The sequence below is a fragment of the Chrysemys picta genome, unplaced genomic scaffold, assembly GCF_011386835.1.
Source record: "Chrysemys picta bellii isolate R12L10 unplaced genomic scaffold, ASM1138683v2 scaf117, whole genome shotgun sequence".
Lineage (NCBI taxonomy): Eukaryota > Metazoa > Chordata > Testudines > Emydidae > Chrysemys > Chrysemys picta.
The window spans coordinates 42,863-114,436 of record NW_027052824.1 but is presented as its reverse complement, the minus strand read 5'-3'; the positions used below and the strand labels follow the sequence as shown (position 1 = coordinate 114,436).

General features: G+C 46.5%; 5 protein-coding genes and 1 pseudogene across 5 annotated transcripts; 1 reads left to right on the top strand and 5 right to left on the bottom strand.

Annotated features, from left to right (window-relative positions):
• Nucleotides 1–4,018: 4,018 nt before the first annotated feature.
• LOC135978108 (olfactory receptor 51L1-like) lies at nt 4,019–4,757 on the bottom strand (annotated as a pseudogene).
• An 18,231-nt stretch (nt 4,758–22,988) lies between these two features.
• Nucleotides 22,989–23,924, top strand: LOC103307188 (olfactory receptor 51G2-like). The gene has a single exon (XM_008177619.2). It carries the CDS (start codon nt 22,989–22,991, stop codon nt 23,922–23,924), a length of 936 nt encoding a protein of 311 aa, XP_008175841.2.
• Nucleotides 23,925–33,475: 9,551 nt separating this feature from the next.
• Nucleotides 33,476–34,441, bottom strand: LOC135978107 (olfactory receptor 51G2-like). Its single transcript, XM_065579154.1, has one exon. It carries the CDS (start codon nt 34,439–34,441, stop codon nt 33,476–33,478), a length of 966 nt encoding a protein of 321 aa, XP_065435226.1.
• Nucleotides 34,442–44,072: 9,631 nt separating this feature from the next.
• Nucleotides 44,073–45,008, bottom strand: LOC101940433 (olfactory receptor 51G2-like). The gene has a single exon (XM_065579156.1). It carries the CDS (start codon nt 45,006–45,008, stop codon nt 44,073–44,075), a length of 936 nt encoding a protein of 311 aa, XP_065435228.1.
• A 13,886-nt stretch (nt 45,009–58,894) lies between these two features.
• On the bottom strand, nt 58,895–59,758 carry LOC135978105 (olfactory receptor 51G2-like). Its single transcript, XM_065579152.1, has one exon. The coding sequence runs from the start codon at nt 59,756–59,758 to the stop codon at nt 58,895–58,897; it is 864 nt and encodes a 287-aa protein (XP_065435224.1).
• Nucleotides 59,759–67,022: 7,264 nt separating this feature from the next.
• Nucleotides 67,023–67,961, bottom strand: LOC135978101 (olfactory receptor 52P1-like). Its single transcript, XM_065579148.1, has one exon. It carries the CDS (start codon nt 67,959–67,961, stop codon nt 67,023–67,025), a length of 939 nt encoding a protein of 312 aa, XP_065435220.1.
• Nucleotides 67,962–71,574: the final 3,613 nt, after the last annotated feature.

Here is a 71,574-nt window from a genome sequence, read left to right as displayed (position 1 = left end):
TGAGGAGCCAGTGACCTAATCAGCCGGTTCCAGCCAGAGGACAGAAGCGAGGAGAGGAGGCCCCGGTTTATGACACTGTTTACCTGGAGAGAAGACAATGGACAGAGGCCGGGTTTGGGGCCAGGGATCTCAGATGCCCAGCTGGGAAGCAGGGGGGCTCTGGGCTGGAGAGGGGGAGCAGGCAAAGCCCACCTGGATGCAGAGAGACTGGGATGTGCTGGGCTGAGGGAGGCCAGGCCTGAGTCCCTGAGAGTTTCCTGTGCTGTGTTCAACTTTCAATAAATCTTCCTGTTTTATGCTAGCTGAGAGTCACTCCGGTCTAGAGAACAGGGTTGCATCAACCCCTTTGGGGGTGGAGGCCCCGGGGGTCCAGAGCGAGTGGACTCCCTGAGGGGGCCCACGGCAGAGACAGACGTGCTAAGGCTCAGAGAGGTGCGGCTCCAGGAGGCACCCCCCACAGACCGCACGGGGCCAAGAGCGGGCACGATCTGTGAGTCTGTGACAGTAGGTACAGGGCAAATTAGTCAAAACAATAGTAAAGAATAAAATTGTCAGACACATAGAAGAACATAAATTGTTGGGCAAAAGTCAACATGGTTTCTGTATAGGGAAATCATGTCTTACTAATTTATTCTTTGAAGAGGTCAACAAACATGTGGACAAGGGGGATCCAGTGGACATAGTGTACTTAGATTTCCAGAAAGCCTTTGACAAGGTCCCTCACCAAAGGTTCTTACGTAAATTAAGTTGTCATGGGATAAAAGGGAAGGTCCTTTCATGGATTGAGAACTGGTTAAAAGACAGGGAACAAAGGGTAGGAATTAATGGTAAATTCTCAGAATGGAGAGGGGTAACTAGTGGTGTTCTCCAAGGGTCAGTCCTAGGAACAATCCTATTCAACTTATTCATAAATGATCTGGAGAAAGGGGTAAAAAGTGAGGTGGCAAAGTTTGCAGATGATACTAAACTGCTCAAGATAGTTAAGACCAAAGCAGACTGTGAAGAACTTTAAAAAGATCTCACAAAACTAAGTGATTGGGCAACAAAATGGCAAATGAAATTTAATGTGGATAAATGTAAAGTAATGCACACTGGAAAAAATAACCCCAACTATACATACAATATGATGGGGGCTAATTTAGCTACAACAAATCAGGAAAAAGATCTTGGAGTTATCGTGGATAGCTCTCTGAAGTTGTCCGTGCAGTGTACAGAGGCGGTCAAAAAAGCAAACAGGATGTTAGGAATCATTAAAAAGGAGATAGAGAATAAGACAGAGAATATATTATTGCCCTTATATAAATCAATGGTATGCCCACATCTGGAATGCTGCATGTAGATGTGGTCTCCTCATCTCAAAAAAGATATACTGGCACTAGAAAAGGTTCAGAGAAGGGCAACTAAAATGATTAGGGGTTTGGAAAGGGTCCCATATGAGGAGAGATTAAAGAGGCTAGGACTTTTCAGCTTGGAAAAGAGGAGACTAAGGGGGGATATGATAGAGGTATATAAAATTATGAGTGATGTGGAGAAAGTAGATAAGGAAAAGTTATTTATTTCTTCTCATAATACAAGAACTAGGTGTCACCAAATGAAATTAATAGGCAGAAAGTTTAAAACAAATAAAAGGAAGTTCTTCTTCACACAGCGCACAGTCAACTTGTGGAACTCCTTACCTGAGAAGGTTGTGAAGGCTAGGACTATAACAGAGTTTAAAAGAGAACTGGATAAATTCATGGAGGTTAAGTCCATTCATGGCTATTAGCCAGGACGGGTAAGGAATGGTGTCCCTAGACTCTGTTTGTCAGAGATCACTTGATCATTACCTGTCAGGTTCACTCCCTCTGGGGCACCTGGCATTGGCCACTGTCGGTAGACAGGATACTGGGCTGGATGGACCTTTGGTCTGACCGAGTACGGCTGTTCTTATGTTCTTATGGTCTAGGCATCAGGGTTTCTAACCTTTGAATCATTCTTGCAGCTTTTTTCTGACTTCTCTTTCATTGATAACATCCTTCTGGATGGCGTTCACCAGCATAAGCCCTTGGAGAATGGCATTAAATTGGAGTAACACCACAGTGAATCAGGCAGGTGCGGTGAGGCTCCGGATGGGACTGGTCCCCAGACCAGGTGTCTGTCTGTCAACATCCCCTGGCCACTGTCGGAAGACATGATACTGGGCTAGATGGACCTTTGGTCTGACACAGTATGGCCGTTCTTATGTTCTTATGTGTCACCATCTTCCACCCTGGCACTGTTCCATTCAGAGACAGGGAGAGGAGAATGTTCAGAAGAAAATCTGATTAAGCAATTCTCTGCTCAGTATGACTAAGGAGACCTCCATTTACTGTACACATTCACACAGCATTGCTCATGCTTGCATTTCATCAGGAGATTCGCTATATTTAATGCAAAGCCTCAACTGCTGGAGTCACGTGATTATATGAGACTCTCAGCTTCCATGACAACAAGAAGTAAGTTTCTGGCATTCATGGTTATTCAGGAGAGAAAAAATGTGACCCAAATGCATCCTAAAGATTGAAAACCCAGAAGGTGAATAAACAGAATCCAAATTTATTATTATTATTATTATTAAAAATCGTGGTTTTGGAACCAATCTCTCAATTTTTGGGGGTCCTGAATCAAGATTTTTGCACTTTGGAGGTTCATAATACTGAAATTAAAACTGTTCTGTTTGCAACACATTTGTGACCTCTTGATAACCCTCTTATTTTTCATGTAGAGTTTAAATAAATAAAAATAAACTGAGTTGTGGAGTTTTATTTTTGATAAATCTGGGAATTAAAGCAGCAGCCATTTCTGTATTATTATTAGAGCTGGTCCAAATTTTCAAAAGAAATATTTTTGCTGATTTTCTTTTTTCAAAACAAATACATTTGTACAACAAATTATTGATATTGTCAAAATTCTTCATTTCCCCCCCTAAAAATATGGTCGTATTTGATTTTATTTTCAAAAATTGTATCCAAAAATGTGTTGACATCTTTTCTTTCATGAACAATCATTTTGATTGTGTTTTTATAACAATCTTTTGGGAGAAAACACAAATGGACCCGTTAAAAAATGTTTGTTGGGGTGTGATTTTTTTTTCAATCTCCCTCCCAAACAACACTTCCTTATTTACTTGCTCTATACCGCTCATGATTTTATAGACCTCAATCATATCTCCCCTGAGCCGTCTCTTTTCCAAGCTGAAAAGTCCCAGTCTTATTAATCTCTCTTCATATGGAAGCCATTCCATACCCCTAATCATTTTGGTTGCCCTTTTCTGAACCTTTTCCAAGTCCAAGATATCTTTTTTGAGATGGGGCGATCACATCTGCACGTAGTATTCAAGGTGTGGGTGTCCCATGGGTTTCTAGAGAGGCAACATGATATTTTCTGGCCTATTATCTATCACTTTCTTAATGATGCTCAGCGCTCTGTTTGCTTTGTTGACTGCCGCTGCACATTGAGTGGATGTTTTCAGAGAACTATCCACAATGACTCCAGGATCTCTTTGCACTCTTTGATCACATGCACTGCAGTAGCCCCTCCCTTCCGAGGACAACATTGTGGTGGACTCTGCTTCCCTGTGACCCTGTGTGTGCTGTGATGTATAAAGATGGTCTGATGGTTAGGGGGCTAGGCTGGGAATTGGGGGATCTAGGTTCTGTCCCCAACTTGGAAGCTCATTTATGATACAAGCTTGGCAGCTGGGGTGGGGTAGACTGGGGTGATATCCAAGAAAACCACATTTGGGCCTTAGGTATATGCTCTGGAGTGGGGAAGGGAAGATGCCAGGAACCTGGCTGTGTCCTAACAAACTCCCCCCAGTAACAGCCAATCCGCTGGGACAGCCCTGCAGAATTCCCTGGATCTCTGTGGGGCACGAGTCAGCTGATCCAGGGAGCCACGCCCCACTAGAAGGGGTTTGCTGATTGGACTCTTCTCCGATGAATAATTCCCAGAATCCTCCGACGGATCTGCTTGGTTTTCAAGCTGTCGATGATGGGGTTCAGGATGCGATGGGGGAGGGGGGCACCAGCAGGTAGGCATCGGCCAGGAGCATGTGCGTGAAGGGGGACAGGTGCCTCCCAAATCTGTGTATTATGAACAACCTAATGAGTGGGATGTAGATGGCGCAGCAGGTGTGAGAGATGCAGGTGCTGAATGCCTTGACGTGCTCTTCCCAGGAGGCAGTGCTCAGGACGGCCTTCAGGATCATGACATATGATGGGTGGATGGACAAGGAATCCAATCCCTTGGTCAGTACCATGGCAGTCAGACCGTACAAGTTGACCTGTTGACCTGTTTTGTCCCCATGGGCCAACCTCCGCACATCCGAGTGCAGGCAGAAGGGAAGCCTTTTAATGAGGAAGACAACTGGCAGCATCACACAGACTGCCCGCAATAGAATCACCGCCCCTGCCTTTGTGCTCCTGGCATTTGTCAAGAGCATATCTCGGAGGGTTGCATATGGCCACAAAGCCGTCAAACGCCATGGCGACCCAGGACCCCAGACTCCGCGGTGGAGAAGGCTGGATGAAATACATCTGGATAACGCAGGCATTGAAATGGATGGAGCTGGAATCCAATCAGAAGATGCTCAGCATGGTGGGCAAGGTGAAGACAGATAAGCCCAAGTCTGCCAATGCCAGCGTCGAAAGGAAATAGAACATTGGGATGAGGAGACTGTGGTCCAGCCATATGACAGAGAGCATGATGTAGTTCACTGAGCACAGAGGGAAAGCCATCCAATAATAGACATGCTGCAGCCCTGGAATTCCTGTGAGGATTAAAGCCAAGTGGCTGAAGCCAGTCTGACTCATCGCTGATGTCTCATGCATTCAGTGTCCTCTGTAGGTCCAAACAACAACTGTAATAACAGCAGCATTATCCATTTATAGGTCATCTACCAAAATACTACATTAAAAGAACATTATTAAGGTTACAAAGTCAAGCACTTAAAAGTTAGGGCATGACAGAATTAAGACTGCCTGCCAGCCCTCTTTGTGTGTATCCCTCATGAGACAGTTTGTTATTACAGGCCACGTAGAATTTAGCAACAGGACCTCTGCCTCATTCAGTGCATAGCATGGACCGTGCTCGCTTCATGAGCAGCTATTCAAACTCTGATTGCTGTTCCTTGATCCGGGTCTGGCCTCTGGCTTTATTCAAACCCTGTACTGAAGACAGAGGAATTAATTTGTTTTCCAATTATTATGTCCATTGTAGAGATTGGGGAAATGAGGCACAGGGAGATCAAGGTAAAAAGTGTCCCCTACTTCAGCATGGCCAAGCTGAGACGCCAGGACTGGAATCTTCAGAGTACTTAGCGTTAGGCAGCGCTTTGTATGTTCAAAACACAGTCCCCAGTGGCACCAGTGAGTGTTCAGTGCCTCTGCACCCAGGATATGAGGATCACACAATTAGTGACACGTTCGGTTTAAGTGACTTGCCCAGTATCACACAGTCAGTCTGTGGCAGAGGCAGGGATCCGATCCAATTCTCCAGGGCAGCACTCAATAGCCTTCACCCTGAGACCATCCTCTCTCTTCCAGTGTACGTTGCTCTCACAAACTCTGCCTCAGCCTGATTGACGTTTACCCAGATCACCAAAAATAAACATGGATTCTCCCAGTTCTGCCCTCAGATGCGGTTGTGAGACTCCCTTTGGGGAGAGCGAAGTTGCCCCAGTCAAAGTCAAAGCAGAATTTGGTCAAACGGGAGTGGCACTAGGTAACTGGCAATGCCCAGATGCTGTGGGGATGGGTGCCAGACAGAAAGAAAGGAAGGAAGGAAAAAAGAAAAAAAAAAGAATGGTCAGCAGACAAAATGCAGTTAAACCAGAGAGAACTTACTACTGCAGGATCAGAAATAATGTGATTATTTTTGTATCTGGATGGATTTTTTATTTGGAACAAAGTTATATAAAATGTTTTAGTAGCTCTGTCATCTCCCTTCAAAGCCCGCAAGCCCATTCCCCAAACCTACACTGATGGGAGGAAAAACGGAGTTGTGTTTCTAAATTGCCAATAAAAGATCAAAGGGAAGGAAAAAATTCGGAATCGCGGCCATCAGCAAACACTGCGGCGTTGTCATGACGGTCTGAAATGTCAGCAATAAAAATGACAGCGGCAGAGTCAGTTTAACATGAGAAGAGCCTGCCATATTTTTATGCAGCGCAAGGAGTGGGGATCACTTCTTATGTACATTTACAGGACAACAGATGCTAAATAGGGTTGATGTCCAGAGGAAAAATCCAAATCGACCTGGGAATGCTATAAATGTGGTTAATGCAGATAGGCTCCAAAGCATCTTCGTCAATCTCCCAGTGTCTGCTCAGTCGGTTCGGCCAGCTGGCAAAGTGGAACACTTCCCCACTCTTTCCAGGGCAGGAGAGCTCAGATTAACATGAGCTAGCACAAATTGTACTTCACTGGGGGTTTCCATACGTCCACAGAGCCACATTCTCAGCTCCCTTTGTTCAGTTTGTGAGTCAAGTGTGCTTTGCCTGGGTGGTTAGAAAGTCAAAACCGAGTAAGAACGTCAAGATGTGGCTGGAGCAGACAGTGGCAAATGCCTTTTGGCTATGAACTTTGAGGAGCCTCACTGCATGGCATGAAAGGTTATGAGGTGTAGGGAAGAGCTTGCTTTGTCCTCACCCACAACTATTTCACATTTGGGGACAATATATACCTTCAAGTCAGTGGCACTGCTATGGGTACCCACATGGCCCCACAGTATGCCAACATTTTTATGGTTGACTTAGAACAATGCTTCCTTAGCTCTTGTCCCCTAACGCCCCTACTCTACTTGCGCTACATTGATGACATCTTCATCATCTGGACCCATGGAAAAGAAGCCCTTGAGGAATTCCACCATGATTTCAATAATTTCCATCCCACCATCAACCTCAGCCTAGATCAATCCACACAAGTGGTCCATTTCCTGGACACTACTGTGCTAATAAGCGATGGTCACATAAATACCACCCTATACCGGAAACCTACTGACCGCTACACTTACCTACATGCCTCCAGCTTCCATCACGATCCATTGTCTACAGCCAAGCTCTAAGATATAACCGCATTTGCTCCAATCCCTCAGATAGAGACAAGCACCTACAAGATCTCTATCAAGCATTCTTAAAAAACTACAATACCCACCTGCTGAAGTGAAAAAACAGATTGACAGAGCCAGACGAGTACCCAGAAGTCACCTCCTACAAGACAGGCTCAACAAAGAAAATAACAGAACACCACAGCTGTCACCTTCAGCCCCGAACTAAAAACTCTCCAGTGCATCATCAGAGATCTACAACCTATCCTGAAAGATGATCCTTTACTCTCACAGATCTTAGGAGACAGACCTGTCCTCGCTTACAGACAACTCCTCAACCTAAAGCAAATACTCACCAGCAACCACACATCACTGAACAAAAACACTGACCCAGGAACCTATCCTTGTAACAAAGCCCGATGCCAACTCTGTCCACATATCTATTCAAGTGACATCATCATAGGACCTAATCACATCAGCCATACCATCAGGGGCTCGTTCACCTGCACATCTACCAATGTGATATATGCCATCATGTGCCAGCAATGCCCCTCTGCCATGTACATTGGCCAAATCGGACAGTCTCTACGCAAAAGAATTAATGGACACAAATCTGACATCAGGAATCATAATACTCAAAAACCAGTGGGAGAACACTTTAACCTGTCTGGTCATTCAGTGACAGACCTGCGGGTGGCTATCTTACAACAGAAAAACTTCAAAAACAGACTCCAACGAGAGACTGCTGAGCTGGAATTGATAAGGACTGGGAATGGCTGAGCCATTACAAACATTGAATCTATCTCCCCTCGTAAGTATTCTCACACTTCTTATCAAACTGTCTGTACTGGGCTAGCTTGATTATCACTTCAAAAGTTTTTTTCTCTTACTTAATTGGCCTCTCAGAGTTGGTAAGACAACTCCCACCTGTTCATGCTCTCTGTATGTGTGTATATATATCTCCTCAATATATGTTCCACTCTATATGCATCCGAAGAAGTGGGCTGTAGTCCACGAAAGCTTATGCTCTAATAAATTTGTTAGTCTCTAAGGTGCCACAAGTACTCCTGTTCTTTTTGCGGATACAGACTAACACGGCTGCTACTCTGAAATAGTAACAGAGAGTCCTGTGGCACCTTTAAGACTAACAGATGTATTGGAGCATAAGCTTTCGTGGCTGAATGCCCACTTGGTCGGATGGGCATTCACCCACGAAAGCTTATGCTCCAATACATCTGTTACTCTTAAAGGTGCCACAGGACTCTCTGTTGCTTTTTACAGATCCAGACTAACACGGCTACCCCTCTGATACTTGTTTCAATAGTATGTCTGTCCAAAGCTTGCAAATCGCTCAGTAACAAAGCAGAACAGTTTAAAGCGCTGTCGCCACGATGGGATTAATCAAAGTGACAAACGCTGCCCAGAGCCCTTCTAGCACCATGAGCGACAATTCCCATGGGATCATTTGAACACAGGCTTCCCCGAACAAGCCAACATGGATTTTCAGTGACACTAAGAAAAAGCTCTGACTGCAATTGAAGTGACTGGAGTCAGAGAGAGGAGAACTTTGGTAACCGACAAGAGAGACTGTTCGTAACTTTCAAACAGGAGGAAACAGAACCATTGTGAAATCAGTATCATTAGTGATTGTGTATATGTGCCATACATATCATTGGATATAGGAACAATGAGCTTATTGATCAGACCCCGGGGAGCTTTTTCAGCCCAAACCTATATATATATATAGGAACAAAATGAATATTTGGTGAAATTGACTTTCTGTCTCAGCACTTTTCTGACAGGTCATCTCACTTCTGCAGCAAACACGTCTCACTTTGAACCAGTCCCTTTAATACATTACCCGTACAGTAGGTGGGACGTGGGACTTCCTATCTATTTCGTTGCACTGTACATGGCAAAGCCAGCACTTACCCCAAATCACAGCAGAGGAGACAAGCCAGATGCCTCATGAAGGAAGAGGCACAAAAGAAGACCCCAGACACAAGCAATCTGCCTGAATCTCATCCTGGCCAGAAGGAATGCACGGAGAGCCTTTATTATAGCACAGCCATATCAAACCCAATGGGTTCATTTCACCAGCAGGGGATCTCAGCTTGAGGTCACAGTTTCTCAGTGGAAACCTGTCCAAGGCTGGGAACACGAGGGCTGGGTAGTGGATTGCACCCTGGTGGGGAACAAATATTTGATAAGGGGCTCTTCACTCAAGCAGACAAAGGCATAACAAGATCCAATGGCTGGAAGGTGAAACTGGACAAATTTGGACTGGCAATAAGGTGTCCATTTTTCATAGTGAGGTAATTAACCCTGGGAACAATTTATCAAGTGGATTCACTGGCAATTTTAAAATCAAGGCTGGATTTTTTTCTAAGATATCTGCTCTAGTTCAAACTGGAATTAATTCAAGAAAGGTTTATGGATACAGGAGGTCAGACACCAAATGATCACAATGATACCTTCTGGCCTTAGAGTCTATGAATCTATGAAAATCTCTCTATAGACTGGAGAGATGTAGATGGGTCCCAAATATGGTGATTCAGGGGCAATTCAGACTTGGGTCTCTTAGAAATGGGAAAAATGGGAAAAATTCTGGATTTGGTTCTGGAAAGAGGTAGCGTTAGAGGAGGAATCCAAGGCCGATTCAAAGGTGTGTCTCAGGATGGTGTCCCCACCAGGGCAGGAGCAGTCATCACACCCAATGCAAGAGGAAGATGCTTCGTTTGGGGGAAGGGGAAGCTGTATAGCATTGGGGATTCATGGATTAAAGATCCATCCTTAGGGAACACTGAACCACTGCTCTCTAACTCTTGATGTCTGGAGGCTCCTCACTGACATAGGAAGAAGTTTGATGCTGAAATCAACCTCAGTGGCTTCTGGAGAGCTTAAATTGTGATGTCCTGGTCAGCCATTGCCAAGGCAAGATATTGCACAGGCACTAGGGGGCTGTTTCCTGGTAGGGGACAGGGTCCCCCACGTCCAAGGTGTTGCCTGGGAGATAGTGCATTTCCTTTGCCTCCCCCTGGAAATTTAATCCTTTCTTCTAGGGAAGTCCTAGACTATTTTTTTGGTGGGATAAGGGACATTGCACCATCTGCAGGTGAAATTCTGTCCTTGGTCAAATGCATTTGCATTCGTAGTTTTTAAGGCCAGAGGGACCAGTGGACTAGCCTGACCTCCTGCATAATGTGATGAAGTGGGGTTTTCCCCTTTGTTATGTTGCATGTGAGTCTTACTTTCTTGTATGAATACTGCGTGTACCTCAGTTTCCCTGTGTACTGCACCAATGCCTAGGTGATGGGAATATGAGTGCCCCCACCGCACCCCTTCTCCCCATGTTAATGGGTAGATAGTAGACAGAGATATTTGGAGAAAGGTGACTGTGGGGAGACACAAACACTTTCGGCAGGCACACTGGGCTATTGCTAAGGGATCAGAAATCAGTAATTCTCATCAGTAACTATCATCATACTGTGCAGCACCTTTCATTGAAGGATCTTCAAAACACCTAGCAAAGGAAAGTGGCTATGAACATATAGCCATTATACTGAGAGGTAAACTGAGGGAAAGGGAGATGTGACTTGGTGAAGGTCACACAGAGAATGACAGACAGAACCTAGGAGTCCTGACTTCTCTGCTGTAACCACGGTCTCTCCATTAGTAACAAGAAGGAAATGGACTCACGGTCTAGCAGGGATTGTTCATTAGGTGGGTGTGACGGACTTGCCCAGGATGCAACCTGGAACGGGGGTACCGCTGAGCCCTCTGGCATACCAACCTGGGCTCCCTCTCACACTGTGAGGCTGTGACAAGCAGCAATCCTCTCTGGGTTCTGCACTTCCACAGCCAGACACAGCCAGACACAGCCAGGGACGCACCCAGCTGCAGTTACATGAATGCTTTCACTAGGCACTCATGAGCCAACAATAGAGAGGCTCCAGCCAATTCCCCTCCACCCCAGCTCTCCAGCCTAGGACCCCAGAGCTGCACCATCTTACCCTGGTCAGAAGCCCGGCGAGGGTAAGTTTATTCCCCAATCTGCCCCCACCCCCTCAGTGTGGAGAGGACAATGCACCAGCCCCTGGCCCTGAGCAGGTTTCCCTTTTGCATTTCAAACAGAACGAGGTTTCCAGTCCAATGCCTGGTGGACAAGTATCCGCGTCACAAAACCGAGATGGATGGAACTAAGAGCTCTCTCCTCTGTGAGGTTGTGTCGTCAGGTCAGAGAGCAGGGTCGCACGTGAGAGCCACTGAGAACTCAAGCTGCTTGTCAGCCCGGAAACTTTCTCCACCACTGAATTCACTAAGACCTCTAGTCCTGTAATGATTTTTGTGTTGGTTGGTTGGTTTTTAATTTCTGGGGCTGGGCACAGCCCGAGCATGCAGTACTGCAGGCCAGACCCTCAGCTGACCCCGGCTTTGGTGCTGATGCGGTATCAAAACCTCTGCAGAATAGAAGAGAATTCATAGAGTTCAAGGTCAGAAAGGACCACTGTGATCATCTGCTCTGACCTCCGGCATGACACACGCCAGAGAACTTCCCCCATTCCATGCCCGCTGCGGGTCTTGTAGCCCTGGATCTCACACTGCAGTGCTCTTGCTAGCTAAGTCATTTCTCATGGGAAGACTAGGCAAGAAAGAATAGGACTATTGGTCTGGACACAGCAGTGTCAAATGCCTTATGTCTAATCTTGGCAAGATTAGATTATCAGTCAACGTTGATTTCACCACTCACACAAACCGACAAGAAATATTCCCATTGATGATTCTAGACATTTACAGCTAGGCAAAGTAAAACAAATGCTACTTGAGAACATATTAGAGTTTCAGTTAAGGATATTGACTGGGCATATTTTGACCTGTGATGGTGACAATTTGATGTTTAACAGCTATAAAGCTTTCATTTTTGGAACCTCAATGTCTGCCATTAAATAATTGTCTGATCCCCGCCATTGCCTGGCACCCTCCCCGCCCCCCCATAATTTCCTGCAAGTGTGAACATTTAAATAGATAAAAATGGGGAAAAAATGCTCTAAAATAAACATCAATATTATCCATCAAAATTATATTAAAAAAATCGAATTCTCTCCCGCTTTCTGGGAAAAAAATCAGTGTCTTTAGCTGAAAAGTATAAGCAGAAGCAGTTGTGTGGGTGTTTGAATGACTGCTGATCCAGCCGGAGAAGATCTGATGTAGGGTGGGATTTCTTGGACACACAGAGAAAATCCACATCGCCCTGGGGTGTGGAATATTTTCCCTGCTAACGTGTCACTTCCATCGCCTTTCCTTCCCGGCAGAGCTGGGGGAATGGTAGATAATCGTTAGCCAAATATGATATTGGAAAACAATAGTGGATAAGTTATTCAACGGCTACATTTGCAAATTATTCAGCGAGCTCGGTAAGCCGGGTGGATATTGGAGAGAAAAAATGATGGAGGTAATGATCCAAAAAGATCAGAAGACGTGCTGAAGGCATGAACTGAGGAGTGTCGTCTGGCCAGCGCGTCTTTGGGTTTGTCCGCATTAGAAATGGAGCTGTATTTAACAGCCATTGTCCAGGTAGCTGCTGGTCTGAACAGAGCCAGCCCCTGCATAGAGACAATCTCCCTCTGGAAGAGGCCAATCATGTTGTCCGCACAGGGAGTAGAATTTGGATTACTTTGTAGTGTACTGGTTCTTAACAAGAACCCAAGGCCAGGTTTTTTTAAGGTATTTAGGTTCCTAACTCTGATTTCAATGGGAGTTAGGCACCTAAATATCTTTAAAAGCCTGACCATGGTCTATATATAGCACTTGGCATCCACAGGTCTCAAAGTGCTTTACCAAGGGGGACCAGGGTCATCAGCCCCCTTTTACAACAGAGAGACTAACAGGTAATCAAGAATAAGCCTCCTCCAGGGCCCTAAATCCCATTGGCACAGAACTTGGGCACCTAAATCAGCTAGGTGCGTTTGAAAATGTTACGCTGGGTGTTTAGGTGACTGGGCCAAGACAACACAGAAAGTCAGTAGCAGAGCCTAGACCCAGGTCGCTTGACGTCACATGTCTGCTGATGCACAGCTTGTGTAGCGTGTGTGTATGTGTCTGTGAGAGAGAGAGACAGGCAGACAGTGCATGCAGGTACCCCTTCATGGGCTACAAGTCTGCCTGACACAACCTGCCAGGCGTTGCCGTTGTCTTTGGCAGGACGCTGTACTCTGGTCAAAGCAGGCAATTTAAAACTCAGCACAGCATTTCTTGTCAGGTTTAGGTCACAACCGTCCACTTTTTCTGGGTACTAGACCTGCATGTGGGGGCATCATTAAACGGAGGCTATTTTTTAAGGTACATTCAGGCCCCCAGGGGGGTGCGGTGGGGGCAGAGCTTTGAGGAGAAGGGGCAGTGTGGGGTGGGGGGCTCGGGGAGAAGGGGCAGGATGGAGGCACAGCCTTGGGGAGAAGGGGTGAGGTGAGGACAGGGGCTCAGGGAGAAGGGGCGGCGTGGGGGCAGGGGATTGGGGAGAAGGAGTGGGATGGGGGCAGGGCCTTGGGGATAAGGGGTTATGTGGGGGCAGGGAATCGGGGAGATGGGGTGGTATGGGGGCAGGATCTCAGGGAGAAGGGGTAGGGTGGGGGCAGGGCCTCGGGGAAAAGGGGCAGGACCTTGGGGAAAAGGGGCGGGATGGGGGCAAGGCCTCGGGGAGAAGGGGTGGGGTGGGGGCAGGGGTACAGGGAAAAGGGGCGGGGTGGGGGCAGGGACTTGGGGCTCAAGGTGGCCTGGGGACAGGGCCACGGGGAGAAGGGGTTATCTGGGGGCAGGGGCTTGGGGAGAAGTGTTGGGGTGGGGGCAGGGGATTGGGTAGAAGGGGCAGTGTGGGAGTAGGGGATTGGCGGAAAGGGGTAGGGTGGGGGCAGGGCCTCAGGGAGAAGAGGTGGCATGGGGGCAGGGCCTCAGGGAGAAGTGTGCCAGGCTCATATAGAATGACATGGGCCTATATCTTCAAAGGGTGTTAAGCAACTAACCCCCAGTGATAAGATTTAGACCCTGGTCCTTGTGCCAATGGGCTGGCAATGTACTTTCCAGCATGGCGCATGGCAGGGGGCAGGGCAAACAGTGGTGCGTAGGAGATGGATAAAGAAGGACCAAGGTTCCAGACAGCTGTTTATTTACTGAGGTCCCCACTTCAGCAAAGTGCCTCGACTTCAGTGGAACTCGAAGAGCTTCAGTTTCTTAGCTGTAGTGAGCCCAGTGTGTGTGTGGGGGGGGGGGAGTTGGGGGGTTGGACTGGAAAAATGCACCAGCTTCCTTGAAATATCAAGGCAGGGCAGGGAAGATACAGCCACATGGGGATCCGTTCTCTAGTACTGTCCAACGGGAACCGGGGTTCCCATGGGCTCCACTTAAGGGGACCTAAGGAGAATGATTCATGGATTCCAAGTCCAGAAGGGACCATCGTGATCATCTAGTTTGACTCTCTGTGTAGCACAGGCCAGAGACCTGCCCACAATAATCCCTAGAGCAGAGCTTTTAGAAAAAAACAGCCAATTGTCAAGTGATGGAGAATCCACCAAGAGCCTGGGTAAATCTCTTAGGGGAGGATTTATTAAAGAGGATACTCTATATCCTAGGCAAGAAAAGAGGATAGACGTTGATGAAGTGCAGGTAGGGACTGAAGAGAAACAGACAAAAGAAAGAGTTTCATTCAATTACATCCCATGAAGGTGGACATCTAAATATTGACCAAGTTTCTAAGTGCTTGTGTAGTCTAAGTGCTAGAAGTCTAAATACTAAGATGGGTGAACTTGAGTGGCTGATATTAAATGAGGACATTGCTATAACAGGCCTCACAGAAACGTGATGGAACGATGATAATGAACCGGACAGGGTAATACCAGGGCACAAAAGGTAGAGGAATGACCGTGTAGGTCGTGCTGGTAGGGGCGTGGCACTATGTGTGAAAGAAAGAAAGTCAAATATAGTAAAAATCTTAAATGAATCAAACTGAACCATAGAATATGCATAGAAATTCCATGCTTGGATAAGAGTATAGCAATAGGAATATATTACTGACCAGCTGACCAGGGTGGTGACAGTGTCTGTGAAATGTTCAGGGACATTAGCGAGGTTACGATAACAAACAATCCCAATAGTAATAGGGGATTTTAACTATCCCTGTATTGACTGGGTACATGTCACCTCAGGACGGGATGCAGAGAAAAAATTTCTAGGCAGCACTGCTTCCTGGAGCAGCTGGTCCTGGAACCCACAAGGGGAGAGGAAATTCTTGATTTAGTCCTAAGTGGAGCACAGGGTCTGGTCCAAGAGGTGAATATATCTGCAGCACTTGGTAATAGTGACTATAATGTAATTAAATTTAACATCCTTGTAGGGAGTGAAATACCAACAAAGCTCACCATGGTAACATTTAACTTCCAAAAGGGGAACTACATAAGAATGCGGTAGTTAGTTAACGGACATTAAAAGGAAGAGTAACAAGAGTGAAGTGCCTGCAAGCTGCATGGAAATAATTTAACAACATCATAATCAAAGCTCAAACTAAATGTATCCCCTAAATTACCACCACAACAAAAAAAATCCCAGTAAGATGTCCAAAAAACCACCATTGAAGCTAAACACGAGAATAAAGAGGTGGTTAGAGGCAAAAAGAAATCTGTTAAAAATTGGAAGTCAAATCGTACTGAGGAAAATAGAAAGGAGCATTAACTCTGGCAAGTCAAGTTTAAGGGTATAATTAGGCAGGCCAAACAAGAATTTGAAGAACAACTAGAAAAAGACACAAGAACTAACAACAATTTTTTTTCAAAGTACATCAGAAGCAGGAAGCCTGCTAAACAATGAGTGGGGACCCTGGACGATTCAGGTACTAAAGGAGCAGACAAGGAAGATGAAGCTATTGTAGGGAGGATAAATGCATCGGTTTTCACTGCAGATGATATGAGGGAGATTCTCACACCTGATTCTTTTTAGGTGACAGATCTGAGGAACTGTCCCACATTGCGGTATCATTAGAAGAGGTTTTTGGAACAAATTGATCAATTAAACAGTAATAATTCACCAGGACCAGATGGGACTCACCTAAGAGTTCTGAAGGAACTCAAATATCAGATTGGACAATTACTAACCATGGTATGTAACGTATCACTTAAATCAACCTCTGTACCAGATGACTGGCAGAGAGCTAATCTGATGCTGATTTTTAAAAAAGGCTCCAGAGGTGATCTTGGTACATGTAGGAAAGGGGGATCCGGTGGATATAGTGTACTTGGACTTTCAGAAAGCCTCTGTGATGGAGCAGGGAGCGGGGCAGATTTGACCTGGGAATGTTGCAGGGGATTTACATTGGGGATGGGGGACTTCCCTTGAAGGAAGCTACCTGAGCTGTAACCTGAGCCGTAACCTGAGCCAGGAGGGGGGTTGGGAGAAGTGACACCTTCTGGCGGGGAGACTGGACAAAGGAGAGGAGGAGCTGGGGGGAGGGGGGAAAGAGCTGCTGGAGGAATTTTTAATTTCAGTTTGGTGCTGGGTGGTGGAACGCAGGGAACCCCAAGGTTGGGGTCTAAGCTCCCTGTCCCCCAGAAGGACTTGACTGAGGGGTCCTGGCTGTACCTACAAGCCCTGTTTTAGACTGCGTTCCTACTGTCCAATAATCCTTTTGTTTTACTGGCTGGCTGAGAGTCACGGTGAATCCCAGGAAGAGGGGTGCAGGGCCCTGACGTCCCCCCCACTCCGTGACAGCCTCTGACAATGTTCCTCACCAAAGGCTCTTAGGCAAAGTCAATTGTCATGAATTAAGAAGAAAGGTCCTCTCATGGATCAGAAACTGGTTAAAATAGGAAACAAAGGGTAGAAATAAATGGTCATTTTTCAGAATGGAGGGGAGTAACTAGTGGTGTCCCACAGGGGTCTGTACTGGGACCAGTCCTATTCAACAGATTCATAAGTGATCTGGAAAAAGGGATAAACCGTGAGGTGGGAAAATTCCCATTCGAGGCAAAATTACTCAAGATAGTTAAGTCCCAAGCAGATTACAAAGAGTTACAAAGGGATCTCACAAAACTGAGTGAGTGGGCAACAAAGTGGCAGATGAAAGTCAATGTTGACAAAGGAAAAGTAATGCACATTGAAAACGTAATTCCAGCTATTCAAACAAAATGATGGGGTGTAAATTAGCTGTTACCACTCAAGAAAGAGATCCTGGGGTCATTACCCCTAGTTCTTTGAAAACACCCACTCAATGTGCAGCAGCAGTCAAAAACCACAACCAAATCAAAACTAACACAATGTGAAGAACCATTAGGAAAGGGCTAGAAAATAAGACATAAAATATCATATTGTCTCTCTATATACCCAGGATCTGCCTAAACCTTGGATACTGCGTGCAGTTCTGGTTGCCCCATCTCAAAAAAGATATACTGGAATTGGAAAAGGTACAGAAAAGGGTGACAAAAATGATGAGGGGTATGGAACAGATTTCATATGAGGGGAGATTTAAAAGACTGGGACTGTTCAGGTTGGAAAGGAGGGATATGATAGAGGCCTGTAAAATCATGAGTGGTGTGGAAAAAGTGAATCGGGAAGTGTTGTTAACCCCTTCACAAGAACCAGGGGGTCACCCAATGAAGTTAATAGGCAGCAGCTTTTAAAACAAATAAAAGAAAGTATTTCTTCACACAGTGCGCAGTCAGCCTGTGGAACTCACTGCCAAAGGATGTTGTGAAGCCCAAAAGTATAACTGATCCAAAGAATAATCAGATAAGTTCATGGAGGACAGGTCCATCAATGGCTAGTAGCCAAGATGGTCAGGGACACAGCCCCATGCTCTGGGTGTCTTTAAACTTCTGACTGCCAGAAGCTGGGAGCAGATGATGGGATGGATCACTCGATAATTGCCCTGTTCATTCCCCCTGAAGCATCTGCACCAACCACTGTGAGAAGACAGGACACCGGGCTACATGGACCATTGGGCTGACCCAGTCTGGCCTTTGTCATGTTTCTAAAGTGTTCCACTGATGGATGGGCTGCTGCAGACAGACCTTTTCCAGGAGAGCCCCCTGGTACAGAGCTGGCATAGCCCCGGCCTAGCAGACGTCCAGGGGGTGCTGAGTGTGGGAGGCTGATGGGGGCGAGTGCTGCCACCTAGGGGTGTGATCCTGTAGCACGAAGGACAGAGGCTCATGGTTTGAACCAGAGCTGGGCTGAAAAACAGACAGTCCCCTCCACCCCGCCCCTGAAACATTTTGACAAAAACTAAAATGTTTACTTTTCATCCATTTTGGGGGGTGAGTTTCCATAGAAAATGGATTATTTTTCTCTGAAATATCAGTTGCAATGATGCTGCCTGGATCCCCAAGAGAAACTGGAGGATTTTTATCTGCCTCTTCCTCTTAACATAAATGAAGGTTGCACTGACGGAGTCTCTGGCTGCACTCTGGGTATGGAAAGGTCGAAACCTCCCGACCAGTCTACAGCTGGGGTATTGTGCCCATCAGCTACTTTAAGCAGCCTTCCCATCTCTGTGCAGCCCCCTGTACAAAGCCCATTCAGCAGATCCTTTGGGCAGTGGCTACTGTGACAGGACCTGGTAGCACATCACTGATGGGCTTGTGCTAGCAGGGAGCTGGAGAGGGTCCTAGAGCAGTTGTGGAGGCCCAGAGATTGTGGGTAGTTGGGGCTAGATACCAATGGATCATTGAAATCTGTGTATAACTTTGGGAATCCCTGGATTTTGTGGCCCTCTGTGTATTCCTCAGGGAGAATTGTAGGACTGAAAGAGACCTTGAGAGATTATCTAGTCCAGTCTCCTGTGCTTACGGCAGGACTAAATATTATCTAGACCATCCCTGGCAGGTGTTTCTCTAACCTGCTCTTAAAAATCTACAGTGATGGAGATTCCACAACCTCCCTGCACAATTTATTCCAGTGCTTAGCTGACCTGACAGTTAGGAAGTTTTTCCCCTACTGGGTTAGAGCTGCTGCACACTAAACCAAGCAGCTGAGGTTCCCTGATGGCCAAGTGGCCCCCAAGGGAATGTGCAGACATGCTTCATAAACACAGTTGCCTCCCTATCTGAACAGATACTGCCAGCTGCCCATGCAACCTCTCCAATAACTCCTTGTCCTTTAGGATGAAGACCTCTGGTGTCAGCGGCTCCCCGTCTAGCAGGAACTGGGTATGTTGGCAGGTTTCACTATCTTTAAAATGCGCAGTGAAGGGGGAAAGGCAGTAAGCTGTTTCCATTTGCAGATACTCTATGCTGTGGCAGAGGACTCAACTGTGCTGTCCGAGTCACTCAGTGATGGGGCTGGAGGGCAGGCAGAGCTAGGAAGCTTGGGAACCCTTCTCCTACATCTGCCCATGCTCCACAGTGGGCTGTCCAAGCTACACAGAAATCTGACACTCGAAGCAAGCTTGGAGTGTTAGAACCTCAATGCCCCGAGTCACGATTTCTGAATGGGTCCCATTTTTAGAGGTGTTGTGTGCTCTGGGCCTGATCCTGGCAGGGGTTTAGCCAGAGGAGACCCCACAGAATATCAGTGACTAGTTCCCAAATTGCCTCAGGTTTATTTGCTTCTGGAAATGTAATCAGCAAATGCATTTTCAAAGGTTTTATTCTCTGGCTCGATTATGAAGGCAGGAATTCAGAGCTGTGTTGCTCTGTATTAACAGGTCTGGTAGGGTTTATTTCTGTTTTCTGACTGGCTGACAGCTCCAGCCTTTCTGCCCTGTAGAGACCCATCAGAGTTATGGGGCAGGAGGCATTGTTGCCCCCTGTCTGGTCTCCGAGTGCCACATGTCAGGCCTCTCATGGGGTGGAATCTCACCATTCTCCAACCCTCAGACTGGGCCCTGGGCTACAGCACACTGCGGGTCGACTGTGCCTGCCCATCAAGTCCGAGTGCATTTGGCACCTGTGGTTCTTCCCTCTGGGAGTCTGGGAGTAGTGGTGAGATGAGTGACCAGCCAGCCTCCTTGAACCAAAACACTGTTTAATCTGAACAGTAGGAATAAAGCGTAACAGGGGAGAATAAGAGTGTTTTCAAACAACAGGCTTGACTTGAAGCCCTTCCTCTCTGATAGAGACCCAGGCAGGCTGAGGGCCTTAAGTCTTCCCAGCACTGTCTGTGCCTGTCAATCTGAAGAGCTTCTCAGCAACCGCTGCCCCACCTCTGGACAGACTCCCCGCGCTGGCAAAACAAGCTGTGTAACGTGGCTGGAGCCCAGAAATAGGCTCTTCCCAGCTTGTAGCTCTGGTGTTGTCTCTCAACCTATCTGAAGTGCCTCCTATTGAAAGATGGCTTTGGTTGATCTGTGGCTTCCCTTCCTGATTGTTTTCCAGCAGGCTGCTGTTAAACTAAGAAGAGCCATACTGGTTTCACCCAATACAGCCGTAACATAAACATCCCAAAAGTTAACCCAATATAGCTCTACAGCAAACAGCCCAAGAATTGAGTTTAACAGACACATTCATTATGGCAGATCAGCTCCATGTCTGTCCCAATCCCATTCCCGGGTACTACAGCTTTTATGAATACCGGACATTGGCAGTCAGAGAGCAGTAGATGACTTTAATATGGGAAATGGTGTTCCACGTGCATTTGGCTTTGAAATCCACTTCCCGCAAACCCTCATCGTGGCTGAGTAACAGATGCTGGGGTTACTATGTACTAGACCAGTGATTTTCAACCTGTGGTCCGTGGACTACTGGGGGTCTGCAGACTTATGTCTGACATTTCCAAAGGTATTCACACCTCCATTTGAAATGTATTAGGGCTCCGCAAATGGAAAAAAAGGTTCAAAACTACTGTATTAGAGAGTGAGAGCCCAGGGAATGAAGATTTTCTGTATAGACCCCAAGGCCTGTTGCCACTCCGGATACAGGCCACAGACTGACAAAACACAACCTGAGGAGAACCAGTCAGCTATTAACCCAGGGACAGAGGAGCTACTAGACTTTTGTTTGTTTACAAGCGATTGACTGACAGCTGAGATGCTGGGATCTTTTCAGGTTCTGAAGATGTCCAGATGACAGACGCTACATTGTAAGTCTCACTCTAACCAGAGAAATCATCTCTGAGAGAAGATCAAAGGGGAAAGAATGGATTGACACGTGTGTACTAAAGAATAGATGTGTAAATGTTATGACTTTTGCTTTAGAAAGTATTTGAGAAGTACTTCACATACTGTTTGCAATGGGTTTGTGCTATTAACTCTGTGTTCAGTGAACAGTTGTATGATACTGTCTCCTGGTAATTGACCAGAAGTTGTTTCTCACACTTACATTCAGGGTTGTGCACACAATCCCTCTGCAATACCTGTGCAAGACTTTCCGAAAAGTCCTGAGAGACCAGAGACACTGGTCTGTGTTTCAGCAAAGAAGGGGAGCGTAATAGCAGTTGTATGTAATTTACACCCATCACCTGTTACATGAGCATGGCTGAAATCATCCACAGACCCTTGAATGGGGAGAGGATGAGGGTCCTGTGAGGATGAAGAGAAGCCTGTAGGTTGATCGAGCTCTGGATTCAGTCAATACTGGCCAGGCAAAGCACTTCAGCTTCTCTTGGAAGGATTCTTGGGGGTCAGAGTGTATCACCAGGAGCATTTGGTAAGGGAAAGTTAATGGAGTGCTGTTCTGATCAAATTTACACATGTAAATCTGGAGTGACATTTTTTTTGTGTGTGTAACTAAGGGTTTTGCCCAGGGGAACATCCTCTGTGTTTTGAATCTGTTATCTGTGAGATCAGCTTGTAAGCTATCTCCCAGAAGTTTTTCTTTTACCTTTCTTTTCTTTAATTAAAAGCCTTCTTTTTAAGAACATGATTAATTTTAACTTGTGTTAAGATCCAAGGGGGTTGGATCTGGACTCACCAGAAATTGGTGGGGGAAAGGAGGGGAGATGGTTCATTTCTCCTTGTTTTAAGGTCCAAGGATTTGGATCAGTGTTCACCAAGGAATTGGTGGAGAAGTCTCTCAAGGCTACCCAGGGAAGGGTTATAGTACTTGGGAGGGAAAGATTTTGGGGGAGAAGACAGAGTTTCTCAAATGACTCAAATATTTAGGTGGTGGTAGCATACTGATCTAAGCTGGTAGTTAAACTTAGGGGTTCTCATGCAGGTCCCCACATCTGTACCCTAAAGTTCAGAGTGGGGGTGAAACCTATGACAGATTCAGACGATGAAAACGAACATGTGTCGGCCCACACTGCTTTCGATCATTATTGAGCAGAACCAATCATCAGCAGGGACGCATGTCCTCTGGAATGGTGGTTAAAGCATGAAGAGATATATGAATCTTTAGCGAATCTGGCATGAAAATATCTTGCAACGCCAGCTACAAGAGTTCCAAGAGAACGCCTGTTCTCACTTTCAGGTGACATTGTAAACAAGAAACGGTCAGCAATATCGCCTGCAAATGTCAACAAACTTGTTTGTCTGAGCGATTGGCTGAACAAGAAGTAGGACTGAGTGGACTTGTAGGCTCTAAAGTTTTACAGTATTATATTTTTGAATGCGGTTATTTTTGTACATTATTCTACATGTGTAAGTTCAATTGTCATGATAAAGAGATTGCATTACAGTACTTGTATGAGATGAATTGAAAAATAATATTTCTTTTAATTTATTACAGCATAAATATTTGTAATAAAAATAATAAAAATAGTGAGCACTTTACACTTTGTGTTCTGTGTTGTAATTGAAATCAATATATTTGAAAATGTAGAAAACATCATTTTTAAAAAATAAATGGTATTCTATTAGTTTTTAACAGTGCGATTAATCACACTAATAATTGTGATTATTTTTTTTAATTGCTTGGCAGCCCTACTTATTAAATATCATCTAGTCTCCTGTTCTTTTTCTTTTTAGGAAGGAAAGTTCAAAACTCCTCGGACCTGCTCAGTACATTATGTCAGCTGTCAATGACACCAAACTCAAATTTGCAGTGTTCCTTCTCACTGGGATACCTGGGCAGGAAGACGTCCATCTCTGGATCTCTATCCCCTTCTGCTTAATGTATGTTATTTCGATAGTAGGAAATTCAATCATTCTGTTCATTATAAAAACAGATCCAAGCCTCCATGAGCCCATGTACATTTTCCTTTCCATGTTGGCTGTCACAGACCTTGGCTTATCAATATCCACCATGCCGACGACACTGGGTATGTTCTTATTTAACTCAAGGGAGATCAGCCTCAGTGCCTGTTTTGCCCAACTGTTCTTCATCCACTCATTTGCATTCACTGAATCCTCCGTGCTGTTGTTGATGGCCTATGACCGCTTTCTCGCGATCTGTATGCCATTGAGATATGCTTCCATCTTAACCCCGTCAAGAATAGCCAAGATGGGACTGGTGTTTGTGCTAAGAGGGGTGGCTGTAGTATTCCCACTCCCCTTTCTCCTAAAACACTACCGATACTGTCAAGCCAATGTCCTCTCCCATTCCTACTGCCTAAACCAGGAGGTCATGAAGACGGCTTGTTCAGATATCACAGTCAGCAGCATCTATGGCTTGTTTGTTACAGTCTCCACAGTGGGGCTGGACTCGCTGCTCATCCTCCTCTCTTACGTGATGATCCTCAAAACAGTGCTGAGCATTGCATCCCATGCGGAGCGCCTCAGAGCCCTGAGCACCTGCATCTCCCACCTCTGCGCTTTCCTGCTCTTCTACATGCCAATGGTCGGCTTGTCTGTCATACACAGATTCGTGAAGAACTCTTCTCCCTTGCTTGTGATTCTCATTGGCTACCTCTACCTAGTGATCTCACCCGTGATGAACCCAATCGTGTACAGCGTGAAAAGCAAACACCTTCGTGCGAGGATCATCAGGGTGTTTGTGAAGTGAAGAGTCACCACCCGGGTCCAGTGCTGGTGACATGGGAGATGAAAAATATGAGCCAGCTATTACATCCTGGACCCTTAAATCAAGACAACATGAGCTATTGATCTCCACTATGTAGAGAAAGGTTCTGACAGAATCTAAGGCCTGGAGCAGTGGAAGAGGGGCTGGTGAGGGAGGACTGTGAACTGGGGGAAGGAGACCAAGGGTGGCAGAGCCTGTGTTATAGAAAAGACTGAATTAATGTGACCCCACAAAGGGGGCTCTTGTTTTAAGTATCCCAGACTGAGCGTAAGTCATTGCAAGGACCTTAGAGGGAAGGGCATGGTGGCTGCAGGGCTACCTCAGGCCACAAGGGGGCACTCTGGGGCAGTCCCCATCGGCAGTGACTTGGCCAGAATATGCTGTGCTCTTGGAAGCCTGTCTAACTTAGCTTGTAGTGATATGTGAGATAGATGAGTGTAGACGTGTGACAGCTGCCTGTTATTTTAAAACCATTTTCTCCAATGCTTTGCGCTGTTTGCTAATAAAACTATTAGATTTAAGGAGGCTGGGGGTGACTGTGTAGCTCTGGTCACAAGCACCCGAAGGAAAGCGACTGAGGTGTCCAGTCAGATATGCTTGGTGATATGCGTTTAGCATACATGAGGTTTTGTTCCCAGCTCGAAGAGTGGGACAATTGAGAGACTTCCCCCAAGGCAGGAAATGACCCGGTTTAGAGCGTAAAGAGACCATATATCCTGGTTTTATTGTGACAATCCAGATTCTTCTTGGCCAGTGTCTATTCTTGTTGAGTGCCTATCAGCATTCAGAGTAGCAACTTGTTCAAGTTGCATCCAAGATAATGATACACTCAAGACAGTGATTCATGGAGTCATAGAATTTAAGGCCAGATGGACCCATTAGATCATGTAGTCCAGAGGTTCTCAAACTGGGGGGTGGGCCCACCTGGGGGGTGCGGAATGTATACGGGGGTGAGGGATGAGAAACTTTAGGGAAAAAACCTTTCTGTGCACAACCCACTGCAATGAATAACTAGACCAGCTGATTCCTCCAGACAGATCTGGTCCTCAGATTCACTGTGCTTTTGAGTCTAGGCGGTGCTGTGCATTTTGATGGTGTTCTGTTAAGCTTGCTTAGCATTATGCAATGACATTACCATCTGTACGTGGATCTGTTTGCTACGGCGTGGTGTGCACATTTCATTCTAAGCGGGGACCACAGTCACAGTTTAGCTTTATCTCTGATTCCAATGGATCATTGGTTCATTCGTGCAACATTAAAATAAAACTCAAGTGAAAAACAAAGAAGCCGAACCTGATTCAGTTTGAGCCCTTCCCCCACATATATCATTATATGTATTTGTGTGGCAGGTGAGGGGGCATAAACTCTTACAGACACAAAGAAGGGGCCGGGGTGTGATCAAATAAGTTTGAGGAACCACTGATCTAATCTGACCTCCTGTGTAGCACAGGCTGCAGAATTTTACCCAGTTACTGCCGTATTGAGCCCAATGACTTGTGTTTGACCAACACATCACTTTTGTTCCTCTAAAGCGTGTCTTCCAGGAAGGCATCCAGGCTTGGTTTGGAGGTATCAGGAAAATTCCTCACCTTCCTTGGGAGTTTATTCCACTGGTTAAGCACCCTTGCTATTAAATATATGTGCCTCATTTCCAAATTTAATTTGTATGGCTTCAGTTTCCTGCCATTGGTTCTTGTTATACCTTTCTCTCTTAGATTAAAGAGACCGTTAGTAGCTGGTATTTCATCCCTGTGAAAGTGCTTGTCCACGGTCATCAAATCAGCTCTCAATCTTCCCTACGTCTACTCACTGCACCCCTGTTTATTCAGCAAACGGTAAGTTGGAAACGACAGAGGAGGAGAAAGACCTGGGTGTATTAGTCAGTCCCAGGATGACTGTGAGCCACCGATGTGATGCGGCTGTGAACAAGGCAGATGAGATCCTAGAATGTATCAGGTGAGATAGGGAACTATTAATATCCTTATACAAGGCACTGGTGAGACCTCCTCTGGCAAACTGTGTAAAATTCTGGTCAATCGTATTCCAGAAAGATGAATTCAGACTGGAACAGGTGCGGAGAAGGGCTCCTAGCATAGTCAGGGCAATGGAGGGCTTGGCTTATGAGGAGACTAAAGAACGTGGTTGGTTTAGCCTAAAACAACACAGGCTGATCTGGGATTTGATTGCTCTATAAATATGCCAGTGGTGGGCGGTAAAAGTCAGGGAGGGAGACGAGCTCCTGAAGCTAAAGGCCAGTGTTGGCAAAAGAACAAATGGGGATCAACTGGTCAGCAGCAAACTGAGTCTGGGAAGGAGAAGGAGGTTTCTGACCATCCGAGCAGGGAGGTTCTGGAACAGCCTCCCAACAGGAGCAGTGGGGATTGGGGGGGGGGGGGAACAACTGAGCTTTTAAGATGGAGCTGTGACCCTGTATGGAATCTGGGGGACACTTTAGGATATTACGAATACCAATGTTGTGTAATTGCAATGAGTTATGCCAGATATGCCATGTAAGATATCTGCAAAAATGTTATAATTTGCCAGATATTATAATCTTGTTTATATGTTTGTATCATGTTTGTATTATGAGTTATAGATATGTATGTATGTATTTCAAACTTGTGCTATGCTTCTTGGTGACATAGCCTGCTTGATGGCCCATCAGTTATACAACTGACCCATTGAGAGAAGGCAGATACACCATATGACTCAGCAAGGCATGCAGGGGCGTGCCTATGGATAGAAAAGGCTTCCAAGCCATGTACTGGGCAGCTTGTGTTTGAAACAAAGGAAGCACAGGCCACATGGCAAGAGACTATAAAAGGCAGCTGCATCTTCTCCATTTTGTCTTCAGTCCTGCTTCTTACCTCTGGAGGACCTTTGCTACAAACTGAAGCTCTGAACAAAGGATTGAATGACCCATCCAAACTGTGGATGTGATCCAGAGGGACTTTCAAGGCAGCAAACTCACCAATACTGCAGGAACCTGATATATGGCTGTAAGAGGGTCCGGACTCACCCCTGTAGCACCTCCTGCTGGTCATCCAGGGAATTAGCTCACCAGCCTCTGGAGCGTCCTCTGCAGGCCGGTGATCCGCCTTGTCCTCTGCACTGGCCCCCGTGTCCCTCCCAGGACCCCGGTGCCCCTCTTACTGGGATGCTTCCCCTGGCAGTACCCCACAGATCTGGGTCTCCCCTCCCTGGAGAACCCCCACCCACCATCCCCACCTTGCCTCAGTACTAGGCCACTGCCAGTCACCAACTAGCCCCCGCTCCCTGGGCAGACTGCAGTATAGGCCACTCATCACTGGCAAGGGGGGTTTGGACCTGCTGCCTTGGCCTAGCCCTGAGCTGCCCTCTGCAACCCCCAGTACCTGTTGGCCTAGTACTAAGCCACAGCCTGGGGCTATCCAGGCTGGAGCTCCCCAGCTCCTCAGCCTTTCCCCAGCCCTGCTCCACTCAGCTTCCCTGTGTCTAGCTCCCTACACCCAGGCCCTTCTCTCTCTGAAGGCAGAGAGAGATTCTTGAGCTCCTGGCTCCCAGCCTCTTTATACCGGCCATCTGGGCTCTGATTAGGGTGTGGCCCAGCTGCAGCCACTTCCCCCAATCAGCCAGGGTTTTACCTTGCCCTGCCCCAGCCCTCTGTAGGGCTTTTCCAACCTCTCAGGGCAGGAGCTGGTGCCCACTTCCCAGAACCTAATATGTACAATGGCCTTTGAAGTCTTTGTATGTATTTGACTGTTTTAGCATTTAACATCTCTCTTCTTGTCCTTTCTTTTTTCTTTATAATAAACCTTTAGTTTTAGACACTAAAGGACTGTCCGGCAGTGTGGTATTTTGGGTAAGATCCAAACCTGGAAAGATGGCTGACCGTGTGAGCAGAGTTGTTTAAATAACTTCTCACTGTACTGGACCTAGGTGCTGATTGGGAGCCAGAGAACTGGAATGCAATGAAGGGGGCTGTGTGAGTCGTTGGGAAGTTTAACTTCAGTGTTACCCACCAGTCTTGGGAGCATCTGCTCTCCCTTTTGCAGCCTGCCCTGACCTTGGCATTTCCAGTGAGGGCTGCCCCGGGCACACTGTGTCACAGGAGCGTGACAGGTTTATGCACCTGATGATAAGCCAGGATCGCCTCTGATAGCAGGGGACTGGGCTCAGGGATGCAGGACGTCCATTCCAGTGTCCCTATGGGCCACCTTCACCCATTTTCCATCACACTGAGAGTGCATGTGGAGTTGCTTGTCCACTATGACCTGGCTCCATGCCCAGGCCTATGGATTTGTCCCTCAATAGATTCAGAAGAAAGCATGACTCAGCGTTATCATCTGGAAAAGGAATTGTTCTTGAGTTCCTGTTTAGTGATGTCACAGGAGTTTAATTCCCTGAGTTTCAGGTAATCTCAGCATGCTGAGCTGCCAGCTGCTCCCTCCCCAACCCCTAGCCCCAGAGAGGAAGGATGGTTCAGGGGTTAAAGTGCTGGCCTGGGATTCAGAAGAACTGGCTTCAGTTCCAGGCTCTTCCACAGACTTCATCTGTGACCTTGGGCAACTCACTTAGTCCCTCCATGCCTCAGCAACATGTATTTTAATACGGCTCAATGTAGAGGTTTACATCTAGGAACAAGGGGTGCAGGCCATCCTTACCGGATGGGGGACCCGATCCTGGGAAGCAGTGACTCTGAAAAAGACTTGGGGGTCATAATCGGCTGAACATGAGCTCCCAGTGTGGCACTACTGATGAGAAAGCTAGAGCAATCCGGGATGTTCAACCAGGGAAATCTCAAGCAGGAGCAGGGAGGTTATTTTACCTCTGTCTTTGGCCCTGGTGCGACCACTGCTGGGATTCTGTGTCCAGTTCTGGTGGCTACAGTTCAAGAAGGATGATGATGAATTGTAGAGGGGTCAGAGAAGAGCCCAGAGAATGATTAAATGCTTAGAAAACCTGCCTCATAGTAATAGACTCACGGATCTCAATCTATTTAGCTTAACGAAGAGAAGGTTAAGGGATGACTTCATCGCAGTCTGTAAGTACTTGAATGGGGAACAAAAGTTTAACAATGGGCCCTTCGGTCTAGCAGAGAATGTTATAACAGGATCCAATGGTTGGAAGCTGAAGCTAGATAAATTCAGACTGGAAATAAGGTGGAATTTTTTGGACAATGAGGGTAATTAACCATTGGAACAATTTACCAAGGGCCGTGGTAGATTTTCCAGCACTGACAATTGTTAAATCAAGGCAGGATGTAGTTCTAACAGCTCTGCTCTAGGAGTTATTGTGGGGGAGGTCTCTGGCCTGTGCTATACAGGGGGTCAGACTAGATGATCACAATGGTGCCTTCTGGTCTTGGGATCTGCCCAGTGGTATTAGTAGCACGATCCTGCTGCACAGGATGTTGTACTGATAACATGTTACAGATTGTGAGGCGCTCAGACGTTGCAATAACTGGGGCCAGAGCTAAGTGCCTCAGAGAGATTTCAGCTCTGTGTGCCTCATAAGGGTGATTTGGGGCACTGGGTGGAGAACCTGAACTCCTGCCCCACCCAGCTGAAGTAACTGATGTGCTGGGACTACCTCTGAGCCCGTTTTCCCTGGCAGCTTGGGACTTCAGTACCCTGCCTTGTTGAGCCAGACACACTAGCCTGCTGCAAACCCAGACCCAGGTCTGAACCACATCCCCCAAAGCTTAACTGAAAACAGATACCCAGTTTCCAATGGGGTCCAAACCCCAAATAAATCTGTTTTACTCTGTATAAAGCATATACAGTGTAAACTTATAAGTTGTTCGCCCTTTATAACACTGATAGAGAGATATGCACAGCTGTTTGCTACCCAGGAATTAATTACTTGCTCTGGGTTAATTAATAACTAAAAAGTGATTGTATTAAATATAAAAAGTAGGATTTAAGTGGTTCCAAGTAATAACAGAAGAATGAAGTAAGTTACCAAGCAAAATAAAATAAAACATGCAAGTCTAAGCCTAATACAGTAGGAAACTAAATGCAGGTAAATATCACCCTCAGAGATCTTCTAATAAGCTTCTTTTACAGACTAGACTTCCTTCTTGTCTGGGTCCAGCAATAACTTACACCCCCATAGATACTGTCCATTGTTTCAGTTTCTTTCAGGCATCTCTTTGGGGTTGAGAGGGTATCTTTTGAGCCTGCTGAAGACAAAAAGGAGGGTGTTTTTCACTGCCTTTTATATTCTCTTTCTTGTGCAACATCCCAGCCACAAGATGGGGTCTCTAGCCACCGGCGCAAGTCACATGTGTATGAAAGATTCGGCTTTTTGCAGGCCAACACCATTGTTTACATGTTAGTTTGAATGTTCCCAGGAAAGCTCAGATGTGGATTGGTGTCTCCCAAAGTCCATTGTTAGTTAAGTATTCCCAATTACTTGAATAACCCCTTCACACTATATTGACCAAATCTGTCTTATATGTTTCTTACAGCAAACACTCATAACTTCAGATATAAAAATGATAAATGCATACAAATAGGATGAATATATTCAGTTGATAATAACCTTTGCAAAGATATGTTACATGGCATATCTAGCATAGAACATATTCCAGGTATGTCATATTAACACTCATAAGCATATTTCTATAAAGCATTATGGGGTGCAATGTCACACCATCAGAACAATGCAGCGACCTGTTTGCTAAGCAGCATAGGTGGTGTTGAGCAACCAACAGCTGTGATCTGAGATCTGATCTAGCTGCCCATCTGCTTCTGGGTGGAATTTAAGGTATTGGTATTGATCTATGTAGGACCTGGAAGCTACGAAATCATCTGTCTTTCTCTCTCTCCCCAGGCGATATTCTCCTTGTGATCGGAAGGAGTTCTTGAGTTGGAGCCCCCACTGTATAAAAGTCGAAGGGTTTTCAACTTGACTTTGGAATCCAAATGCCCCCTCTGTTGCAAAGGAACTGGAACAAGGCTGGCCCACTGCCTCCAGACCTTGGAGATAGGTCTCATTCCTAGACAGGCACCCAAACTGCAAAATACATGGGTACTAATCAGCACTCTCAGGAGAGAGAGAGCGACGGCAAGAGAGGGCATTATTACTCATTTTGTTAGTCAGCCAATCAATGATTAGAAGCTATGCCGTGTGGGCTTATATGACCAATCGCTCACCAAATCCTTTTGGCTAACAAATGCACTTGCAGATTGGTTTCCAAACAAACAAAAGGGTTCACTCTGCCTAAGAAGTGTGTGGAATTAGGTACTCACTTCACCTGCAAGAATGGGCTCTCAGTAGAAAGACGAAACCATACAGATCTAACATTCTCTGGATAACCGGGGAGGGCTACAAAGGACCACAGCAATGGACATATGACAGTGATGACTTCAATGGGTCTTTCTACCAAATCTGTTATATTTCAACCACAAGTTATTGGGGTTGAGGCAGGAATTGCTAGATGTAATTCAACAACCTGTTACACAGGAGGTTAGTTTAGATCATTACGTCACTTCTAGCCTTTTAATCTATGAAGATGAGGATGGCAGACTGTGCGGAACAGATTAAACAGAAGGCTTCATGGTACGCAGATTTCATTAATGAAGGGCATATTAAGGAAGGATTTCAACAAATAAGTAAATATTAATAACAATTATTTACAATTAAGAGCAAGGTAAAAATGCTGAAAAATTATATTTTATTATGGTGACATCAATAGTGAAGCCATAGTTAAAGATGAGTAAAGTTTTGCCCTTAGAGCAAGGATTCAACTTCTGTATCTATGAAAAATATGGTGTAGCCTCAGCCAACACTGTAACACTTACTATCTGAGTGCAGAATGAGTTTTCAGAGAATTTACAAGTCAACCTGCTAAGTAGTTTAGGAATGAATGCATGTAGTCTTCCTCCCTTAAAACTCCTTCTTCCTTATATGTATTCCACTGAACAACTTAATTCCCTGTATAAAATAGGATACACTTTTTTCATGAACAAGAAGCTTTAAGGGTACAGGACTGCAGTTTTGCTAATTGGGATTTTTTGGGGCGAACAATACAATATTTCCTTTTGGCGGGCTGTGACCATGGTCGCTGAAGGGGATATACCGAGAATGCTCAATTAGGGCAAACTGCAAGGAATAGGGCAGACAATTCCCAAAACTGATGGCTTATTCTTATAAATGATGCACAAAACAGTAACCAAACAGCTTCTATAATACCTTACTGGATACCAAGAAGTCAAAATACAGTTCTCTTTAATCAGTCTAGCCTTTGGTTCCCTCCGAGACAGCCAAGTCCATCTAGTGAGGGTTATTTAAAATCTCATTCACCATCTGTAAAGTTCTACCACTCTCAAGAGATTAGACACATTACACACCAGGTCAAAAAAAACACTTACAGCCAATTCTTATTCACTAATCTAAGCTTTATTTAAAAGGAAAAGGAAGAGAGTTATTGTGTTAAAAGATCATTATACATACACATATGAATCCAGTTCATACGTCAGTTTCAAAGCGGAGATGGTGAGGCTGCCTATTTGTAGAAATCCTTCTGGAATTAATGGAAAAAGTCATAGTCCAATAGGCAGTCCATATGCAGAGGTTTTTTTTCAAATTCTTCCATAAGAATTGCAGGGCTAATGCAGAAGTCCTCCATCTTGTCACTTGAATTTCCCCTGACAAAGTTTAAGCAGATCTGAGATAGTAAGGATCAGGCCCCAAAGTCCCTTTATAACTGAAGTTCAGCTGATTAGCCTCTTGTCCACAAATGACCACAGAGGACCTTCCTTGCACGAAGAATAGGTAATGTGCATTGTTGCTTTGAAAAAAATCTCTATTTCCTATGTATACACTGATAACTATTAGCATTGATTAGCATAAGGCAATTAACCATTCAAGAGATTCACAGGTAGTTTATTACAAACTTCAAAGAGAAATAAAAACAATAATATTATTACACCATAAGTTTCATCTAAATGTTTATATCCCCTTTTGACCTCTGAATCAAGAGAATAGGTAATGAAACATTACTTATAGGAACTGAAATTTAGCACCTACAAGCTAATTTGGTCACATTTTTGAACTTCTAATAACATATAGGTAAACCCAGAGAAATACAATTTGTATCTACTTCTGATTCTCTAACAATACAGGCCTATATTTCAAGAACTCTAGTTTTTTTACCATGGCTTTGCTAGCTATCTACAAGGAATGGCCCTGTTTACCATTTCAATACTTTTCTATGTCCTTAACGGTTGCTTTTAGTTCAACTGGACTGCTGGTTGCTTAACCAAGGGCAAGAGATAGCTCAGTGGTTTGAGCATTGGTTTGCTCAACACAGCGTTATGAGCTCAATCCTTGAGGGGGGCACTTAGAGAGCTGGGGTAAAATCAGTACTTGATCCTGCTAATGAAGGCAGGGGGCTGGACTTGATGATCTTTCTAGGTCCCTTCCAGTTCTAGGAGATAGAATATCTCCATTAATTTTTTTTTAAATCCTCGCTGGCTCAGCGTGACAGAGGCATTTGGACACCATGGGGCATATTGTTCCTAGATATACAAATTAGACAGACCAAATCAGTGCCCCCATTGAAGTCTGTTAGTGGAATAGTTTTTAAAGATAGTCATGATCTGTTTACGAATCTCTTTGGTTTTTATGCTGTATACAATGGGATTTAGCACTGGGGGGAAGAAGAGGTGGAGATAAGAGAGAAGAATTTCACTCTGAGGAAGAGCCTTTTTCTTGAACCTCTGAATCATAGACAAACTGATCAGCGGGGTGTAGAAAAGCAGGGTGACACAGATGTGGGAGACACAGGTGTTCAGAGCCTTGAGACGCTCTTGCCAAGATGTGATACTCAGTACAGTCTGAAGGATCATGATGTAAGACAGGACAATGAGCACTGAGTCTAATCCCAGAGAACAAAGGACAATAAACAAACCATAGAAGCTGCTGGGCGTAGTATCTGCGCAGGCCATTTTCATCACATCTGGATGCAAACAATAAGAAAAAGAGAGAGATTGGTTCTTGCTGTACGGCAACCTCTTGAGAAGAATGACAGATGGGATATGCAGACCACCACCCCTGATTATTGTCGCCAGCCCTATGTTTCCTATCCTAGCACTGGTTAAAGTTGAAGCATATCTCAGCGGGTAGCGTATTGCAACAAAGCGGTCAAATGCCATGGCTAATAGTACAGAGGATTCCATGAGGAGGAAAGTGTGAATAAAGAAAAGTTGGGCCAGGCAGACATCAATGCCAATTTCTCTGGTGTTAAACATGAAGACGCTGAGCATTGTTGGCAAGGTGGAAACAGATAAGCCAAGGTCGGTGACAGACAACATGGAAAGGAACAAGTACATGGGCTCATGGAGATTCTGCTGTGTCTTTATCACAAACAGAATCAGACCATTTCCTAAAATTGCAATGAGGTACATGAAACAGAAGGGGATGGAGATCCAGGGGCCATCAGCTTCCAGCCCTGGGATGCCTGCCAGGAGGAATGTTACAGGACTCATGTTGGTTTCATTGCAGGTTGGCATGATGCACTGGGGAGGTTCTGGTCAGTTTATTAAACCACATTCCCTACAATTAAAAACAACATTATTAAAAATACGTGACACCATGACAAAAAATATGGCCCATCGTGCCACTGCTCTTCAGACACATTGGAGTCAGTACTTTGATTAAAAACCCTTGTGGTACTCATAGATCCCCATCTCAGTTATAAAATTCCATTACTAATAATATCCTGTTCTTATATAGAGCTTTGCATTCATAAATCAAGTATCAATGGGTGTGATTCAAAGCCCATTGACACTCATAGGAAGGAGGACGTAGATCCTCATTTAACTGAGGGGGAAACTAAAGCACAGAACAGGTAAGCAACTTGTGCAAGGCCACACAGGAGATCAATGACAGAACTCAGGTCTCCCAGCTCTCAGATGAGTGCCCCTTCACTAGACTAGACCATACCGTCTCCTCTAGATGGAGCTTGGCATATGAAGACTTGTATGAACTCATTATTAAAGGAAACATCAGAAAAGCAGAGTGGACCTGAACCCAAACCTTAGATCAGAACACCCATGCATTCTGGAACAAGGTTTCAGTCTGGATCCAGATCTCAACTGTTTAGCTTGGGTCCACCATAAAAAAATTAATTGTTTACCTATCTGAGAGAAGAAAAATTATGTGCTTTGTGAATGGCCCATGGGCTGAGAAGTGTTCATAAAACTACTCAGTGATGACTGACAGTGAGTGTCCGAAGACACACAAGAGGCTGTGGCAGAACAGGGAACAAAATCCAGCTTTGCTGTGTTTTAGCTATAAACGCCAGCCTGCCCCTGCTGTTGTACATTATGTTAGTATTGGAGGGGAAGGGGACCAAAAGAAAAGGAGCCTCTGAAGACTGTGAATGTTAGCTGTGTACTATCTTCATTCTAGATGCAACGGAGGCACATGACTTAACGAGGAGAGGCTGAGAGAACTGGGGTTATTTAGTCTGCAGAAGAGAAGAGTGAGGGGGGATTTGATAGCAGCCTTTCACTACCTGAAGCGGGGTTCCAAAGAGGATGGAGCTAGGTTGTTTTCAGTGGTGGCAGATGACAGAACAAGAAGCAATAGTCTCAAGTTGCAGTGGGGGAGGTATAGGTTGAATATTAGGAAACACTTTTTCACTAGGAGGGTGGTGAAACACTGGAATGGGTTCCCCTAGGGAGGTGGTGGAATCTCCATCCTTAGAGGTTTTTAAGGCCCGGCTTGACAAAGTCCTGGCTGGGATGATTTAGTTGGTGTTGGTCCTGCTTTGAGCCGGGGGTTGGACTAGATGACCTCCTGAAGTCCCTTCCAACGCTAATCTTCTATGATTCTATGCCTCCTTTGCTCACACTGGGTGAGATCCACCCCTTGCAGAGAGCCAGCATTCCTCAACCTGGAATTTTGCCATGTGCAAAGTTTACTGTGAAAAACCCTATCCTCAGTTATGTGCAGGACTCCTAGGGACGTCAACTGGCTCAACTGGCCCTTACCCAGCAAAACCCTCATTGAAGTTACGTTTTGTTGGAACAAAGACAAAGAGCTCAATTTTCCCACTTATGGTATCCAAGCAGACACTCCAGGGAGTGTTATATTACAAGCAGGCACCATGAAGTGGTGGAAATGCAGAGAGTGCAAGTCACCCTTTCAGAGGTTACAGCACACTATCCCATTAGCTAGAAACTACAGCAGGTTAGTCAGTAATTACCACTCCAGGGTTAATTGCACCCCTTCCAGTTAAATGTCTGGTGCTAGTGACTGTCAGTCAAGTTATGGGTCTAGATAGACCTCAGTTTGGATGTGCTATGGCCATTCCTAGGTTCCTTGTTACCATACACTGCCCCAGGCAAGTCAATGGTACTTACAAAAAGAAGACACAGGGAGTTAAAAACACAGGCTGGCTTCCACTGGGATTTGTGTTCCTCACTCGTGGAAAATTCCAAGCTACATGGGCAATTTTTGCACCACTGGGCCCTCAGATTGCAAGCACCACAAGGCAGGGACCTGTCCTCCTAGGGCTTTGGGTCTTCTATAAAATAACTAATAATGATGCTGATAATAAAAATGTGCAATTCTCATTATTTACAGATTAAACATTTCAAACAGTTGCAACTGCCTATTAATATAAGTGAAATCGATGCAATATGATCAGCGCACTTACCAAAGCCACTAAAATAGAAGCTGGAGAGTGTTCATCATTTACTCCTGCGGAAGGAGAGCTTGAACGCTCTGCTCAGAAACATTCCCTCTTTCTGTCAGGCACGCAGTGTGGAAGTATTTATAGCGCAGCGGGTAAAAGCCCTTGAGGATCAGTTAATCAATTGGGAATCACCGTTGATCTCATTGTTACACATTTTAGCTCGACCAGCAGAAATAGAAAATAACTAAAAGGTAAATGATTTGAAGTATTTCTGCACCAACTGGTGCAGCTTCCAGGATTAAGGGGTAACCCAATTCACAAGATGTTTCGCAATATACAGCAATCGTCCATCCCAGAGCTGGTGTAAATGGTGTAACTGCATGTGTCAGGGGACTGGTGCTGTCTTGCTTTTGGTCAGGATTTGACCCTGATTTTTTTTTCCTCAAAGAGAATTTTATTCTTGTGAAAGGTGCCAGACTGACAGACCTGGAGCTGCCTGTGCTTTAATCAGCCAAAATTCCACACGTACTATTGTGGATCGACACCACCAAGTGTGTACCGTACGGCACATGGGTGGGTGAACTTGTAATCTTTCCATTAACTGGATTTGAAACAATTTATTGTATTGTGCAATTTAAACAAAGCAGCCAGATCTCCCCACAGTTCCAGGGAATCTCCCACAGCCCCCGGGGTATTGTGCAGCCACAACATACATGCCCCAAAGAACTCCCAATGCAAACCGCACATCCATCCATTCTCCTCCATAGTCCATCAAGCCCCCCTCCAACCATGAAGACATTATGCAGCCCCTTCTCCAGCCCAGTAATCCTCTCTCCTCATCAATGCCATTCCTCCCCACAGGATCCCCTCCTCACCTTGTCACCCATTTCCCCACTCCAGGCCCCAAGGACTTCATCCTGCCCTCCCAGCCCCTCAGTTCTGCCCTGCAGCCCTCCGTCCTCCTTTGTCTCTGTGTTGTCATTTTCCAGCATGGTTCCATTCCGGCCACCAATTCTCCTACTCCTGGCCTCTTCTACGTCTTCCCTGTCCTGACTCCAACTCCTCCCGCCACTGTATCTTTCCCCCAGGTCCCCATGACCAGCTCCCCTCAACTTATCATCAGCCCTGTCCTCCATATCACCTCCACTGAGGGTACAAGGGGGTCTTCCCCCCACCCAGCCTCTCACACACCATCAGCCCCTCCATTTTCCCTGCCCTGAGAAGACAATGGGGCCTGCCATTTGCCCTGCCCCTCACAGGCCATCGGCCCTTCCATTTCATCCCGATATAGATGTTCGGGCTCAGGCTGCAGACTGATCTCTGGGACTCTGCAACCTCCCAGGGTCCTAGAGCCCAGGCTCCAGCCCAAGCCTGAATGTCTATACCACAATTAAATGGCTCCCTAGGCTAAGCCCTGCAAGCCAGAGTCAGTTGACATGGGCCAGCCAGGGCTATCTAACTGCAGTGTTGACAGACCATTAGCCCTGGTCTACACTATGAGTTTAGGTTGAATTTAGCAGCGTTAGATCAATTTAACCTTGCACCTGTCCACACGACGAAGCCATTTTTGTTGACTTAAAGGGCTCTTAAAATCGATTTCTGTACTCCTCCCTGACGAGGGAATTAGCGCTAAAATCGACTTTGCTGGGTCGAATTTGGGGTAGTGTGGATGCAATTCGACGGTATTGATCTCCGGGAGCTATCCCAGAGTGCTCCATTGTGACCGCTCTGGCCAGCACTCTCAACTCAGATGCACTGGCCAAGTAGACAGGAAAAGCCCCGAGAACTTTTGAATCTCATTTACTGTTTGGCCAGTGTGGCAAGATGATCAGCACAGGTGACCATGGAGTCCCAGAATCGCAAAAGAGCTCCAGCATGGACCGAACGGGAGATACTGGATCTGATCTCTGTATGGGGAGATGAATCTGTGCAATCAGAACTCCGTTCCAAAACATGAAATGCCCGAATATTTGAAAAAATCTCCAAGGGCATGAAGGACAGAGGCTATAACAGGAACGCGCAGCACTGCCACGTGAAACTTAAGGAGCTCAGGCAAGCCTACCAAAGAACCAGAGAGGCAAATGGCCACTCTGGGTCAGAGCCCCAGACATGCCGCTTCTATGATGAGCTGCATGCTGTTCTAGGGGGTGCCCCTACAACTACCCCACCCCTATACCTGGACTCTGTCAATGGATTCTCACACAACAGGGATGCAGATTTTGGGGATGAGGAAGATGATGAGGAGGAGGAGGTTGAAGATAGCACACAGCATGCAAGTGAGAAATTGTTTTCCCCAACAGCCAGGAACTGTTTATCACCCTGGAGCCAGTAGCCTCCCAACCCACCCAACGCGGGCTCCTGGACCTTGAAGGCAGAGAAGGGACCTCTGGTGAGTGTACCTTTGTAAATATAATACATGGTTTAAAAGCAAGCGTGTTTAATGATTAATTTGCCCTGAAGACTTGGGATGCATTGGCGGCCAGTAACAGACTACTGGAAAAGTCTGTTAATGCGTATGGGGATGGAGCGGAAATCCTCCAGGGACATCTCAATGAAGTTCTCCTGGATGTACTCCCAAAGGCTTTGCAAAAGGTTTCTGGGCAGTGCAGTCTTATTCCGTCCTCCATGGTAGGATACTTTACCACGCCAGGCCAGTAGCATGTAGTTTGGAATCATTGCATGACAAAGCCTGGCAGCGAATGGTCCCTGTGTTTGCTGGCATTCAAGCAATATCTGTTCTTTATCTCTCTGTGTTATCCTCAGGAGAGTGATATCATTCATGGTCACCAGGTTGAAATAGGGGAATTTTATTAAGGGGACATTCAGAGGTGGCCGTTCCTGCTGGGCTGTTTGCCTGTGGCTGAACAGAAATCATCGCCGCTGTTAGCCACGCCACCGGTGGGGAGAGGGGTGAAGCAATCATCCCAGAGAATTAGGTGTGTGGGGGGGGAGGGGAAGGGGTTAGTTGGATTTGTGCTGCACGTTAACCCAAAAACCACAGCCCCTCCTTTTAAATAGCCAACCCATTTTAAATGGCCAACCCAATGGGTGCTTGGTATGGGAAATGAGGGTGCTGCTGTTTGAAACCATTCCTACATGTTATGAAGGTTAAAGAAGCCAAAAGATTGTGGCTTACCATGTCTGCTTGCAAGCTGAATTATGTTACCCGCTGGCCCTGCGTGTGTGATCTCTCACACCAAACTGGCAGGTCCTCAATATAAGGGGCAAAATGCGACCTTGTAAAGAAAGCACCCATGCTATGTAATGTTAACAGCGTGGTTCACCATGAAAGAGTCTACCCATTGTTCTCTAAAATGTGTCTTTTTAAATACTACTCTCCCTTTTTTTTCCTCCCGTGGCTGCAAATGTTTCAATGCTCCCCGTATCATCTCCATCCCAGAGGCTAGTGAAGATTAGAAGGCGAAAAAAACGCACTCGTGACGAAATGTTCTCTGAGCTCATGCAGTCCTCCCACACTGAAAGAGCCCGAACGGGAGGTACTGGATCTGATTGCTGTATGGGGAGATGAATCCGTGTTATAAGAGTGCAGGAAAGCACAAAATGAACGCGAGGACAGGTGGCAGGAGCAAGAGGAGAGATGGCGGGATCAAGATAATTGGTGGCTTCAGCGTGATGAGAGGAGGCAGGAAGCAATGCTTAGGCTACTGGAGGATCAAACTGATATTCTCTGGTGTATTGTTGAGGTGCAGGAAAGGCAGCGGTAGCACAGACTGCCGCTGCAGCCCCTGTGTAACCAACTGCCCTCCTCCCCAAGTTCCATAGCCTCCTCACCCAGACGCCCAAGAACACAGTGGGGGAGCCTCCGGCCACCCAACCACTCCACCCCAGAGAACTGCTTAAGCAACAGAAAGCTGGCATTCAATAAGTTTTGAAGTGCAGTGTGGCCTTGTCCTTCCCTCCTACGCCACGCCACCCCACCCGGTGCTTCTCTCCTCCCCCACCCCTCCCGGGCTACCTTGTCAGTTATACCCCCATTTGTGAATTTGAAACAACAATGACTTTATTGCCTCTGCAAGTGGTGATCAAAGGCAGGAGGGGAGGGCAGATGGCTTACAGGGAAGTAGAGTGAACCAAGGGGGGCGGGTTTTCATCAAGGAGAAACAAACAGAACTTTCACACCGTAGCCTGGCCAGTCATGAAACTGGTTTTCAAAGCTTCTCTGATGTGCAGCATGCCCTGCTGTGCTCTTCTAATCGCCCTGATGTCTGGCTGAGCGTAATCAGCAGCCAGGCAATTTGCCTCAACCTCCAACCCCGCCATAAACGTCTCCCCCTTACTCTCACAGATATTGTGGATCACACAGCAAGCAGTAATAACAATGGGAATATTGTTTTTGCTGAGGTCAAACCGAGTCAATATACTGCACCAGCGAACTTTTAAATGTCCAAATGCACATTTTACCACCATTCTGCACTTGCTCAGCCTATAGTTGAAAAGCTCCTGACTACTGTCCAGACTGCCTGTGTATGGCTTCATGAGCCATGGCATTAAGGGGTAGGCTGGGTCCCCAAGGATAACTATATGCATTTCAACATCCCCAACGGTTATTTTCTGGTCTGGAAAGTAAGTCCCTTGCTGCAGCCGTTCACACAGACCAGAGTCTCTAAAGATGCACGTGTTATGTACCTTTCCCGGCCATCTCACGCTGATGTTGGTGAAATGTCCCTTGTGATCCACCAGTGCTTGCAGCACCATTGAAAAGTACCCCTTTCAGTTTATGCACTGGCTGCCTTGGTGCTCCGGTCCCAAGACAGGGATATGCGTTCCGTCTATCGCCCCACCACAGTTAGGGAATCCCATTGCAGCAAAGCCATCCACTATGACCTGCACATTTCCCAGAGTCACTACCCTTGATAGAAGCAGCTCAGTGATCGTGTAGGCTACTTGGATCACCGCAGCCCCCACAGTAGATTTGCCCACTCCAAATGAATTCCCGACTGACTGGTAGCTGTCTGGCATTGCGAACTTCCACAGGGCTATCGCCACGCACTTGTGAACTGTGAGGGCTGCTTTCTTGCGCTTCAGGGCGGGGGAAAAGCAACTCACAAAGTTCCATGCAAGTGCCCTTACGCATGCGAAAGTTTCGCAGCCACTGGGAATCATCCCAGACCTGCACCACTATGCGATCCCACCAGTCTGTGCTTGTTTCCCGGGCCCAGAATCGGTGTTCCATGGCATGAACCTGCCCCATTACCACCATGATGTCCAAATTGCCAGGGCCCGTGCTTTGAGAGAAGTCTGTGTCCATGTCCTCATCACTCTCGTCACCGCGCTGCCATCTCCTCCTCGCCTGCTTTTGAAGCTTCTGGTGCTTCATACACTGCAGGATAACGCGCGTGGTGTTTATAGTGCTCATAACTGCCACCATGATCCGAGTGGGCTCCATGCTTGCTGTCGTATGGCATTTGCGGAAAAAAGGCGCGAAACGATTGTCTGCCGTTGCTCTCGTGGGGGGAGGGGCAACTCACGACATGGCTTACAGGGTTGGCTTACAGGGAATTAAAATCAACAAAGGGGGAGGGTTTGCATCAAGGAGAAACACACACAACCATCACACAGAAGCCTGGCCAGTCATGAAACTGGTTTTCAAAGCCGCTTCTAATCTAATCGCAAACAGCCTAGTCAGCAAACAGCGCCAGCAAGCTTTTAAATGTCCAAAGGCACATTCTGCCACCATTCTTCACTTTTTCAGCCTATAGTTGAACTGCTGCTTACTACTGTTGGTATGGTGGCTTACTCCTAGTACTCCTAGGATGGTCAGGGCAATGGAGGGCCTGTATTTCAAGGAGAATAAAAGAGGTTGCTTGGTTTAGCCCAACACAACACAGCCTGGGGGCTGGGCTGACCTCTGCCCATTGGTAACAGCTTCCAAGAGCACAGCCCACTCTGGCCAAGTCCCTGTGAACAGGACCACCCTAGAGTGCCCCCTTGGGGCCTGAGGTAGCCCTGGAGGGGGCCTGTCCTCTCTAAAACCCTTGCAATGACTTACTCTCAACTTGGGGTACTTAAATTGGTCACATTAATTCAGTCTTCTCCGAAACGCAGACTCTCCGACCCTCCAGGCCCATCCTCCTCCTTTACTCAGGAACCCCACTGCTCTGCTTGCTGTGGTTAGCATTGGTTCAGGCTTGCCACACACCCCACACCGTCTCTACCCACTAGGCCCTTCCCCCTGCTCCTTCACTTCCCCTGAGGCTCTGCCCCCAGGCCAGGCCATAGCTGGGCCTTGGTAAGAGCTACCCAGGGAGCCCAGGCCACTGTGGGGAGACCCGGATTCTCCAACGTCTCTGTGGGTATGTCCTGGGGTGTCCAGGTGTGAGGGGACACAAGCTGGGAGCTGCTCTTGGGGCCCACAGCTACTTGCCCAGGGCAGGAGGAGTGTCTGGGGCTCCATACAGTTGCTTTGGCTCCCTGGGCAGCTCTTACGACATCTGGTCTTTGGCGTTGGGCCTGGAGAGGGGGCAGAGCTTCTCGTAAAGAGGAGGAGCAGGGGTGAGGCTTGGGAGAAGGGATGGGGCAGAGGGGGAAGAAGAGGAGCAGGGGCTGGGTCAATGCAGGGACGTGGCTCCTGCATATCTTCTGCTTTTGCCTTTGGAAAAGGTGGTCTCCCTACACTGAATGGGCTGGGCTGGGACAGGAGATCGCCGTGACTCTATGGGGGAGCTGAGGCCAGTGTCCACCACTTTGAGTTGCTGGGGAAGCAGAAATGGAGCAGACAGGGAGGGAGTCTGGGCCTGAGTCTCTTTCCAGGACTCCTGTGTGTCAGACCCTCACTCACACACACAGCTCTGCCCTGCCTCAGTGGGTGTGCTGTGTGCCGAGCCATCAATGGGGGAGAGGGGGTTGCCTGAATGGCTTCTCCTGGGACCCTGCGTTAATCATGTTTCTGACAGGACACAGTCAAAATTACCTGGCTGAGGGCATAGGGGAAGGGTGGGTGTCCGTGCCCCTGGAATAGCCCCATCCACAGCTGGTGCAGCCCCCATGGATCACGCTGCACCCAGAGCGCTCAGGAAGGGTCAGGACTGTGACTGCACAACAGCTCTGCAGCTTTTTTCATGGCCCGGGGATGTTTAACCAGAGACAGGACAGTGGCAGGTCAGGTGTCATGGGAACAACATTCACATCCCGTCTCTTTATTGACTGTATTGCCAGATTTTCTGAGGTCAAAGCAGCCACCGATATGGCTATTTAAGGGCCAAGAACTGGCTGGTGCCCTGGATCTCCATGAACACAGTCACTATGTGAATGCTGCTGTCTCCCATGGTCTCCTCCAAGTGCCCTGTCCTCACTCACCAGCTGGTGAGGACAGCTCCTATTCCATTGCTCCAAGCCTTAGATCCTGTCAGAAGCTTTCTCTATTGAATGGAGATTAATAGCTCATCTGGTCTTGGATGTAAGGGTCCAGGATGGAATAGGTGGAGCATTTTTTCATCTCCCGTGTCACAGGCACTGGAGCTGGTCGATGGACTGACCCTTCACTTGATGAACAACCTGATTATCCTCGCACGAAGGTGTTTGCTTTTCATGCTGTACACAATTGGGTTCATCAGGGGTGGGACCAGCAGGTAGATATAGCCCAGGACAATCTGAAGCAAGTGAGAAGAGCCCTTCCCAAATCTGTGTAACACAGACAAGCTGATCTCTGGTACGTAGAAGAGCAGGACGATGCAGAGGTGGGAAATACAGGTTTCCAGGGCTCTGAGACTCTCCACCTTTGATGCGACACTCAACACTGTTTTGAAGATCATCACATAAGAGAAGAAGATGAGCAGAGAATCCAACCCCATCGTTAAGAGTGAAGCACACAAGCCATAGATGCTGTTGACTGTGATGTCCGAACAAGCCATCTTCATGACCTCCTGGTGCAGGCAGTAGGAATGGGAGAGGACATTGGCTCGACAGTATTGGTACCGTTTCAGGAGAAGGGGGAGTGGAACTATTATGGCCACCCCCCTTAGCACACACACCAATCCCATCTTCGCTATTCTCGGCAGGGTTAAGATGGAAGCATATCTCAGTGGGTTACAGATCGCGACGAAGCGGTCAAAGGCCATCATCAAGAGCACGGAGGATTCAATGAATTGAAGCAAGTGGATGAAGAACAACTGGGCAAAACAGGCATTGAGGCTGATCTCCCTAGAGTTGAACAAGAATATGCCCAATATCGTTGGTATGGTGGCTATCGATATGCCAAGGTCTGTGACGGCCAACATGGAAAGGAAAATGTACATGGGCTCATGGAGGCTTGAATCTATTTTTGTAATGAACAGAATGACTGAATTTCCTGCTATCAAAATAGCATAAATTAAGCAGAAGAGGATAGAAATCCAGAGGTAGACGTCTTCCTGCCCAGGTATGCCGGTGAGAAGGAACACTGCAGAGTTGAAGTTGGTGTCATTGACAGTTGACATAATGTACTAGGCAGGTCTGAGAAGTTTTGAACTTTCCTTCCTAAAAGGAAAAAGAACATGAGACTAGATGATATTTAGCTAGACATCATTTTGCTCTGAGCTGAAATCTAGAGACTCTCAGGAGTTCAAGGTAGATCAGGAAAAACATAGTCATGGATTTACAGCACCGATAAGAAGATGGGCACTGCCAGACTGGATCAGACCTGTAGTCCATTTAGCTCAGTATCCAGTGGCCAGTTCCAGATGCTTCAGAGGAAGGTTCAAGAAGCCCGGCAATAGGCAGCTATGAGATAACTTGCTCCCAGGGAATGTTTCCTCCTGACACCCAGCAGTTAGACATATTTTGTGGTGTAAATCAGGAGGGCTTAGAACCCTTACGAGACTCTTTTAAAAATCCTCATTATTGTAATTGGATTTTCAGGTTAACCATATAAACATCCCGCCCCTCTTTGAATCTTGCTAAGTTTTTGGCCCCATTGAAATCTTGTGCCTGGGAGTTCCACAGCCTATTGTGCATTGTGTGATTTTACAGTCCTGAGCTTCCCACAGACATCCTTTTCTGGCCCGCCACTTTGGAATATGGCTCATTTTATCACGACATGTATAAACACATGGCAATTGCCTGGTTAAAAACGGTACTTGTATTTATATGTCCTGCATTGAAGCTATTTACAAATATGTTTCATTGCCTCATTATAGGTATTTTTTTTATTTTCTCCACTCCGGAGGATCCCATATATGCCAGTGCCTTTTTGCACTACATGGGATAAATTCTTAGGCGTAGGTTCTGGATTCAATAACATTGACTTCAACTGTGTCACTCCAGATATACATGTGTAAATTCGATCAGAAAAGGGCTATATTAACTTTCCCTTAAAAAATGCTCCCAGTGATACACTCTGACCCCAAGAATCCCTTCAAGAGAACCTGAATCTTGACTGAATCCAGAGAGTTCAATCACCCAACAAGTTTCTCTTCATCGTCACAGGACCTGCATCCTCTCCCCATGCAAGGGTCTGTAGATATCTGCAAAGTTACAAACTAACACAGACAGTTATTTCAGCTGGGCAGGGAAAGGGTTATCCTCACACCTGGGTGAATACTGCAAACACTAGGTTTTCACTAGTATCCATTTGAGTGTGAAGTTACTTCAGGCATGTGATTTTGGAAAGTCTCACACAGGTATTGCACAGGGATTTTGTTCATGTCCCTGAATGTAAGTGTTAGAAAGAACTTCTGGTCATTTCCCAGTAGACAGTATCATACAACTGTTCACTGAACAAAGAGTTAATAGCACAAATCCGTTGCAAACAGTATGTGGAATACTTAACAAAAGCCGTTCCAAGGGGATCATTTCTGGGTCTGGTTCTGTTCAATATCTTGATCAATGATTTAGATAATGGCATAAAGAGTGCACTTATAAAGTTTGCAGATGATACCAACCTGGGAGGGGTTGCAAGTGCTTTGGAGGATAGTATTATAATTCAAAATGATCTGAACAAACTGGAGAAATGGTCTGAGGTAAATAGATGAAATTCATTAAAGACAAATGCAAAGTACTCCATTTAGGAAGGAACAATCAGTTGCACACATACAAAATGGGAAATGACTGCCTAGGAATGAGTACGGCAGAAAGGGATCTAAGGGTCATAGTGGACCACAAGCTAAATATGAGTCAACAGTGTAACACTGTTGCAAAAGCAGCAACAATCATTCTCAGATGCATTAGCAGGAGTGTTGAATGCATGACACAAGAAGTAATTCTTCCATTCTACTCTGAGCTGATTCGGTCTCAACTGGAATATAGTGTCCAGTTCTAGCCGCTACATTTCAGAAAAGAAGTGGACAAATTGGAGAAAGTCCAGAGAAGAGGAACAAAAATGATTAGAGGTCTAGAAAACGTGACCTATGAGGGAAGATTGAAAAGAACCGGGTTTGTTTAGTCTGGAAAAGAGAAGACTGAGAGGGGACATGATAACAGTTTTCAAGTACCTAAAAGGTTGTTACAAGGAGGAGGGAGAAAAATTATTCTCCTTAATATCTGATGATTGGACAAGAAGCAATGGGCTTAAATTGAAACAAGGGAGGTTTAAGTTGGACATTAGAAGAAACTTCCTAACTGTCAGGGTGGTTAAGCACTGGAATAAATTGCCTAGGGAGGTTGTGGAATCTCCATCATTGGGGATTTTTAAGAGCAGGTTAGATAAACACCTGTCAGGGATGGTCTAGATGGTGCTTGGTCCTGCCATGAGTGCAGGGGACTGGACTTCATGGCCTCTCGGGGTCACTTCTGTTCTGTTTCTATGATTCTATGATTAAGTAGTAAAGTTACCACTGCTCCTTCCTGTCCAGAGATTCCAACAAATTTGCTGCTGGCTTTCAATATACATGCCATGTCATCAGAGTTTGATTTCTAATGTTTGCATTACAATGAAACGTTTTGGCCTAACCTTTACATATCTGTACTTTAGTACACACATGTGAACCCATTATTTCCCCTCTTGTCTACTTTCAGAGATAATTTCTCATTTTAGAGCTGGACTTAAACTGTAGCCTCTGTCATCTGGATTTCTTCAGAACCTGAAAAGATCCCAGCGTTTCAGCCCACATTCAATCACGTGTCAGCAAACAAAAGTCTAGTATCCTCTCTGCCTGGGGTAATAGCTGACTGGTTCTCCTCAGGTTCTGGTATTGTGACAGACAGAGCTGAGCTGGCATAAGGAATGTGTATGTTAAACCCAGTTCTTGGGATGTTTGCTGTAGAACTATATTGGGTTAACTATTGAGGTGTTTATGTTACGGCTATATTAGGTTAAACCAGTTTGGCTTCTCTTAGTTTAATAGCAGGCTGTTAGAAAACAAGCAGGAAGGGAAGCGACAGCTCCGGAAAAGCCATCGTTCAGTAAGTACTTCATGGCAGTTGAGAGACAACACCAGAGCTACTAGCTGGGAATAGCCTACCTTGGAGCTCCAGCCACATTACACAGCTTGTATTATCAGTGCTAGGAATCTCTTCAGAGGTGGGCAACTGTTGCTGAGAAGCTCTTCAGACTGACAGGGACCGACAGGAGTAGGGAAGTCTGCTTGTGTCCCCGTCAGAGTGGGAGGGCTTGGGGTAAGAGACATGGACAGACTGTTGTTTGAAAACCCTTTAATTCTCCCACGTTACACTTTATTCCTTGTGTTCAGACTAAACAGTATTTTGGTTTAAGGCGGCTGGCTGGTCACTCGTCTCACTGCTAGGCACATGCTCACAAAGGGAAGAACCACAGGTGCTGAACCCACTCGGACCTGCTGGGCAAGCCCAGTTTACCCGCAGTGTGCTGTAGCCGAGGGCCCAGCCTGAGGGTGGGAGGACCGTGGGATTCCACCCCACGAATGGGAAGACTACAAGGCCTGACATCTGGCACTCAGAGACTAGAGAAGGGGCAGAGATGCCAGGAGCCCCATAACTCTCAGGGGTATCTACAGGCTAGAAGTGCTGGAGCCCTCAGCCAGTCAGGAAATATACCCTATCGGACCTGTTACCACAGAGCAACGCAGCTCTGAATTTCTGCCTTCACAATCAAGCCAGAGAATAAAAGCTTTGAAAATGCATTTGCTGATTACATTTCCGGGAGCAAATAAACAGGAGGTGATTTGGGAACTATCAGTGATATTTTAGGGGGACATCTCTCACTCAACTCCTCACAGGATCGGGCCCAGAGCACATGGCACCTCTAGAAATGCTCCCTCCTCCCCAAAATCCTGACTCAGAGAACTGAGATTTAACACTTCGAGCTTGCTTTGAATGTCAGATTTCTGTGTTGCTTGCACAGCTCACCGTAGAGCATGGGAAGGTGTCGGGGATAGGTTCCTAAGCTGCCTACTGCTGCCTGACCCCCTTCCCCATCACTGAGTCACCCCGACAGCCCCTCTGAGTCCTCTGCTGCTGCACAGAACATCTGCAAATGGAAACAGCTTGCGGCCTTTAAACATCACTTTGCATTTTAAAGATAGTGAGACCTGCCAACGTACCCAATTCCTGCTAGAAGGGGAGCCGCTGACACCAGAGATCTTCACCCTAAAGGACAAGGTTCATCAGAGAGGTTGCACGGGCAGCAGGCAGCATTTGTTGAGATAGGGCGGTAACTGTCTATATGAAGCATGTCTGCACATTCCTTGGGGGCCACTGGGCCATCAGGGAACCTCAGCTGCTTGGCTTAGCGTGCACCAGCTGTAACCCCCATCATGGCCAATGGCCAACTTCAAAGGCCAAATCACAGGGGATGTGTGGTGAACCTACCCAACCGGACTGCAGTGCCAGCCCTGCTGCAGGTTCTATTCCTGGAATCCGGGCTTGTCATCACTGTTTGTATGGTTCCGATTAGTCACATGGCTACCTCCTGGGCAGCCCAGTGGTAACATCGATGCTGTCACAGCTGTGATCTTGCTGAAATAAAATAAAATAAAATGGAAAAATTGATAATAATATAGGACCAGATTTCTCCCTGGCTGCCCCCTGTCTTGCATTACAAACCCAGGGTGCAGGGCAGGGGAAGGAGATTCCACAAGGCTCCCAACACGGAAATTTTCCTCAGATCATTGCAGTAGGGAAGGTATCATCCCTTCTCCCTGAGGAATGAAAAGGGGGAGTAGGATCCCTGGATCCCCAAAGTTAGACACAGATCTCAGTGATCCACTGGTAGCTAGCCCCCCACCCCCAATCTCTGGGCCTCCGCAACCGCTCTAGGACCCTCTCCAGCCCCTTGCTAGCACAGGTTCATCAGAGATGTGCTTCCAGTGCCTGTCAGAGTAGCCACTGCCCGTAGGATCTGCTGAAGGGGCTTTGTACAGGGTGGAGGGGGCTGCACAGAGATGGGAGGGCTGGTTAGAGTAGCTGATGGGCACAATACCCCAGCCATAGACTGGTCGGGTGGTTTCGACCTTTCCATTCCCAGAGTGCAGCCATAGACGCCGTCAGTGCCACCTTCATTTACGTGACGAGGACGAGGCAGATGAAAAGCCTCAACTTTCTCTTGGGGATCCAGGCAGCTGCAGCTGGGCAGCATCATGGCAGCTGAGCTTTCAGAGAACAATGATCCATTTTCTATGAAAACTCACCCAAAAAAGGATGCAAAGGAAACATTTTAGTTGGGTGAAAATGTTGTGTATTTTCCAGCCCAGCTCCACCTCAAACCATGAGCCTCTGTCCCTCATGCTACAGGACCAGGCCACTAAGCGGAAGTAGCCCTCCATCAGCCTCCCACACTGAGTAGCCCCTTAGGGAGACTATAGTTCCCAAAGAGAAAACAAGGGACCCCAGATGCTCGCATTAAGCCTCCCACTCCCATGAAATGCTCTTGCCTATTGCTGTAACTCTGTAGGGGTCCTCCCCCCCACACACACACAGCCGCACCACCTCTCTTGAGACCTGAAGCCAACCTGGGGAAAAGTATGTCTTTTCCCAAAGAACCTGAGCTTGTTATATGCACCATGAAGAGGCGGTTGTGACACTGCCCCCATATTCATCCCAGAAGTATCATTGTGATATGATTATGACATAGTTATAACGTATCTTGTACAAAATATGTCCTGTGACATGTCTATGGAAAAGTTATGGTTTTCAGAATATGATGATCCTATTTGTGTGCATGTATCATTTTTATATCTGAACTTATGAACATTGACTATGTATCTGTATTTCAAATGTAGCTTGACGACCACTAAGTAGAATGTTTCTATTGAAGACAACTAGTTGTGAAGGGCCAGTTCAGGGTAATGGGCCATTAGAGGAAACAATAGGCCTTAGGAGAAGTTTATCCCCCACCAGGTGAGCCTTCCTGAGAATGCGCCAGACAGCCTATGGGTAATGGCTGTTATGACTCAAAAAGAACAGGAGTACTTGTGGCACCTTAGAGACTAACAAATATGCTATGACTCAGTAGGGCATGCGAGGGCATGTGTGATAAATGAAGGTGAGGGGGTAGCTCCCTTTCGGACTGCGAAATGCACTGGCGATATTCTCAGATTCATGGGCAACCACAGATGCGTCCGAGCGTGGTGTAGGAGTAGTTTTAATGCAGTAAGGACCACATCAACAATTTCATCCTGTCATGTTTATCAGCAAAAAACTTTCTGAGAGTCAAAGCCACTGGTCAGTCTCAGAAAAAGAATGTTACGCCATTGTGTATGCTCTGAAAAAGCTACGCCCATACATTTGGTGACGGTGTTTCCACCTGTAGACTGACCATGCTGCACTGAAGTGGCTTCACACAGTCAAAGAGACTAACAAAAAACATCTTCGGTGCAGTTTAGCTCTTCAGTACTTTGATTTTGTGATACAACACATTTCAGGAGCCTCTAACAAAATGGCTGATGCACTCTCCTGGGAAGGGTTCCCAGAATCAGCCACGTAAAAATGTCGCTGCATTCTAAGTCATTGTAGTCCTTCAAATGTGAAAAGTTCTGTTTAGTTCTTCATGTAATTAGTAAAATTAGCATTGCATGTAACTTATAAACTCTGTTTCCTAAACCTCCAGGAAGAAATCCCAGCCAGTATGGACCCGACCTGAACCAGGATAGCCAGCACCATCTGTGATTTGGGGGGGCGTGTGATAAATGAAGTGGGGAGTGAGGGTAGCTCCCTTTTATGAACATCCATCCAGCCAGTTAGCTGTAAAATCCCTCTTGGTGTCTGTTCTCTGCTTCCTTTACCTGTAAAGGGTTAACAAACCCACAGGTAAAAGAAAAGGGAGTGGACACCTGACCAAAAATGCCAATGGGAAGGCTAAAACTTTTTAAAATTGGGAAAGAAACTTTCCCTTTGTCTGTTGTTCTTCAGACAAGGAAACATGAAGCAGCAATGCTATAAGCAGGAATTCTGTGTAAGGCTTGAACCAGGTTTAAAAATTCATCTTCCATACCTAGAAAGCAACAGAGGGTCCTGTGGCACCTTTAAGACTAACAGAAGTATTGGGAGCATAAGCTTTCGTGGGTAAGAACCTTACTTCTTCAGATGCAAGAATCGGTGGCTGCTCTGATCTCAGAATTCCTGTCGATACACTCAATAAAGAGAAGGGATGTTTGTGTTGTTTCCCATTACACCTGGCCTGTCACTGTCCCATTGTCTTTAGTTAAATATCCAATGGGCCATGAAAAAAGCTGCAGAGCTGTTCTGCAGTCACCGTCCTGGTGATTCCCAAACCCTCTGGGTGCGGCGTGATCCATGAGCACTGCACCAGCTGTGGACAGGGGCTATTGAAAGGGAACGGTCACCCATCCTTCCCCTACCTCCTCAGCCAGGTGCTAGTGATTGAGTCGTGTCCGATGCATGATTCATGGAGGAGACCCAGGAGAAGCTATTCAGGCCCCCCGGCCCCATTGATGGCTCTGCACACCACACACGTGCTGAGCCCCCTCCTCACCGAGGCAGAGCAGAGCTGCGTGTGTGAGTGAGGGTCTGACACACACGAGTCCTGGAAAGAGACTCAGGCCCAGATTCCCTTTTCCCACCATCCATTTGTGCTGCACTGAAAATGGTTGGAAATGGTCCTCAACTCCCCCGCAGAGGCACCTCTAGCTCCAATCCCAGCCCAGCCCATTCTGCGTAGAGTGACCATCTTTTCAAAAGACAAAAGCGAGACACCTGCAGGAGCACCGTCCCCACTGCCTCTCTACTCTTCCTCCACCCACGAGGATCCCTTCCCCCGCCCCATCTCTTCCACCAAGACCCCACCCCCTGGTCCTCCTCACTGGTGAAGGCTCTGCACCCTCTCCAGACCAGAAGCCAGAGCTGGGACATGGTGAGAGTTGCCAGGATCCAGAGCCACTCTGAGAAGTCAAAACCCTCCATCTGCCCTGGGCAGTTCACTGGGGGACTGAAGGAAAGACCCCAGCCTGTGTGCCCACACTCCAGAACTTAAAATCCAGGAAAGGTGGAGAGCCCGGGGCTCCCCACAGGGGCCTGGGCTCCCGGAGCAGCTCTTACCACAGTCTAGCTCTGATGTGGCTGGGGGATGGAGCCTCAGGGGAAGAGGAGGAACAAGGGGAAGGGCCTTCTGATAAGAGATGGGGTAGGGCCTCAGGAAAAGAGATGGGGTAGTGGGTGTGGCAAGCCTGAACAAATGCTGACCCCAGCAAGCAGGGTGGGTGTGGGAGGGCTCCTGAGTAAAGGAGGAGGATGGGGCTGTAAGGTAGGAGAGCCTGTGTTTTGGAGGAGACTGAATTAATGTGACCCCACAAAGGGGGCTTTCAAGTATTCCAGGCTGAGAGTACGTCATTGCAAGGAGCTTAGACGGAAGGGCAGGGCATGTGCAGGGCCACCTCAGGCCCCAAGGGGGCACTCTGGGGTGACACCCATCTGCTGGGATGTGGCCAGAATGTGCTGTGCTCTTGGAAGCCGTTACCACTGGGCAGAGGTCAGCCCAGCCCCCAGGCTGCTCTATACTCCCCTGATACAGGGGGGAGAACAGGCCAGTGAATCAATCACTGTAACTGTCTCCTTGCCATCCCCGCTCTGTGTAGCACAGTGGGGAGCTCTTCTGGCACAGAAGAGACTCCAGCTGGGACTGTCACCACTCAGATAGCTGGAAGGCTGGACTTGTGGTCCGGGCACTGCTCTGTGACTCAGGTGCCTCTCCTACCCTCCAGCTCCATCGTCCTCCTTTACTCAGGAGTTCCCCACGACCTCCTTGTTGGGGTCTGCATTGGTTCAGGCTTGCCACATCCCCTGCTCATTTTCCCCTTAGATCCAGCCACCCCCTGTTCCTCCCCTTCTCCTGAGGCCCTTCCCCCTTTTCCTCCTCTTTACCTCAGGCCTCAGGTCACTGTGGGGAGCCCCGGAATCGCCACCTTCAATGTATGGCGGGTCCTGGTGGGTGGGAACACGGACTAGGAGATGCTCTCATGTCCCCTCGCCCTCCTGCCCAGGGAAGTGAAACATCAGGACTCTCTGGATATCTCTTGCCACGACAAGGCTCCAGCTTCCAGCCTGGGTAGGGTCGGGGCCATGGAGGAAGAGAAGGAGCAGGGGGTGGGGCCTCAGGTGGAAGAAGAGAGGCAGGGTGGTGCCACTGAGGGGGGACAGGGCTCCTCCATGTGTCTTTTGAAAAGGTGGTCATCCTACTCCGAATGGGCTGAGCTGGCATAGGAACGAGCCGGGCCTCGAGGGAGGAGTTGAGGTCATTTCCAAACCTTTGGGTTACTGGGGCAGTACAAAGGGAGGCGAGGGGGAGAGAATCTGGGCCTGAGTCTCTTTCCAGGACTCCTGTGCACTCACACACACAGCTCTGGGCTTACCAGGTGTGCTGTGTGCTCAGCCATCAATGCAGGGGCAGGGGCTGCCTGAACGGCCGCTCATGGGCCTCCTGCATTAGTCACGTCACTGACACGACTCAGTCACAGGCACACTGCTGAGGGTGTAGGGGCAGGGGGTGTCCGTCCATGGCTGCTGCAGCCCCCCTGGATCACGCAGCACCCAGAGCGCTCAGGAAGAGCCAGGACTGCAATTGCAGAAAAGCTGTGCAACTTTTTTCACAGCCCGTAGATCTGTTAACCAGAGATGGGGCAGGGACAGGCCACGTGCAAGGGAACCAACATCCACGTCCCTTCTCTTTATTTATCAGCTGGTCCTGATCTGACAACTTAATTATAATGAAGGTGAAGATTATGTCACAGAAGTCATGGAATCCATGACTTCCATGACCTCCATGACATTTTCTGCTTCAGGCCCAGGGTGGCGGGGCTGGAACTGTCAGCCGGTGGGGGCCCTGGAGCTCTGAGGCATCACAGACAATGGGAGCCCACAGCTCTAAGCTGCCATGGGGGGACCTGGAGCTCTGAGCTTCTGCGGCAGTAGGGGGACCCAGAGCTCTGAGATGCTAGACCCAGAGGCTCTCAGCCACTGTAGGAGGCCCCAGAGAGCTTAGCCACCGGCCCTGGAGTTCGGAGCCACAACAGCAGGGAGGTGATCCCCATAGATCTGAGCAGCCACAGACTCTGGGGGACCCTGGAGCTACCAGCTACCAGGGACCCTGGAGCTGTCAGCCGTAATGGAAGTGGGTGCTGGACAATGTTCCCTCTAATTTTTTCCACCCATGTGTGGAATAAATTTTGTTATATGCACCAAGGTAAGGTGCAGATGTGCACCACCAGTAGAAACATAAAACCTAGATATAATATATTTTTTTAAAAGTTACCAGTAGGGATAATTACTCCAGCCAGGACAAGTTAGGCATTTTCGAACTCGCTACTGAAATAATTAAATTTAAGTGTAAGAGAGAAATAAAAATTATGAAATGCATAGACCAATAAAAAAACTAAAATAACACACTTTGAAAGAATAAAATTACAGAGAATATATGTGCATTGCAGGAAGTCCCAAGAAGTAACAACAACACCAGTGTTGGGAGGGGTGTGACACAGAAAGTGTGTGTGTGTGTGAGAGAGAGAGAAAGAGACAGAGACAGAGACTGAGTGTGTGTGTCTGTGAGACACACAGAGACTGTGTGTGTGTGACACAGAGACAGTGTGTGTGTGTGTGACACACAGCCTGCGTGTGAGACAGACTCTGTGTGTGTGAGACACAGAAACTGTATGTGTGTGTGTGTGTGTATGAGAGACACACAGAGACTGTGTGTGTGTGTGTGTGAGACACAGAGACTGTGTGTGTGCTGGCTGCTTGGGGACACAGGTGCTGGACCCCCATCCCTCCCCGCCTGCAGCAGGGCTTGGGCTCAGCCCCATTTTGTCACAGTTACTTTTAGTGAAAGTCAGGGACAGGTAACCGGCTTCCGTACATTTTTTTGTTGTTGCCCGTGATCCGTCCATGACTTTTACTAAAAATAACCATGACCAAATCTTAGCCTTAATTACAATTAGTGATCTCAGCTGTGAGCGGTCCGAGAGGACTACACAGGGAGACAAGAGAACTCAGGCAGCTGACCCAGTCGTGAGAAGTAAGAGGAACTCCTTCACTCTGGGAAGGGCTGGGAGAAGGCAGGCTGGAGTGAACCACAAGGAGCAGGTCAGGTTAGTGTACCCAGAGACAGTGCCTATAAGAAGCAGGGAAATCCATGAGAGAATCTGCCCAAGTCGCCAGGGAGGGAAGGCAGTGGGGAAACTGCTGGAAAGAAGCAACATGGAAAAATTGGGAAGGGGCTTGGAGTAGGGGTAAAGAATAAAGATGTTTCTTATAGGAACTGTATAGGAACTGATGTATAGGGAAGTGCAGCCAGAAATGAGGGGTTCACTGTGCGGGTGGGTGCTCCAGGCTGGGGCAGGGAGTTGGGGTATGTGGGCGGGGTTAGGGGTCTGACTGGGTGCAGACTCTGGGGTGAGGCTGGGGATGAGGAGTTTGGGGTGTAGGAGCATGATCCAGGCTGGGTCTGAGCGGTTCAGGGGTGAGGGGTGCAGGCTCTGGGAGACGCTTACCTCAGGTGGCTACAGGAAGCAGCAGCATGTCCCTTTGCTGGCTCCTACATGGAGGTGCAACCAGGCAGCTGTGCGCGCTGCCCCATCCGCAGACACCACCTCTGCAGCTCCCATTGGCTGCGGTTCGCTTGGGGTGGGGGTAGCATGCGGAGCTCCTGGCTGCCCTTACGCATAGGAGCTGGAGACGGGACATGCCACTGTTTTCGGGAGTCGCGCAGCATGGAGGCTAGCAGGGAGCCTGCCAGCACTCCTGTGCGGCACCGCCAACCGGACAGTCAACGGCCCAGTCGGCGGTGCTGACCGGAGCCACCAGTATCCCTTTTCGACCAGGCGTTCTGGTAAAAAATTGGACACCTGGTCAGAGATAGCACGTACACAATGGAGGCTGACTCACCGCATAGCAAAGAATCTTTTCAGCAAGTTAGAAGAAGTTATAAAAGGGGGAAGTGACATCATCTCTTTGTCTTCACTCCCCTCACAACTCAACACCTGGAAACATATCTAGAGAACAAAGACTGAACTGGGGAGGTGGTCCCAGGTTGAAGAGAATTTCCAGCCTGAGAATGGAAGATCTGTGACCTGCTTGTGCGGAACACATTAACAGAAGGCTTCATGGTATGCAGATTTCATTAATAAAAGACATATTAAGGAAGGATTTCAACAAATAAGTAAATATTAATAACAATTATTTACAATTAAGAGCAAGGTAAAAATGCTGAAAAATTATATTTTATTATGGTGGCATCAATAGTGAAGCCATAGTTAAAGCTGAGTCAAGTTTTTCTCTTAGAGCAAGGATTCAACCTCTGTATCTATGAAAAATATGGTGTAGCCTCAGCCAACACTGCAACACTTACTATCTGAGTGCAGAATGAGTTTTCAGAGAATTTACAAGTCAACCTGCTAAGTAGTTTAGGAATGAATGCATGTAGTCTTCCTCCCTTAAAACTCTTTCTTCCTTATATGTATTCCACTGAACAACTTAATTCCCTGTACAAAACAGGATACACTTTATTCATGAACGAGAAGCTTTAAGGGTACAGGACTGCAGTTTTGCTAACTGGGATTTTTTGGGGCGAACAATACAATATTTACTTTTCGGGGGCTGTGACCATTGTCGCTGGAGGGGATATACTGAGAATGCTCAATTAGGGCAAACTGCAAGGAACAGGGCAGACAATTCCCCAAACTGATGGCTTATTCTTATAAATGATTCACCAAAACAGTAACCAAACAGCTTCTATAATACCTTATTGGATACCAAGAAGTCAAAATATAGTTCTCTTTAATCAATCTAGCCTTTGGTTCCCACCAAGACAGCCAAGTCCATCTAGTGAGGGTTATTTAAAATCTCATTCACCATCTGTAAGTTCTACCACTCTCAAGAGATTGGACACATTACACACCAGGTCAAATGAAAACTTACAGCCAATTCTTATTAACTAATCTAAGATTTATTTAAAAAGAAAAGGAAGAGAGTTACTGTGTTAAAAGATCATTATACATACACATATGAGTCCAGTTCATATGCCAGTTTCAAAGCAGAAATGGTGAGGCTGCCGATTTGTTGAAATCCTTCTGGAATTCATGGAAAAAGTCATAGTCCAATAGGCAGTCCATATGCAGAGTTTTTTTCACATTCTTCCATAAGAATTGCAGGGCTAATGCAGAAGTCCTCCATCTTGTCTCTTGAATTTCCCCTGACAAAGTTTAAGCAGATCTGAGATAGCAAGGATCAGGCCCCAAAGTCCCTTTATAACTGAAGTTCAGCAGATTAGCCTCTTGTCCACAAATGATCACAACAGGCCTTCCTTAGATGAAGAATAGGTAATGTGCATTGTTGCTTTGAAATAAATCTCTATTTCCTATGTATACATTGATAACTATTAGCATTTTTAGCATAAGGCAATTAATCATTGAAGAGATTCACAGGTAGTTTATTACAAACTTCAAAGAGAAATAAAAACAATGATATTATTACACCATAAGTTTCATCTAAATGTTTATATCCCCTTTTGACCTCTGAATCAAGACAATAAGTAATGAAACATTACTTATAGGAACTGAAATTTAGCATCTACAAGCTAATTTGGTCACATTGTTGAACTTCTAATAAGATATAGGTAAACCCAGACAAATACAATTAGTATCTACTTCTGATTCTCTAACAATACAGGCCTATATTTCAAGAACTCTAATTTATTTACCATGGCTTTGCTAGCTATCTACAAGGAATGGCCCTGTTTACCATTTCAATATTTTTTTAATATGTCTTTAAAGTTGCTTTTAGTTCAACCAGCCTGCTGGTTGCTTAATCCTCGCTGGTTCAGCGTGACAGATGCACTTGGACACCATGGGCCATATTGGCTCCTAGATAGACAGACTAGACAGACCAAATCAGTGCCCCCATTGGAGTCTGTTAGTGGAATAGTTTTGAAAGATCTTCATGATTCGTTTACGAATCTCTTTGGTTTTTATGCTGTATGCAATGGGATTGAGCACTGGGGGAGGAGGAGGTGGAGATAAGACAGAAGAATTTGACTCTGAGGAAGAGCCTTTTTCTCGAACCTGTTAATCATAGACAAACTGATCAGCGGGGTGTAGAAAAGCAGGGTGACACAGATGTGGGAGACACAGGTGTTCAGAGCCTTGAGACGCTCTTGCCAGGATGTGATACTCAGTACGGTCTGAAGGATCATGATGTAAGACAAGACAATGAGCACTGAGTCTAAACCCAGAGAAGAAAGGACAACAAACAAACCATAGAAGCTGCTGGGCGTAGTATCTGCACAGGCCATTTTCATCACATCTGGATACAAACAATATGAATGAGAGAGAGGTTGGATCTTGCTGTAGGGCAACCTCTTGAGAAGAATGACAGATGGGATATGCAGACCACTACTCCTGATTATTATCGCCAGCCCTATGTTTCCTATCCTTGCACTGGTTAAAGTCGAAGTATATCTCAGCGGGTAGCGTATTGCAACAAAACGATCAAATGCCATAGCTAATAGTACAGAGGATTCCATGACGGAGAAAGTGTGAATAGAGAAAAGTTGGGCCAGGCAGACATCAATGCCAATTTCTCTGGTGTTAAACAAGAAGATGCTGAACGTTGTTGGCAAGGTGGAAACAGACAAGCCAAGGTCAGTGACAGATAACATAGAAAGGAACAAGTACATGGGCTCATGGAGATTCTGCTGTGTCTTTATCACAAACAGAATCAGACCGTTTCCTAAAATTGCAATGAGGTACATGGAACAGAAGGGGATGGAGATCCAGGGACCATCAGCTTCCAGCCCTGGGATGCCTGCCAGGAGGAATGTTGCATTACTCATGTTGGTTTCATTGCAGGTTGGCATGATGCACTGGGGAGGTTCTGATCAGTTTATTAAACCACATTCCCTACAATTAAAAACAACATTATTAAAAATACGTGACACCATGACAGAAAATATGGCCCATCCTGCCACTGCTCTTCAGACAGGTTGGAGTCAGTACTTTGATTAAAAACCCTTGTGGTACTCACAGATCCCCATCTCAGTTATAAAATTCCATTACTAATAATATCCTGTTCTTATATAGAGCTTTGCATTCATAAATCTCAAAGTGATTTACAAAAGAGCACAAGTATCAATGGGTCTGATTCAAAGCCCATTGACACTCAGAGAAAGGAGGATGTAGATCCTCATTTAACTGAGGGGGAAACTAAAGCACAGAACAGGTAAGCAACTTGTGCAAGGCCACACAGGAGATCAGTGACAGAACTCAGGTCTCCCAGCTCTCAGATGAGTGCCCCTTCATTAGACTGGACCACACCCTCTCCCCTAGATGGAGCTTGGCATATGAAGACTTGTATGAACTCATTATTAAATGGCACATAAGAAAAGCAGAGTGGACCTGAACCAAAACATTGGATCAGAACACCCGTGCATTTTGGAACAAGGTTTCAGTCTGGATCCAGATCTCAACTGTTTAGCTTGGGTCCACCATAAAAAAGTAAATGGTTTACGTATTTGACAGGAGAAAAATTATATGTTTTGTGAATGGCCCATGGGCTGAGAAGTGTTCATACAAACTACTCAGTGATGACTGACAGTGAGTGTCCAAAGACACACAAGGAGGCTGTGGCAGAACAGGGAACAAAATCCAGCTCTGCTGTGTTTTAGCTATAAACGCCAGCCTGCCCCTACTGTTGTACATTATGTTAGTATTGGAGGGGAAGGGGACCAAAAGAAAAGGAGCAGCTGAAGACTGTGAATGTTAGCTGTGTACTGTCTTCATTCTAGATGTCTCCTTTGCTCACACTGGGTGAGATCCACTCCGTGCAGAGAGCCAGCATTCCTCAACCTGGATTTTTGCCATGTGCAAAGTTTACTGTGAAAAACCCTATCCTCAGTTATGTGCAGGACTCCTAGGGACATCAACTGGCTCAACTGGCCCTTACCCAGCAAAACCCTCATTGAAGTTAAGTTTTGTTGGAGCAAAGACAAAGAGTTTGATTTTCCCACGTATGGTATCCTAGCAGACACTCCGGGAGGTGTTATATTCCAAGCAAGCACCATGCCTCCGGAAGCTGCACGAAGTGCAAGTCACCCTTTCAGAGGTTACAGCACACTCTCCCTTTAGCTAGAAACTACAGGCAGGTTAGTCAGTATTTGCCACTCCAGGGCTAATTGCACCCCTTGCTGTTAAGTGTCTGTCAAGTCAAGTTATGGGTCTAAATAGACCTCAGTTTGGATGTGGTATGGCCATTCCTAGGTTCCTTGTTACCGTACACAGCCCCAGGCAAGTCAATGATACTTACAAAAAAGTGCCACAGGGAGTTAAAAACACAAGCTGGCTTACACTAGGTTTTGTGTTCTTCACTCATGGAAAATTCCACGCGACATGGGTAATGTTTGCACCACTGGCCTCTCAGATTGCAAGCACCACAAGGCAGGGACCCGTCCTCCTAGGGCTTTGGGTCTTCTATAAAATAACTAATAATGACGCTGATAATAAAAATTTGCAATTCTCATTGTTTACAGATTAAACATTTCAAGCAGTTGAGACTGCCCATTAAAATAAATGAAATAGATACAATATGATCAGCGCACTTACCAAAGCCACTAAAATAGAGGCTGGAGAGTGTTCAGCATTTACTCCTGAGTAAGTAGAGCTTAAACGCTCTGCTCAGAAACATTCCCTCTTTCTGTCAGACACGCAGTGTGGAAGTATTTATAGCGCAGCGGGTAAAAGCCCTTGAGGATCAGTTAATCAATTGGGAATCACCGTTGATCTCATTGTTACACGTTTTAGCTCAACCAGCAGAAATGGAAAATACCTAAAAGGTAAATGATTTGAAGTATTTCTGCACCGACTGGTGCAGCTTCCGAGATTAAGGGGTAACCCAATTCACAAGATATTTCGCAATATTCAGCAATCGTCCATCCCAGAGCTGGTTTAAATGATGTAACTATGTGAGTCAGGAGACTGGCACTTACGTGCTCTCGGTCAGGATTTGACCCTGATTTTTTTTTCCTCAAAGAGAAGTTAGTTCTTGTGAAAGGTGCCAGACTGACAGACCTGGAGATGCCTGTGCTTTAACGAGCCAAAATTCCACACGTACTATTGTGGATCGACACCACCAAGTGTGTACCGTACGGCACATGGGTGGGTGAACTTGTAATCTTTCCATTAACTGGATTTGAAACAATTTATTGTATTGTGCAATTTAAACAAAGCAGCCAGATCTCCCCACAGTTCCAGGGAATCTCCCACAGCCCCCGAGGTATTGTGCAGCCACAACATACATCCCCCTAGGAACCCACAATGCAAACCGCACATCCATCCATTCTCCTCCATAGTCCATCAAGCCCCCCTCCAACCATGAGCATTAAGCAGCCCCTTCTCCATCCCAGTAATCCTCTCTCCTCATCAATGCCATTCCTCCCCACAGGAGCCCCTCCTCACCTTGTCACCCATTTCCCCACTCCAGGCCCCAAGGACTTCATCCTGCACTCCCAGCCCCTCGGTTCTGCCCTGCAGTCCCCTGTCCTCCTTTGTGTTGTCATTTTCCTGCATGGTTCCATTCCGGCCACCAATTCTCCTACTCCTGGCCTCTTCTACGTCTTCCTTGTCCTGACTCCAACTCCTCCCGGCACTGTATCTTTCCTCCAGGTCCCCATGACCAGCTCCCCTCAACTTATCATCAGCTCCATCCCCCAGCCCTTTGCACACCATCATCCCCTCCATATCCCCTGCCCTGAGGGGACAAAAGGGGCTGCCATTTGTCCTGCCCCTCACAGGCCATCGGCCCCTCCATTTCACTCTTTTGGGCAGTTGTTCAGGGAGAAATTCTGCCTTCCCTCAGCTCATCTCCCTTGGAGCTGATGGTTGCTTTCCTCGCTGGTCTGCCACAAAACGAGCAGCTCCCCTGCCTTTCTGCCTTTCTCAAGCACTTTTCCTCAGACTTGATTTGTCTGCCCCATTTTCCTGATAATTTACTTGCTGAACATTTGGCTTCTTTGAACTCTATTTGAAATGTAGCTGCAAGTTCAGTGACATTGGGAAGTAATCCTGCTGCTTTGAACAGGTCTGTGTCTTTGGATTGTAGCAGTTTTGAAACAGCATTTCCCATGTCCAGAATCTTGCTTTGGAGCACAATAATAAAAACAAAACTAAAATTTTCCATTAATTTCTTTAATGCTGAAGGCTCATAAACTTCAACAGCACTTTTGCTCAGGAGAATTATTTCCGTGGGTGCCTTCATTGTGTCTAAACTCTGAATCTGAGAGGAAGGAGGGATTCATACTGGTTGTTGATCAATTGTGTAGTCAATTGCTTGACCAAGCTTTCATTTGTAATGAAATATGTTCAAGAGGCCAAATCAATAATATCAGGTTTACTTCTCTAACCCCATAATAAAATAATACAAGAAAAAGGTGCATATGATACCAGCTTTTTGGAAGCTGTCTTGTGCAGTGATGTTGCATTCCCCTTACTCAGAAAGTGTGCTCCCCAAAGTTACACATTTCAGCTTTTATCATTTATATGAAGATTTCACAAGTTACACATCTCTTTAAATGTCACTGAAATCCCACCCATCGGTTTGTCCCAGTTCCCTAAGTTAAGTGGGGAACTGTAGCCAATAAGGCCAGTTTGCTAGCTTGCTACAATGTGTTTTTGGTTTGATTGATTATATTATTTTCTTGGGGTTTGTTTATGCTGAATTCCAGTATATGTTATTCATAATAGTTATTCATAATAGTTGGCTGTAACGCAATGAACCTGCAGGCCTGTATCCTGTATGATTATCTAGAGGAAGTCAGTATAAGGGTTTGTAACCTTTGGCATAGATAAATGGCCTACCAGTTGCCCCTCTTAAATTTGGGGAACTGAATAGGGAAGCGAACAAAGAATTGAATATGTTTACCATAAGTCTGGAACAGACCAGTAACTGCAGGGTACACCACAGTACATGGAAGTCATAAATTAGGACAAGGGTAACGGTTTTGGGGATGAGATAATCGATATTACTATGTATGAATATACCTCTACCCCGATATAATGTAACCTGATATAACACAAATTCAGATATAACGCGGTAAAGCAGCACTCCAGGGTGGGGGTGGGGTCTGCGCACTCCGGTGGATCAAAGCAAGTTCGATATAATGCAGTTTTACCTATAACGCGGTAAGTTTTTTTAGCTCCCGAGGACAGCGTTATATCGGGGAGAGGTGTATATGTTGTAATATGTTAATCTATAGAGTAAGTGTACCCGAAGATTTATCTGGGTAAGGAAATAAGATTTGGGCATGGTAGGCTGGGCCCTGATTGTGGTAATGCCAGGACCCTATAAGAGGGTAAACAATCATGCAGGAGGGTGGCTCTTTCCTATCTTCTGTCAGCTCAGCTTTGCAATACAGCTTAGCTGCTCAACACTCAAACCTAATCCCTACCAACTTGGGAAGCCTGGACCATCAAATTCATCAGGCATGCCAGAGACTAGGCTGGTCCTTTGTCTCGCACTACCAGGTCTTCTTGGAAGAGTGTGAGTATGCAAGTTTAAGTAGTCTTTTAGAATAGAGATGGTACCACCAGGGGTCATAGAATTGTATTACTTCTTTGTGACACTGTGTTTTATATTGTTTATTATTCTTTTATTCATTTTAATAAAGATCTTAACAATTTGGTATTGTCCTCAGTATATCTGCCACACAATCTGAGAGTCCTCTCATGACGTTGAAATCTCTGTGTTCTCTAACCCTGTGGCCTGGATTGGGACAAGAACCTAAATATCTTCTGGTCAGATCATTGACAAGTCGTAATAAACTAGCCCATAAATTCAGGGTCAACAGAACTATTGTGAAGAACTTTCCTGGCTTCTACATTACCTCAGGGGAACTGGCTAGTAAAACGGTCTGAGTCCCCACTCCTTTACCCAGAGGCCTGCCTGACCTCAAGGACTCCCCTTCCACTCGCCTGTGTGGCAGAGTCCTCATAATGGTGACACAGCTGGGTCCAGGATTCCTGGGAGGCTGAACCCCCAGTCTCATTGTGGTCACTTAGGACAGGTGCTAGGGTGTCCCCACTCCGGGGTACTCTCTTCACACCAGACACTTCCCTGACCCACTGATCATTACATTAAGTTCAAACCAAATATAATTTATTAAACAGCAACTGTAAGAAAAATAAGGAAAAAATGGGAAAGGTTCAAGGAAACAAGGGACCCCGCTCAGTGGGCACAGGAACATCACAAACAGCTGTTTATGGGATATAAGGAAAGATCGCAGTCTGTTCTTCACACATTCCAGGTCTCCTGCCCAGGCACTGGCCGCTCTGTTATGATACAGGTAAGACACCTGCTCTGGCAGTGGCCACACACCCTCAGGGTCTAGGTGGCAGGACCCTTCTCCCCAGCATCTGCCCTCCTATCAGATTCACGTCCCCCCCTTCTGAGTCCAGCCTTCAAGGCCCTCTTGTCTGGTGACGTCTCCCTGTGATGGGTCCTCTGCCCATGGCCCCACCTTGCTCTCACCAGCTGCTCGTTGTGCTCAACTGCCGGCACGGCCGGCGTCCACTATCCTGTCTCTGTCCCCACAGCTCCCTACTATAGTACTGGTACTAGTATCCTGACTAGGGGTTGGCAAATGTTTCAAACAACCACAGAGAATGACAGTGCTAAAATAGCCCCAAAAAAGTGGAGTATAAAAACAACAATACAATTATTATGATATTTATTCTAATGGCATTCAATGATGGTAGTCAATGTCCATATTTTGTGTTGAATCTAAAAGACAACATTTGATCCTCTCTATCTTCATCAGAAATAGAATGCCTCTGCTGCTGATCATACATCAGCAGAAACCAGTGCAATCGTTAATTTTGTTGGTGAAAACAGTTCCCAAGAGAATTTGTGTCGTTGCATATACACCTAACATGAAGAATGTTTTCTAAACGTTTCTCTTGCATCTTCTTATGCAGTTTTGGTTTTATCAAGTTCATCTGAGAAACAGTCTTTCAACTGCAGTGTTGCAAAAGGGTAGGAAAAGCAACGAAAGAGCAAACAAGACAAGTTCAATAAAGCCTTTGTCCCCAGCGGCATCCCTGTGTTTGACAACTTCAACCCAAAACTACTCAACTTCGTTGTCCTGAGTATGCGGCCAGTGAACCATTGGCAAAACTCTCCCCTGCTGCTCCAATTATCCAAGGTATGCACAAACCAATGGCAAAAATGAGATATTAGCCAATCTAGCTCATGCAGGGCTGAGTGCAGTAGAAGGACTTAGTAGTGCATGTGATTCAATCACCTGGATGCTTGGTGATAATCCCTGTTTCACCTGTTTCAGAAACTCCAACATGAAATCTCAACACCTACTCTTGACATCTTCGACAACGGGAACGGTTAGTGTGTGTTTTGAAAGGACTGGCTGAAAGCGACTCCAAATTTGACTGTGCAAAGCAGTAAGTAATATGACTCAAAGGCGATATCATAGTTTAACACAGCTGTCCAGTTCTCTAAAACAAACTGTTTCACAACTCTCACCAACAAGCTCTAGTAGAATGTTCTCAATTCCTGCAGAAACTTTCCTGTATTACACTTTCCAACTGAAATATTTGTTTTATCCTCCAAGCTTACTGAAGAATTGGAAGTAGAAAAATCAGGTAAATTTTGTACACCGGATCACTGTATATATAATACAAAATTTCAGCACTGTAGTTTCTTGCTTTGTCTTTGGCTATCTAAACGTGTAGCTTCAGTTTGTCAACCTGAACGAGAATCCTCTTCAGACAGGGACTAATGGAAACACAACTTCTGTCAGAAAACTGCAGTATCTTCCGGTGGTCTGGAAGTCACGGAAAGGCCAAGAGACAGGGTGTGTGGGGTTTGATGGGTGACACTGAAAGAGGTCAGGGGATGGTCAGAGAGAGGGAACTCAGCAACTGAGAGAGCTGTGCTTGGTCATGGCGTAATAACACATTAGATATGAGGAACTTCTCAGACTGTGGAAATCCGCAATGCTGAGTTCAGCCTAACTGGGACAGAGCACTCTTGATTAATGAGATGTCCTTTCCCCCTTTTGTCACACAGGGTTTAACGTCAGTGGCCCCCGGTGATCACCTTCTGCAGGTGTATTTGCCCACTTTGTCACGAAACTCTTTGGTTTTGACCCCATAAATGATAGGGTTGAGCATGGGAGTGACAAGGAGATAGAAGTTAGACAAGGTGACGTGAACATGGGAAGAGATTCCCTGACTGAACCTCTGAGTCATGTAGGAGAAGAGGCAGGGAGAATAAGATATCAGCATCACACAGATGTGGGCTGTGCAGGTGTTGAGAGCTTTCTGGTGGGCTTCCTTGGAGGAGATTCTGAGGACAGCCCTGATGATCAGACCATAGGACAGGGCAATGAGTGTCAGGTCTAACACAATGACTACAAATGCTGTCACCAAGCCGTACATCCTTGTGACTGTGGAGTCCCCACATGACATCTTTGCCACAGCTATGTGCTCACAATATATGTGGGGGATAATGCGGTTGGCACAGAATGGCAGCCTACTCAGGAACAGGGGCATAGGCAGAATGATGAGAACTGCTCTTATCAAACCCAAGAGCCCTAGCTTAGCTATTCGTGCGTTGGTGAGGATCGTAGTGTATCTCAGAGGGTTACATATGGCAACATAGCGATCGAAGGCCATTGTCACGAGAACGGCTGACTGTATAACAATAACCGTATGAAGGAAGAACATCTGGGTGAGGCAGCCACCCATAGTAATGTGTTTCAAATTGAACCAAAATATACACAGTGCCTTTGGTATGACAGAGGTAGACATGCTGATATCTGTGAGCGCCAGCATGCAGACCAGCAGGTACATTGGCTTGTGCAGGGTCTGCTCTTTGCCTACAACAAACAGAAGCATGAAATTTCCCAACAGGCTGACAATGTAGAACATAGAGAAAGGGATGGAAATCCAGCCATGGGCAGCTTCCAAGCCAGGGACGCCCATTAGGATGAATGTTGAAGGGCCAGAGGGGGTGAGGTTGAAAGCTGCCATGAGGTGGTCGATGCGTCTATCAGGCTCAGAAATGCTCAAGGTGCCTGTGAAGGGAGAGAAGCACAGCGAAGGGGTTACACACTTTATGACAAATAGTACGGTAAATATTTTATAGTTATTACCAATTTAGAAATGGGGGGGGGTGAGCAGTGAGGTGACAACATTTACAGATGGCACCAGATTATTTAGGTCATAGTCAAGTCCACAGAAGTCTTCAGAGGGAGCTAACCCAGCCAGGTGAATGATGGCATAATGGCAGATGAACTTGGATGTCAATAACTGCAACATGTATGCCATTGGATGGAAAAACTCCCCAAACACCTTAGGAGGTTCTAATTGAACTATGTGAATTCAGGACAGAGCTTTGTGAGACCCTACTCACAGTGCAATCCTGGACAGAAGCTAAGCAAAACATTGGTATCCATGAGGAGTGGAATGGGGAACCATACAGAAAATACAATGCATGAGATCAGTCTGTCAATGTTTCACCCTCCTCTGGACTTCTTTGTGTAGTACTGGACACCCTTCTCACACAGGATATTGCAGAACTAGAGGTGTTCAGGGAACGATCAAGGAGGGAGGTTGTAAAGACTGGGATTGTTACCTTACAAAGGAGATAAATAAGACGGTATATGAAAAAAGTCCATAAATTACTTACTGGTAGAGAGTAGATCAAGAATGTGTTCTCCCTGTCTCATAATATAAGTTCAAGAGGACATTCAATTAAACTGAAACGCGGTAAATTCAAAACTGATTAAAAAAGAATGTTTTCTTCACTCAATGCCTAATTAGATTGAGAAACTCATTGCCACAAGACATAGTTGAGACCATGAGCTAATCAAGGATCAGGAAAGGTTTGGACATTTACATGTATAGTGAGATGGGAGATTGAACCATCTGAAAAGCAAAGAGCAACGGTTCTTGTCACCAGTGAAATTCCTGAAGTTACGTAACAGCAACAACAATTGGAAATAAAACTGATTAAAGTTGTAATTCCCAGGCTGCAGTTCTGTGGCTTGTGAGGGAAAAGAGACCCGGAGACCCACCCATATGCATTCAAGGCAGGAAAGGTCTCAGCGTTGCCCTTGAACTAACAATCACAAAGGAAAATTCAATTTCAACAGCGCTGCCTGCCTATCCATGTACATGCTGATCCCCGCCCCCACAACACCCAGCGTTTGTTCACCTGTCCATGTACACCCCGCTTTGTGTACTCACAGGTACCAGTGCTGTCTGTCTATCCATTTACTCCCTGCCTGACCCACAGCCCACAGCGCTGCCCACCTGTCCACGTACACCCCGCTCCCTGCTCCAACAACCACCAGTATTTTCTCACCTGTTTGTGTACACCTCCTCCCTTCCCCACAACCTCCAGCGCTGCCCGCCTGTCCATGTACACCCTGCTCCCAGGCCCACAACACCCAGTGTTTACTCACCAGTTTGTGTACACTCCCCTGCCTGACCCCACAATCCCCAGGACTGCCTGCCTGTCTGTGTACACCCCCTACCTGCAACAGAACTCCAGCACTGCATGCCTTTCCATGTATGTTCCCCAAACCCAGCTCTTCCAGCCCTGCTACACAGTTATACCCCTCATCCAGGACCAAAACCATGTGCCAGACCCCACAATGACAGCTCACAGAAATATCTCCTCAGACGAGGTTAAACTCAGTGTCTGCCTGCACCGAGGAAAAGGGGGAGATCGGCCTGAACTGCCTCCCCAGAGGTGAAGGGAACCCAGCAGCAGCTCAGGCTGTGCAGGGAAGGAGACAGCAACAGGCCCAGCAGGAGGGAGAGAGGATGTGGAGACTAAAATGAGCCAGCATGAGTAACTTCCTCAAAAGACACAAAGTTTTAATGTATTGCAGCCCGTTGGAAACCCAGACACCCCTTCCTGAGGCTGCTTTTCCGTGTTGGAAATTCTGATGTTACCATGAGGCTGTAGTGGGGTAGCTCATGGGAAGAGGAATGGCCCGGATGGCGGATGGTGTCAGAGACAATCTGCTACAGTGTGATCCATATTATGTTACAGTCTGAGACACCCCCCTGCCCCAGAAGGCCTCATTTGCCTCTTTGGTCTGTGCATTAGGCAGGATGTCCATTCCCTATTTCGACTGGTTTCAGGACTCCGTAACACTGTGATTTGGATACTGCGTGTCTGTCCGTCTGTCCTCCAGCCCCCCCACACACACACACACTGTAGGTTCTGGGACCTGCCCCGGTGAGATTTCCAACACCACCTGGTTTCCTCTAAGCCTTTTGGTGCTTCTCATCCTCGTCAGAACCAGAGATGAAGGGGCACATAGAGAACAGACCCATCTCCCCCCACAAAAAAATGTCATCCTGATTGTTCTGAACCTCTAACCCTGTGAGTGTGAGATATCAGCAAGTCTCCTGTCAGATCTTCTTTGGTCTCAATGAGCTCACCCGGCCTTTGAGGCCACAGGACGACGCCAGTTGAACTCACTGGAGGCTCATGGTCGGTGTAAATCAGGCCATTTATTTAAGTCCCTACATGTAGATTTAGGGTGAAATCCTGACCATGTTGGGAGTTTGCCATTGATCTAAGTAGGTGCAAGATTTCACCCTTAATGTTTAACTTTCGGCTACCGGCTGTGAAAATCACGGCTTCCAGTCCTGCAGCAGAGAGTGCTATTCTGTTAGGCTGCTCAAAGAGTCTGAAGGAAACCCCCAGTTTCTGTGGCGTTCTGAGACCAGGCATGAAAGATGGGGATTCCAAAACACAAGGGCCCTGATTTTGCTCTCAGGGAGGCCAGTGTCAATCTGGAGTGACCCACTATAGGCAGAATGTGAGAGCAGAATCTGGCCAGTGTGTGACTCATTCTTGTTGTGAACCCTCTGGTAACACAGATACCCACTGCAGAGGCTTTAGCTGTATTTCATAACAGGGCAGTGAAGTTACTGAATTGGAAAACATGGGCCAACCAGAAGAAAAACCATACCACCCAAACAAAGAACCTACTGAGACGGCTAGAAGGACACAGTAAGAGACAAGAAACTGATGTTAAAAGCAAATATGCGTCTAAACTATTTCCAATACATTTGTAGTTCCAATTTTACCAGGTAAATCCCTTGATGTTTCTGACAATACTAAACAGTTCAAGTCACCGTGCTCCTGAATTCCTGCCCATATGGTTCTTGACTTGAACCCTGGAACCCTTCCTGAGCCCTCAGCACTAACTTTATGGCAGAAACAGGCAACTCACCGCAATCCTGCTTAGCACACAGAGGAAATCTCCTTACGGTGACAGGAAGGCAGAGCCTGAGAATCAGTGTAGGAATCTGACATGTCTGAGAAATGCCGTGCTGGACAGCGACCTTTATGATTTGCCTGTACAGTCCCTCTGGACTCTCAAATTGGCCAGGACTCCCGTACAATTCCTTCGGCTCCGTGAGCAGTGGGAAGAGCAGAAAATAGACCCTGGAGAACTTCAGCTTGACAGCCTCCCCAGGGATTGAAGAGAATATTCACTAATAACAGGGGGGTCAGATTGTCAGGGCAAAGTGAGTATTGCAGACTGTTCAACTTAGCAATTGACGATGGCTTTCTTTTCTGTGTTCAGTGTACTGCTATCTGCACTAAATGTGGGAA

Coding starts and splice junctions, on each gene's coding strand:
- LOC103307188 (XM_008177619.2), top strand. CDS start 22,989: ATGTCAGCTGTCAATGACACCAAACTCAAATTTGCAGTGTTCCTTCTC.
- LOC135978105 (XM_065579152.1), bottom strand. CDS start 59,758: ATGAGTAATGCAACATTCCTCCTGGCAGGCATCCCAGGGCTGGAAGCT.
- LOC135978107 (XM_065579154.1), bottom strand. CDS start 34,441: ATGCCAACCTGCAATGAAACCAACATGAGTCCTGTAACATTCCTCCTG.
- LOC135978101 (XM_065579148.1), bottom strand. CDS start 67,961: ATGGCAGCTTTCAACCTCACCCCCTCTGGCCCTTCAACATTCATCCTA.
- LOC101940433 (XM_065579156.1), bottom strand. CDS start 45,008: ATGTCAACTGTCAATGACACCAACTTCAACTCTGCAGTGTTCCTTCTC.